The following is a 72,089-nucleotide window of genomic DNA, read 5'->3' as shown; positions in this document are numbered from 1 at the left end:
CTATAGCACAGCAGGTAGGGTGTTTGCCTTGCATGTGTCGGCCGACCTGAGTTCTATTCCTCTGCCCCTCTCGGAGAGCCTGGCAAGTTACCAGGAGTATCTTGCTCGTACTGCAAAGTCTGGAAAGTTACCCATGAAGTATTCAATATACCAAACACAGTAACAAGTCTCACAATGTTACTGGGCTCACTCAAGCAAATTGATTAACAACAGGAGAACAGTGACAGAGACACATTAGTTACAGGAAACAGATTAGTTTTAAAGGAGATTATAGTATCTTGAGAGGTTATTATTCACATACCACATTATTTGAATAACATCTAATGATCATTCTGACCTGTCAGATCTAAAGATATATAGCTAGATAGGCAGCAACAAATGTCCAAAGCAACTTAAAGGACAAACTGATACAACAATTTAGCTGGGGAGTGAAAGGGAGTTGTTGAGAAAGAAGCAAGTTTGGGTTTTGGGGAGAGACATGGGAATACTGATGACTTATGTTATGTTAAAATTACGTGCATAAGAAACCATTATTAGTAGAACTGTAAAAGAATCTGAATCATCTGTTCTTGGGCATTCAGGTTTCTTCCAGTTTCTGGCTATTGTAAAGAGGGCTGCAATGAACAAACAAGTGCAGATGTCACTTCGACTATACATTTTTGCCTCTCTGGGATATATTCCCAGGAGTGGTATTGCTGGGTCAAATGGGAGCTCAATTTCTAATTTTTTGAGAATCGTCCATACTGTTTTCCAGAAGGGCTGAACACAATGGAGTACTATGTAGCTCTTAGAAAAGATGAAGTCATGAAATTTACATACAAGTGGTACAATATGGAAAGTATCATGCTAAGCGAAATGAGTCAGAAAGAGAGGGATAGACATAGAAAGATTGCATTCATCTGGGGGATATAAAGTAACAAAGTATGAGATTAATACCCAAGAATAGCTGAGATCAGCACCAGGAGGATTACTCCATAACTTAGAGGCCAGCCGGGTATCCTAGAGGAAAGGGCTATTCAGATAGAGAAGGGAGCACCAAATAAAGGATGTTTGGAGGATCCTCCCAGGAGGGGAGATGCATGTCGAAAATAGACTATGGACTGAACATGTTTGCCACTCAATGCCTCTTTTGCAGACCACAACACCCAAAAGGAGAGAGAGAACACAGGGGATTGCCCTGCCACAGAGACGGGGGGATGGGGGGATGGGGGTGGGAGGGATATTATCCATGGTGGTGGAAAATGGGCACTGGTCGAGGGATGGGTATCTGATCATTGTATAATTGAAACCAAAGCACAAAAAATTGTAAATCTACAACTTTAAAAAAAATAAAATAAAATAAAGGGGAAAAAAAAAATCTGTCAGATAGTAAAAAAAAAAAAAAAAAAAAAAAAAAAAGAATCTGAATCAATAAAAAAAGTTTAAATAAAAATGAGAAAAGTCAAATAAAAATAGTAATATAATAATCTGCGGTATATCTCAATTGTAGAGTATGTGTCTTGCATGTATGAAGTTGATACTCTGGCACCATAAACAACAATAAAAAATGCAATGTAAAATTTAAAATTTATATTTACTTAAGAAAAATTGGTAACATTGGCATAAAAACTGAGAATTTTAACATTTTAATAGCATATTGAATGTTCTAAATACCATATTATCAGTTATTAAATGATGAAAATTTAAGACATAAAGCATAAACTAAGCAATAAAGTAGCAAAGTCAATATTAATAGGAAATAAATATAGAGAGTCTCCGGCCCCCGTGCCTGGCTGTCCTCGCCGGGGCCCCTTGGAGAGGGGCGGGTTGAGTTTCCCTCGACACCCTGAACAGAGCTCCGGCAGCCGAAGACCTCCAGAACCAGCCACCACCATGCTGAGACCACTCTCCACACCCATGAAAGTACCGGCAGAGGAACAAAGGCATGCGGGTCCCGGGGCTGAGATCTCCAAGCCTGCTTGGATCGGGACTGAGCATTATTCACCCAGATCCTCCACCTTCCAGTAGGCAGGGGTCACACCTACCATCTTACCTCCAGCACCTGTAATCTCATCAATGGCCAAGACCCAGAGACTATAAAACCCAGCTCCAGGGAGCACAAGGCCGCATTCTTGGCCACGCAACATCTTATTATCTCATTCTTACTTTGGACAACCTGGCAGGTTACCAAATGTTACCTGCCCACATGGCAGTGTCTGGCAAACTCCCCGTGGCGTACCCAATATGCCAAATACCAGTAACAATGATGGGTCTCATTCTCCTAACCCTGAAAGAGCCTTAAACATGGCACTTTTTAAAATCTCAGGGCTAAGACGAAGGAGACGTTACTGGGGCCTGCTTGAGGCAATCGACGAACAACAGGATGATTGTGATCGAAATATAGAGAGTTGCAGAAATATATCATTAAAATATTTGATTGAAAAGGTTATCAGAAAACTATGATGAAGAAAACATGAGAAAAGTAAAGATGCAGGATGATCTCATGCAGATGTAAGACCTAAAGACACACAGTGAGGTAGCAGCAAGAGCCAAAGACAATACAAGCAGGGAACTGGGGAGCAGATCTGCACACTAGAGTGGGCAGAATTGAGGAAGGGGCTTTGGGGAGAGAGGCAGCCGTTGAGGAAGGAGGTGAAGTACACTGGCGATGGGGGTGGTGTTGAAATTATGTGCATGAGAAACAACTAATAACAGTATTGTAAATCACTAAAAAAAAAATGAATATTAAATAGAAAAGTACTAAGAGGTATATGAGTAATAGAAGTATCGTATTTAGAAAAATCACATAAAAGGATATAAAATTAATTTTACGTGATATAGTAATCAAGGGACATAAGAATTTTAAATAATTATGCAACTAATAAAAGAGATTCAAATTGCACTTAGAAAAAATAAATGCTTGTAGAATTTGATAAATTAAATTGATAAAAAATGCTACATGATAAAATAAATTTATTAAATGAGCTCATATTAAGTAAATTCATATTAAAATTTATAGTAAATTTATTCATATTACATGATGAAATAACTATCATAATTATAATACGTATTATGTTAGGCTCCAAGGTCAATACTCCCTCCTTCAAACCACACAAAGAGTCCAGCAAGTAATGCAAAACACAAGAGAAGATTATTCAAGCCAGCTACCTAGAGTCAAGCTCTCAGTCACGCAGGCCAAAGCAAGACCCAGAGCAAGGGAGATGCTGCAAGCTTTATACGCAGTATTTATGTCATAGCCCATCCTTACAAATCCAAAGAAAAACAGTTAGTAAAAATGCAAGTTTCATGACTCAAATGAAAACATAATTTTAGACTGTACAAACAGTTACAGATCAGTCATCTGGACATGTTCCAGGATGTTCTGGCAGTTACCCACCCCGCGCCAGCCTGAGGGTGACTACTGATGTTTGGGTTACGAAACTATTTGCCAAGGCTGAGTTTTCAGCCCAGATGTCCTTCCCTTACAGAAGGTCGGGAAGGGAGAAGAGCAGGGTTAGGTATCTTTGAGAGAGGGAAGATTGCTCTATGTAACACTGAAAGCTAAAAAGCAGCTAAGAGAAGAGATGTTAACCCTTTCCTAACAAGTCAGTTCACAGGAGTCATGGCTCACCCATTTTCATGGGGCCTGTGCTCCTGAACGTTTGCGGGTCAATCTCCAAAGCCTAATCCTAACAGTCTGGTTCGGCACCAACCATGTCCAATATCATGTCCAACAATCACATGATATACTATTGCATTATTAGGTGATATTGTATAATAAAATCCATAATATATATATTATTGCATGTGTATATTATTACATATATTATTACATGATAAAATAAATTTATAAATTTTTACGAATTAAAATAAATTTATAAATGGAGATAAAATTTATTAAAATGAGAATAATCTGCATATTGATAAACAATAACCACATTTTCTTGTTTGGTTTTTGGACCACTTTTAGCAGTGCTCAGGGCTCAGAGCCTGGGAAGCTACCAAGAGTATCTCGCCCTCACGGCTAAGCCTGGCAAGCTACCCTTGATGCATCTGAGATGCCAAAAACAGTAACAACAAGTCTCACAATGGAGACATTACTGGGTCTGCTCGAGCAAATCGATGAAGAAGGGGAGGTCAGTACTATAGTACTACAGTGCTCAGGGATGAGCCTGTTGCAGTTCTAGGTTCCATATGGATTTGGGGGATCAAACTCCAGTCAGGTATATTCACAGCAAGTGCATTACCTGCTGTACTATCTCTGGCTAAATAATAATAACTTTTAAAAATATCCCATCGAGCAAAGAAAATATAAGAAAAGAATTGGGAAGAATTTTTAATTAAATAAATTTAAAAATAAGAATTTTTAGGTCCACAACCTCATCTATAAAAGGGGAAAGGAGATGAATGGAAATTTCCCCAAAACAGACATATCGATGCAAATAGGCATGTGAAAAATAACTCATCATCATTTATTATTAGGGGTAATACAAATCAAAGCAACAGTGAGATATAATTTTACACCTGTCAAATTACTGGGGGCCACAACCAATGTGGCACTCTGGGAACTCATCCTCCCAAATTAATCATGAATTAATAAAGAATTAAAAAGTCAATTCTCTCAATTCTTTCCAACAGACTCTAAAGGAATTTTGCCATCAAATACACCCTGAGTGCTGTGTCTGCCTAAAACCCTCTTATTCTGTAGGCACTTTGGAACTCATGAAAATTCCTGGTGAGGTAGACTACATTCATCATAACTACAAACTCTGAAAAATCCCATTTCTCTGTACTCCTAGAGCAGTCAGTGTGCCTGGAGTCCCAAGCTGGATTCATCGTAGAAGGAGAGAGAGGCTGTGAGGTTCCTCACTCTGGGACTCAGAACTCTGACTCAGATGTCTGTTTATAACTGAGACTGAAAAACCCAATGTTGAGTGCAATAAGAAAGAGTACTACCCCGCATCTGGAAGACTTCAAGTAAACTTTCTAAACTTTGGCTTATACGTATATTCAGGGACCTCATTTTCTGACCTCATATTTTGACTTTTAAGTAGCAAATGCACCTCTACCCTAAACTGTGTTCTCATAAGAAACCCTTTCTTGGAGGTGCCTTTTGTACTGTTCTGCCATTCTTATAACACCTCAACAATTAAACTTTTTCTCTTAACCAATGACATCTCTCAAAGTATGTCAGAAAACCCAAGCACAAAAATTTGTAAGTCTAGAAATGTACCTCATGGTGTTTCACTAATAAAAATTTTTAAAAAAAGAAAAAAAAGAAAGGCTTTTCCTCAACAAAGTACTCCAGTGACACCCATGACAAGGAATTCATTAAACTTGCCTTGGAGAATGCCCTAGGCACTCTCAAAAAGAAGACAAAACAGAGCAGACAAGAACACCCCACCCCTCCACCAGTGTGTGCTTGCGCCCTTGCACGTACACGCAAACACCCTACCCACTGCGCTATCGCTTCAGCCCAAAGAAAGGTAGGTTAAAAAAAAGGCAGGGGTAGGTAAGATAAATGCAGGGGTAGTTCTCTCTCACACATACATGGACAGAAAAGGCAGTGTGACAATGAGCATTGGGCACTGAGTGACAAGCAGTGAAGCCCCATGATCTGAGCAGTGAGCATCAAATGAAACAGTAAAGACCTTAAAGGCAAAGGCTAAGAAGACAAAGAAAGCGGCTGAGTGCGGCCGAAGCAGCTTGAAGAGGCAGAAACAAGCCTGATGTGGAAGATCTTATTCCTAAATCGGCTAAACTCGAAGGTCTTCGAAGTGAATCTGCTTGAGCCTTGATATCAAAGTCTTCTGGGGGCCCGGGTGGCAATTTTACACATATTAGATAAGGACCTAGAAATTAGTCATGATAACACCATCATCTTACCTCCCCTTACACAGCTTCCCCCATCCCATCACGCCCCCGGAAGATAAGTTACTATATTTAGTAGTTCCTATTCTTTCAGGATGAGCAATTCCCACAAAAAGTATTTTTGTGACTTTCTGTGGCTATAAAATCCCAAATCCTTGGCATATACTGAGAAGTTCCCTCTAATTATGCTAATCTTCTCTCCTGCTTAATTCCGCTATCTATAACAATACTCATGATAATTTACCATAAAGAAAGAGAAAATAAGTAGGTTACCCAGACAAGGAAAGAAGAGGTACTGATATCTTAAAATTTGAGGAGAAATATGAGGGAATTAGAGCAGTCTATTAAGGGAATGTTAAGTTGAAAGGAATGAACAAATTCCTTAAAATGACAAATTGCTAAAAAACATAGAAAAGCTGACTGAAAGGTGAATCAGAATATCGAACATATTTTTGTGATATAGTAGTTTGTTTCTGAGCTAGAATTCCTAAAAGTTTTTTAATTCCCTAATGATTAAGTGGCAAGCCTATCTTTTTGTTTGGGGTCAAGGACATTTGTCTTTTTCTGATGCTGATCTTGAACATGATTTCAATTTGAGCTGCAGAAGTGAGTATTTACAGTGAAAGCCTCTATACAACTTTGAAACTCAGTGTCTTGCAGTATAGAAAATTCTTTGGTCTTTTGTCCATCCCAAACAAGTTTTCATAGGAATGAAAACATCTACTTAACAATTTGGAGGAGATGCTTTCTGTGGTCTGTTCTTGCTCTCTGTGTTTGGAAGTTAGTGTCAGACTTTATTTGGAATTCTACTGTGTTTTACTAAACTTATAGGGAAAAATCACTATGTAGGGTCTCAGAAAGAAATTCCTCATTGAAGAAAAAGTTCTCTATTTTCAGAGAGCTATAGATCACTTAAGTCTTTGAATTAGTTAAAATCATCAAATAGTATATTTAACATATCTGCAAGTTTTTAGCATTAAAGGCACATCTGAAAATAAATATATTGAACCTTAGATAACAAGTTTGGCTTTCATAGATGTTTTGTTATCTGTAAATTGGAGATGGGGTAGAAAGCTCCAATGCCTAGGATTCACCAGATAATAAATCACAATTATTAAATAATTGGAGCAGGTAACATTAAATTTATAGCTGTCATAGGTCTTTGCACAGAAGGATAAACACCAATAAGAAATAAAAATATGAGGGGCTGGAGCGATAGCACAGCAGGTAGGGCGTTTGCCTTGTGTGCAGCCAACATGGCCGACACAGTTTTGATTCCCAGCATCCCATATGGTCCCCCGAGCACCGCCAGGAGTGATTCCTGAGTGCATGAGCCAGGAGCAACCCCTGAGCATCGCTGGGTGTGACCCAAAAAGCAAAAATAAATAAATAAATAAATAAAATAAAAATAAAAATATGAAGATAAACTTTATTAAAGCAGTATGATGCTTACAAGAAGGGTGGGTTGTAAAAAACCCTGATATTGTTTATAGGCTTCTACATCTTTCTTTGATTGTAGGGTTCTCTCCCTTTTCTCCCTAAAGGCACCGAGTATTCATGTATAAGCAAGTGTTACCTGGAGGTGGGAAATCATATTCTTGTGTGATCTGTTTCTGAAAATGATGAATTATCATATGCCACTCCTTAACCCTCTCTGGGACCAGTGCCCCAGTATACATTCATCTAGGGATTAAGGACATATATAGTGAGAGGAAGCCTTATTTATCTGTTCAGTCAATTTGGGTTATTGTTCAGGATGTCCAAATATAGTTCTTATATTTTAAAAATTTGGCAGGGGAAGGCGGTCTCCACTCATAATTTTAGAGATTTTTTTGTTTGTTTTTTTGCTTTTTGACCACCCCACCAAGAGTGATCAGGGCTTATGCCTGACTCTGCTTTCAGGGATTACTATTGGTGATGCTAAAGATAGAACTGGCTAAGCCTCATGCAAAGCAACCCCCCTACCCTTAATGCTATCGCTCTGACCCGGATGGCCTTCTTAGAGCTTATACTGAAAGTATTTGGAATCGTAAATTCTACTGACATCCTTGTTAAGGTTCCTGATCTTTTCTCCTTATGTGTTCCTTAGGTGTACTGAAGTTTTAGGTACACTATATTACATTTATAAACCTTATGAACTCAGGGAAGTATATTTTAGTATTCTCACTAGAATTTTTTTAAGCCTTTATTGTGCTCAAGTTTGTTATGGTTATTATACCTTTTTGGCTTTTGTCTACTAAAACTCCTGTTTATTTTCAATTACTATTTTAATTTGAATGAGAAATTCTGAGTTTGTTTTACTCTGTAACCTTCCTTGAAACACATTGCTTAAGAAAAATAAATTAAATGAAATAAAAATTATTGAGAAATTAAGTTATATAAAATATATTTTCAATAGAATTAATTCAAAAGAAGCAATATTTGTATAAAGCACTAAATTGATTAAATATGAAATTACTAAATATTTTTCCTTGATTCATTATCTACCTAATTGTTAATATTCAGAATACTGTAAAAGTATAATAAAATTGGTGAATTTCTTATATAAATTGACAGCACAACCAAAAGACTTCATTAAGTAGATGTAAAGTCATTAGGATGCTGCTATCTTAGCTATATTATGACACTAGAGTTGTGTTCTATGGCAAATTGGAGTACATTTGGGAAAGTTATAAATATTGGAACTTTGAATTTGTACATGAAATAGTTATTTAAAGAACTAGAAGAGAAAAATAAAAAGTTTCCTGTGCCCATGAACTGTCAGAGTAAGTTATTGGAATGGTCACCTTCCCTAAATCTAGAGATACTATTTAACGCCTGTACAAATACCAGTAGCATTTTTCTAGGAAACAGTACAACCAATCATACATTTGTATGCAACTCCTAAAGACCCCAAATATGCAAAGCAAAAAAATAAAATAGAGCCATCACCAGACTTTACGCGAATTAGAATTCTATAGTAATAAGAACATTATTTAATTAGAATGAAACTAGAATTACAGAACAACAGAATAGGAGAGAGAGAGAACATAAATTTGACTACAAAACCTATAATTTGTATTATAGATCCAAGTTCATAATGGAGAAATGAAAACCTACTCAACAAATCACATCAGCAATATTGGAATGCAACGTGAAATACAAATACAACTTGATCATTATTTAACACTGTACACAAAGATTATCTCAAAATAGATTAAAGACTTGAACATTCATATGATACACTAACATACCATGAAATTTATAGGCGAAAGACTGCAGAGATTGGTAAGTTTGTTGAGTGGGTGCTTTCCAGGCAGGGGTCTAAAGTTCTATTTGTATTTCCTCATGGTACATTAATCAATGCAAGTAATAACCCCTCAGACTAGAACCAGGAGTAAGATTCGATCACCTCAAGTGTAGAAGAAGATGTATAGATGATCATTAACCAGATGAAAAAAGTAGTATCACTTATCAGAAAAATTCAAATCTAAATACAAAATATATCATCTCACACTAGAGATAATGGCATATATCAAAAAATAAAAAATAAAAACATCCAGTATTGATGTTGAAAGTAGGCCATTATCAATGTTTCGAGGTATGTAGTCTGGTTCATTCTGTCAGAAAAATAGCACAGAGAATTCTCAAATTATTAAAAGTAGAACTTTCATTTTATCCAGTAAATTAACTCCTTGGAATCTTATATCCCAAGAACACTGGATCATTAGAGCAAGCAGTTCTATTCACAACTATATTAATTACAGCACTATTTACAATAGACAATGTTTGGATATAGTACAAAAGCTCATTAAGATGAATGTCTCTCCAATAATGCTTTATGCTGACATTTTCTCATTTAAAGTTAAAAGAACAATACACAACTTCATGGAATAAACAACAGCTTAGTAACTTCATAAACTTGAAATAACTTTACAGGAAGACCTGAGGGGCTACTTTAAGACAAGAAAAATGTCACAAATTCACACCAAGCCTTGAAAGAAAGATGGCACAAAATTTCGTGCTAAACTCACTCAATGTCAATGGTCAAAATGCACCAGTTAATTAACACAGAGTGACAAGATGGAATATAAAATTGAATTCAACCTTCTGCTGCCTACAAGAAACATATCTGGACAGTGGAAAAAATAAAAATACACACTCAAAGTCAAAGTTGGTGAACAATATTTCAAGCAAACAACATCCACAAAAAGGTTGGGATAGTCATGCTAGTATAAGATAACATTGACTTTAGGAATAAAAAATTGATGAGACAGAATAGGTCATTTAAATAGGTGACCAAGGGAAATGTACATTAGGAAAAACTTATGTTCTAGAGATGTACCTAAAGTCCTACCAGCAAAATTGCTTAAAACAACTGCTAACTGACTAAGCTGAATTGAATAAATACATTGATAACAGCACAAGAGTAGTTCTAGACAATTTATGTATCTTTCCTTTTTATCCTCCAGAATTTTACTTTATTTAAGCATCGTGAATTACAAAGTCATTCGTAGTTGAGTTTTTGACAAATCATGTTCCATTATGGACCAACACCAGTATCAACTTCCTGTCACAGATTTTCCAGGTTCCCTCTCATATACCCGCAATATCAACCTGTCAGCTTGCCCTCTTGACAAGTACCTTTTAAATTTGGTTATCAAAGCTAGCAATTTATTTCAAATAAATTGAAATTTGAAATATTAAAGTCTTATAATATCAGTGTTGCTTACTCAGTGGTTTAGATATTTACCTATATTATTTCTTAACACCATGGATGAACCTATATTTCTTGACCCCTGCCCCTGTTGCTCCTTATTTATCTCTTCTCCCCTTACCCTTTACCATATTTCTTTCCTTTGTCTCCCTATATTCAGGAGTTAATGGTGATAATGGCATCATCCCTTAAAATAATGTATTTCTCATCCAGACACTCTAAATACCACATACAAGTGATATCTTGTGTTTGTCCTACTTCTTCAGATTTATTTAATTTAATTTGACATCTTTCTGTGCATTCTACATGGCAAAAAATTGCATAAATTTCATCATACTTATAGCTTTCCATTGTATATTATGCTGCATCTTTGTGATCTGTTCTTGCACATATGGGTTGATTCCAAATCTTAGGTATTGTACTGAATGCTGCAATGAACAGTGTTGTGAATACATACTTTTGAATGGATGTTCTCTGTCTTGGGGGTAGATAACCCAAAGTGGATTTTGGGGGTCTTAGGGTGACTCAGGTTTTTTTTAGGAGTGATTTCTTTTTTTTTAATTTTCTTTAACTGAATCACCATGAGACAGAGTTACAAGTTTTCGTGTTTGAGTCTCAAACATACAATGATCAAACACCCATTCCTCCAAGAGTGCACATTCTTCACTACCAATGTCCCCAGTATACCCCCGCCCACTTCCAACCCTCCTCCTGCCTCTAAGGCAGAAAATTTCCCCCATACTCTCTACTTTGGGGAATTATAGTTTACAATACAGATACTGAGAGGTTATCATGTTTAGTTCTTTATCTACTTTCAGCACACTTCTCCCATCTTGAACAATTCTTCTAACAATCTTTGTCTTAGTGATACTTTCTCTATCCCAGCTTCCTTTTCCCTGAGCTCATGAGACAGGCTTCCAATTATGGGCCCTTGTGTTTATTGTACTGGGTGTCAGTTTCATGTTAGGTTATTTTATATTCCACAAATGAGTGCAGTCCTTCTATGTCTGTCCCTCTCTTTCTGACTCATTAGGGTGACTCAATTTTAAGTTTATTGAGATCTCTTCATACTGTTTTCCTAGGGGGTGAAACAGACAACAGTGCACGAGCAGCAGATGAGAGTTCCCTTTTCACTACATCAGTGCCAACACAGGTTGTTTCTATTATTACTTTTTATATGTGCCATTCTCACTGGTGTGAGAGGAAATCTCATTATAATCTTGATTTGGGTTTCCCTAATAATAATTGGTGATGAGCATTTTTTCTTGGGTCTGTTGGCCATCTGCTGCTCTTCCTCAGAGAAGTCCATGTCAATTTCCTCTTCCCACTTTTTAGATGGGGTATTTAGATTTTTGTTGCTGATCTTTGTGAGTTATTTATATATCCTGGTTATCAACCTTTTATCTGATGTGTTGAGAGCGAATACTTTTTCCCATTCAATTAGGAATCTTTTATCTTTATCCCAGAATTCCTTTGCCATGCAGAAACTCTTTAATTTGATGTCATCCCATTTGTCTATTTTTGATTCTGTTGTTTTCACGAGTGTCATTTATTCACTGAAGGACTTTTGGTTAAAATCTTGGAGCATTCTGCCTATATTTCCCAGATGTATTTTATAAATTTTGTTCTGATATCAAAGTCTTTGATCAACTTTGAATTGACTTTTGTGCAAAGTGTGAGATAGATGTGAACTGACTTTTTTTGAGACAGTTTAATTTTTATACGTGTGATTCAGTTTTTCCAGCACCATTTTTGAAGAGGTGGTCTTTACTCCATTTCATGCTCTCAGCATCTTTGTTTAAAAATCACTGAGCATATATGTAGGACTCTGTTCTTTGATAGTGCATTTTGACCCATTCATCAAAGAGTCTTTTCTTAATCCAGTTCCATGTGGTATTTTTTTATACTATGAATCTATGGTTTTATAGTATAGTATCAAGTTAGGTAATGAGGTACACCATAGTTTCTTTTAAGTATGTTTTTATGGGTTTTTTTTTGCTAGTTGGGGGTCTTTTATGGCTCCATACAAACTTCCAATGCAAGAGTTTGAAGTATTTATCCATTTTATTAGGTCTTATATTTCTTTCTTAAGTGACCTGAAGTTTACATGGTATGGCTCTTCCAACTTCTTTTTTAAATTAATATCTGTGTACTTGATTTTCTGGGACACCATTGTCAATGGGGTAGATTCCTTGATATCTCCTCTAATCCATTATTTGTATATAAGATGTGGCCAATTTTTTTGTGTATTGACCTTGGAATAATTCACTTTGCTATACTGGTTTATTTTTCTAGTAGGTATTTTGTGGACTCTTTTGTGTCTTTCAAGTATAATATCATGCCATCTGTAAATAAAAATAATTTGACTTCTTTTACAATTTTTATCCCTTTGATTTCCTTATCTGATGATGTTATTAGGATTTTTAATACAATATTGAATAAGAAAGGAGTCAGTGGACATCCTTGTCTTGTACCTGATCTCAGTGAAAAAGTTTTCAGTTTTCACCATCAAGAATAATATTTATTGGAGTCAGGGACAATAGTACAGTGGGTAGGTCATCTGCCTTGCACATGGCTGACACAGTTTTCATCTCTGGCATCCTATATGTTCCTCAAGCACCACTCAGAATAAATACTGAGTTCAGAGCCAGCTGTAATCCCTGAAAATTATTGGGTGTGACCCCACAAGTAAAAAATAAAATAAAATAAAAAAGATAGAATAAGAATATTTGTTGTGAGCTTGTTATGAATAGCCTTTACTAATTTGAAGAAAGTTTGTTCCACTCCTCTTTTATTGATTTTTTTAATTATAAGTAGATGTTGAATCTTATCAAAAGCTTTTTCTGCATTGATTTATATGATCAAATGATTTTTATCTTTCCTTTTACTGAAGTGGTACATTATGTTAATTGCTCTCTATAAATCAACACTTCTTGCAACTCTGGAATAAATCCCACTTGATCATTTAAGATCTTTTTGATATGCTGTTGGGGTTTGGTTTGCAAAATTTACTTGAGAATTTTTGTACCAATGTTTATCAAGAATTTTGTTCTGAAGTTTTTAACTTTAGAATTGTCTGTCTGAATGAAGTACTATGTAGCTGTTAGAAAAGATGAAGTCATGAAATTTACATACAAGTGGTACCACATGGAAAGTATCATGTTAAGCGAAATGACTCAGAAAGAAAGGGATAGACATAGAAAGATTGCATTCATCTGGAGAACATAAAGTAACAAAATAGGAGACTAACACCCAAGAATGGCCGATATTAGTACCAGGAATTTTACTCCATGGCTTGGAGGTCAATGACACATGCTAGGGGAAAAGGGAGCTCAGATAGAGAAGGGAACACCAAATAAAGGGTGTTGGGAGTATCCTCCCAGGATGGAAGAAGCATGATGAAAGTAGACTATAGATCAAACATGATTGTCAGTCATTGCCTCTTTTGCAAACCACAACACTCAATAAGAGAGAGAGAACAAAAGGGAATGCCCTGCCACAGAGGCAGGGTGGGATGGGGGGGTGGGGGGTGGGAAGGATACTGGGATCCATGGTGGTGGGAAATGGGCACTGGTGGAGTGATGGGTATTTGATCATTAGATAATTGAAACCCAAGCACAAAAATTTGTAAGTCTACAACTGCACCTCATGATGTCTCACTACTAAATTTTTTTTAAAAAAATGAACCAGTTGAAAAAAAAAGGAAAAGAAATGTCTGTCTGTTCTGGGTATTGGTGCAATGTTAGCTTTGTAGAAGGTGTTAGGAAGGATTCCTGTTTCTTCTGGTTTTGGAAGAGCTTAATTCTATATATCAGTTTCTTTCCAGAGTGTGGAGAAATTCTCGTTTGGCCGTTGGTCAGCCCCACCACTTACTCATTCCTTTTCTTTCTATTTTTTCTCTTTTTCTGATATTCTTATGATTTGAAGATTGTTCTTGCTTTTTAATATTAAGTACCTTATATTCTCATTCATTCTAGTGCTTCTCCTTTATTTTGCTAAGTCTCTGTCAATGCAGGCTTGTATTTTGTCTTCCAAGTCATCTATATGGTTTTCTACCTGTGCAATTCACCTACTCTAGGGCTTGCTATTGTGTTCTAAATTCCTTCAGTTCGTTTTATATGGGATCTGTCTTCTTTAGTTCTTCTAGAGTTTTTAGAATTTCTCATCTAGTAATTGCTTAACTTCACTGGCTGTACATTGCTTGCTTAATTTTAGTTGTCAATGTACTGAGTATTGATTTTAGGTCCTCCTCGACTGGGCTAAAGAGTTTAAGTGGGTTCGAGAGTTTCTCTGGGTTTCTATCTCTGTCTGGAACAGCAGTTGTGTTCTTTAGTTTCCCCCATTATTCTTTGAGTTTTATGTTGGTTAATCTTGGAGGTTTAGATTTCCAGTCAGTTACTTAAGAATTAATATATTCAGTTGCTTATACCAGAGAGCTACTTATAATCCCTGTTTTTCAGATAATTCCCTTCACTGTGTAGTGCAATTAGACTACAGCAAGGTGGTTTGAACTACTCACTCCTTTTAGTTGACTGAGGTATATGAATGTGTTAAGTCAGTGAAATATGCTTGTTGGACCCACTGGCTTTTCTCATTCTTGTGGTTTTGAATCTGGAGAATTAGAGCTGACATCAGACAAGGTGACTCCTTGATCTAGGGACTGGACTCCGTGCAGGAAGCCTGCAGGGTCCTGGGCACAAGACTTTCTTCCAGAGTCAGACCAAGGTGAGGGAGAGCAGAGAAGTGAAAAATCCACAGTCTATTTTCTATTAATTCTTTTTTTTTAATTCCATATCCAAACATGTTTAATAATTCAGATATTTTCACCAAATGGATTACAAACACAAACAACAAATCCCTTCTCCTTTAATAATAAAATTACAACAGTTCTCTGCTCAACTGACTATTCATACAATTTATAGACTATTATGCATCCTTATTTTGAATTATGAATAATTTTATTAATATAGAACACTAATTGCATACTTATAAGCCATATTTCTCTACTAAGATTACTAAACCACTATTACACAAATAAGTGAAAATTTATTTTAAAATAAATACAATGTGATCATGTAAAATGCACCCTTTCTCAACTAATTTTCTCTTCTTCCTATTAATTTTATGTCAAACAAATATTATTTGGAAACTGTAGTCCAGTTTAATAATTTTATATTTATGTTTTTAGATTCACACAGAATATGTAGCATTATAACTGAAAATCAAAATTTTTAAGCTCTTGAATTTTAATTCTTAATAGGGTTGTATGTTTCAGAGTATATTAATTCATTGTATTGAATGGAGCTACATGTTTTCATATTTCTACAGGTGTAGGGCTATTTAGATTGCAAGATTTTGTCAAAAGTTAAGATTCATTTATATGTTAAAGGGTTTAATTCTTTGATGAGTATATGATAAAATAACTTCTTGCTAGATGTATCCCTTTCACAAAATGAATTTATGTTTTTTCCATACTTCATAATTTTAACCCATACATTTTTGGGGTAGCCACATCAAGTAGTACTCGAGGCTTACTCCTGACTCTAAGCACAGAAATCACCTCTAGCAGGGGCAGGGAATCATGTGATGGACCAGGGATCAAATTTGGGTCGTCCTATGCCAGGCAGATGGTTAATCTGCAGTCATACACCTCTGACCCCACATAATCATATTTACTAACACTTTACTTCTCATATTACAGTCATTTTTGTGATTTTATTGTTATTTATATAGTAACTAATTTAAATACAAGTATTTTTAAAGGATTGAATTGTAGTCTAAAATTATTTGGGGTTCATAGTAATATTTGACATCCATTCCTAAATCGTCTTTGAAAATAGCTTAAATGACTTGTGATCTATCTCACTCACATATTAAGTAAGCTTTAAGTGTTTGTCTGCTTCTAAAATTGTTCCTTTTATTTTTGTTTTTAGCCCACACCTATCCATACTCAGTCTTTTCTTTTTTAATGTAGGAGTACTGTTATTTATTCAGCCACTGATTAAGTTGATCAATGCAGGTCTGAACTTTGCATTACTTTTTTTGTAATTTTTTAAAATTAATTTTTCATAAATTTTTTTCACAATAATTGTTTAGATTCAATATTTTAACACCAATCCCACCACCATTGCACCTTCCCACCACCATTGCTTTGAATCTTCCCACCACAACCCCTGCCTCCCCTTTAGGCAGATGTTAAATAATTTATTTTGTATTGCTTGCCATGAGTGGGATGAGGTGTCATGCAGTCATGAAAGTGGTCATGTGCTCCTGGAATTCCAAATTTTTTAAATATGTGGGGTCTGGAGGCATATTTGTGGTGTACTGCTCTCTTGAAAATCATTTGTGAGTCTCTGAAACATGGCCGTTAATGTGCTTAAACAGTGTCCAGAGGCAATTTATGGGTGTCACTGCCAGAAAAATGGAAGGGAAGGGAGAGAGGGACAGTGGGAGGCCTGGGGATGGCCCATCTCCGAGTCTGTGAAGCCTGGAGTTTTCAGTCACTGGTCCTGCATACCTGGGTTTTTCAACAGATTCATTCTCATGCATGGGGGCTCTGGATGAGCCTGTGAAGGTCGGCTGTGAGCATAGTGGTGGTTTGGTTCTGGAGGTTTGTGGTGACCAGGGTCCATTTGGGGCAGATGGAGGGACACACCTTGCCCCCTACATGGTGCCCCAATGAAATCAGCCTGGTGCAGGGCGGTGAGACAACTCCGTGGCATGATGTTCTCCTCAGAGACTCATCTTTGAGTCGCTGAAGCATGACTGTTAGTGCACTCAAGCTTTCAATCTCCTTAGGTATTTTTTTATGGGCCTCTGAAGCAGGCCAATAAATGAGCTATTATAGCTGAGCTAGATTTGGTTTGTGGGCGTGACTCCCACATATGTAAATTTTGGTCTTTTAATTTCTCTGCAAACTTGGTCCGAAGTTGCTGGGGCCCGGCCAGAGGCACAGTAGCAATTTTAGGGCATCAGGAAGCCTGAAGCCTGAGTGCTGCTGATGTACCTGTCCCGCAGGTACAGGCTGACCTACCGGTTTTCACTGTCCCCTCTCCTGGTTAAATCTTATGCAAGGCAAATACCTTACCTGCTGTATTATATACCGTTGTACCTATGAGTCTAGAATCATTATTGTGTCCATTATGTACAAAGACACATTTTAATGATAACAATTTTAATAGCTTAAAGGTCGAATTAAAAATCCTACTCAGTTCTATTTATATTATGTACTCTTGCTCATTCATTATATCTCTCATTTTCAAATCAATTATTGCACTATTATATGCTTAACCTACCCAACAAGCTTTCTAACCTTTGAGTGTCTTCTCTTTCCTTAGAATTTTCAGGAAAATAATATATACATTAATTTATATTTAACAATTTAACATATCATTATATCATTTTATATGTATAAATTCATTGTAAAATATAATATTTTTCAATTCATAATTTTATTCACTTCATTATGGTTCCTATTTTAATTTTTAAGAATAAGAAAATATCTCCAACAGAGTCCATTCAAAGTGAAATTGGGGCAAGTTATTAGCTGAGGCTATGTCAAGGAGATGTTCTGCTTGAAGATGTTAGACTTAAAGTCTTAGTGTTCTGGATGGTGTCATGGTGCTGTCAGGCATTTCTTGGACACCATAGTCACCACAGGCACTGTAAGAGATAAACTTCCACATCAACAGTCATATGACATATCATTTAAGAATAACCCTGGCCCCATAGGAGAAATTTCAGTCAATTTTATTAATTTTATAGAGTAAAATTCATCTGTTTAAATTGTAATTGAAATCACCTAGTTTTGCCACTGTCACTGTCACTGCCCTCCCATTGTTCATCGATTTGCTCAAGAGGGCCTAGTATTGGCTCCATCGTGAGACTTGTTGTTACTCTGTTTGGCATATTGAATACGTCATGGGTAGCTTGCCAGGCTTTGCTGTGCAGGCGAGATACTCTCAGTAGCTTTCCAGGCTCTCTGAAAGGGGCAGAGGAATCAAACTCAGCTCAGCCGGGCTGGCTGTTCGCAAGGTAAATGCCCTACCACTGTGCTATCACTCCAGCCCAATCTAGTATAAATACTATTACATAGAACAATATCACTCCTTTATATATCAGCATCTGTAGCACTGTAGAACTGTCAGCCCATTGTTTATCAATTTGCTTGAATGTGCACTAGTAACGTCTCCATTGTGCAATTGTTGTTACTGTTTTGGTATATGGAATACACCATGGGGAGCTTGCCAGGCTCTGCCATGTGGGCAGGATATTCTCAGTAGCTTGCTGGGCTCGTCTAGAGATATGGAGGAATCGAACCTGGGTTGGCTGCATGCAAGACAAATGCCTTACCCACTGTGCTATAGCTCTAGTCAATATCATCATCTATATATGTCAAATTATTTTGCTCTCAAAATTTAGTTTACATTCACCATCAGAAAATTGACCCCCTGATACACACACACACACACACAGACACACATATACATACAAACATACATACATACATGTATAAAATGTTACAAATAAAAGTTACTTCAGTATTAAAAACATTTTTTAAAACAAGTGATTTCATGGAGAAAGTCCAAGTGAAATCATCGAAAGATAGTATGACAGTAAGTAAAATGAGATTATTCATATAAGAATACTGAAGAACAATGGAAAATACATGCATCTGGGGAAAGTTAAGTTGTCTGTGAGGATGGGATATTGATGATAATAAGTTCCTGAAAATCCTTGTCTTTGTCTAAAATCAAATAATATCTATAATAATTTGACTATTTTATTTTGATAATTAATAATATGCTGAAATCTTATCGGTGTAAACAAGCAAAATTTCTGTTACAAATCTGATACAGATTTGGTTATGGAGAGTAATTTAATTGCTGATGCACTGATTAAACAATAATCTCTCAAGTTAGTTTATAGTTAGTCTCATAACGTCACCCAACTAGGGGTTAATAATTAGTTTATATTTTTATGTTTTAAATAAATTAGCTACACACCCTCAAACACTTGAAGAATAAGCTATGCTAAAGAATATTACATATTGAATTGTTACATATTCATTATTATATTTAGGCATAAAGGGTTATTGTAAGACACACTCCATGAGTATATATGAATCTCCACTACTGTTACTAGTTTCTTTCTCATCTGCTACTTTCCACCTCCTTGCCTTTGGTAGTCTATGTTCTGCTTTCCAAACCCAGGGCTTGTTTTCATTGTCCATTGCCTAGTCACTTGCTGCTTTAGACTCGAGATATGAGTGAAGGTAGCCACTATCTGTTTTTCTCATTCTGAATCACTTTGCTTCACATAACAACTCCTATTTCCAGTCAAGTTATATTATTAGGCAATATTTCCTCTTTTATATTTGAGTGATATTTTATTGTGAAAATGTAATGTATTGAATTTCATATACTCACCTGTTGTTTAGCACTTGTGTTTTATTTCCAAGTCTTGCCCATTTTATATAGTACTATGAGCATAGATTTGAACATATATTAAAATTTTGACTACAGTAGAAATATGAAAGTGCAACTGTCAAAGAATCTTTTCATAAGTTTTCATAGTATTTTCTATAGAAATTAAACCTGAAAATATTCACACCAATGGATGAGGGTGCTTTTTCACTGCACTTCTCCCAGCACAGTAATTTCCATTTCTTTTGTTATAAGCCATTTTCACAGCCAATATTTATAATAGTTAACATTTTGATTTGCACTCATAACAAGTTTTAGTGAATTTTTTTTAAATATATCAGATGCCAATTTGTATGTTTTATTTTGAAGAAATATCTATTCTATTCACAGGGCAGGGAGAAAGGACTGCAAAGTTTAAGAAGAGAACTCCCAGAATGACCACCAACTGGGAGCTCTTTGGCAGTATTGTGGTAATGCGAGAAGATGCCATCATTGACAACATACACAAGGAATACAATCAACTGGTTCAGCACCTCTATGATTGAGCGAGGAATGCCGAGATTAGGAAAGCCACAGATGCCTGTCCTTTAAAACTCTAGAGCTCATGGCTTGGCGTGAGCATAAAGTTCGAGCTTGCAAAGCTGTGCAGAGAATTGATAAAGGAAGACCTCAAAGAGAGAACAGTAGTGTTGGCCGATGTGGCAGAAGCCTAGAAAAGTATTTGCAACGCCCACCTATCCTTCACCAACTACAAGACCAAGATGACTGCCCTCCAATGTCCTGATGGATCTATCACATCTTCCAGAAGGGCAATGAAGAAGATTATCCATGACTTCTACTCAGATCTCTTTGATAACCATGTCCACCTGCCCACATACCAAGTTTCACAGGATGGATATGTCATTCCCAAAGTTCTCCCTTTCAAAATGCAACATGTTATTTCATTGGTAAAGAAGCATACAACATCCGGCCCAGACAAGGTCAGACCCAAACACCTGAAGAATTGTAAAAAACTACAGCCTGGCAAGCTACTGAGAGTATCTCACCCGCACGGCAAAGCCTGGCAAGCTCCCATGATGTATTCGATATGCCAAACACAGTAACAAAAAGTCTCACAATGGAGATGTTACTGGGCCTGCTCGAGCAAATCGATGAACAACGGGAGGACCGTGGACCATGAATGCACATAGAAGGTTGTGTGTTCATGGGTTCACTGGATGGCTCTGTCTCACCGCCCGCATTCTTGAGCTGCTGTGTGTGGCCTGGATCGGGTCGGCTGTTGGCCATGGGCAGACAAAGGAAGAGACGAGGGTCAGGCAGGTTGATCTTAATGCAGTTTATTACAAGGAAGTTTATCCCAGAGAAGAAATTTATGTTATGGAGGGCCTAGGTTCTCTCAAGCACGTGTTCCTCTCGCTAGTCTCTCCCAGCTCCATCTTGCAGCCCTGCTCTCTCTCACTCCAGTTCTCTTGTCTCTCCAACTCCCTTGCAGTCTGGGCTGACACTGTACCAGTCAGGTAGCCAAATCAACATAAGAAAGCCTTTCCTGAGGGCCCACCTAAAAGGTAATTCTAAAGCCCTTCCTGACTGCCCAAGGGCAAAATACCTCCTAAGGTGTGTTTCTTTTTTCCTCAGTACAATAAACTATAAACTATCAACTATTCCTGAGGCTGTGCAGGAAGGACAGAACAGTGTTATCCTACAAAAAATCTGCCATCAGTACTCACCATACACTGGCTTGCATCTTCATACACTATCTGTATGAATGCAAGTTTCCATCCCAATAGAAAACCAGCAGGACCATTCTATTGTACAAGAAGGCAGACATCCAGGACATAGACATTGGCAACTATTGCCCGATCTCCCTATTGTCCATTGTCTATAAGTTGTTCACTCGAGTCATCCTTAATAGAATAGGTAGAACACTAGATGAAGGACAACCATGAGAGAAAACCAGGTTCCCAAAAGAATTCAGCACAATTGACAATATTCACATGGTGACCAAGCTCATGGAGGTTTTGAGAGAGTTCAAGATGCCGCTCTGTCTAATGTTCGATTTAAAGAAGGCGTTTGATTCTGTTGAGACAAAAGCGGTTATTGAAGCCCTAGCCATATCTGGGCATTCAAACTCAGTACATCAGGATCCTCTGCGAACTGTATTATGGATTTACCACCAGGATCTCACCATTCTACAAGGAAGTGATCATCGACATAAAGAGAGGGGTTTGGCAGGGTGATGCCATTCAGTGCCATATTCAAGACCGTTGTGTGATGACTGGAATGGGAAGAAATGGGACTTAAGATAGACAATCGGCAATGACACCACCTCTGCTTTGCTGATGACATCATTCTAATAATACCAAACATTAGCCAAGCGGCACAAATGCTGGCCAACTTGGACCGTGAGTGTGGAAAGGTCAGACTGCCGCTGAATCTCACCAAGACTATGTTCATGAAAAACGTACTAGTCCCTGATGTTCCATTTGCTCTCAATGGAATTTACATATCTGAATGCAGAAGCTATGCGTACCTGGGTCAAGAACTCAACATGAGGAACGAATTGGCATCAGAACAGTGCAGGAGAAAGAGCTGCGTGGAGTGCCTTCAAGAGCAGTGAAGAAGTCATTAAGAGGACAAAGAGCCTCTGGCTCTGTGCATATCTTTTCGACTCCATCATTCTTCCTGCACTAACATATGCCTCAGAGACCTGGGTCCTATGAAAATAGGATGAGAATGTCATTTGGGTATCTCAAAGAGGAATCAAAAGAGCTATGCTTGTAATATCACATTTCATTCAAGTCAGAGAAGAAATCTGGAGTTGTGACCTCTGTCATTGATCAAGAATCAGGGACGCTGTCTCATTTGCCAAGGCATCGAAAATCAGATGGGGTGGACACATAATGTGATTTAAAATTGACTGCTGGACTAGAACTATTATTGACTGGATTCCATGGGATGTCAAATGGACAAGAGGCCGCCCACCTATGAGATGTTTAGACTTCTTCATCAAAACCCTGAACAAATGATTTGGGGTTCTTTGTGTTCCTGGAAAGAGTAGATACCATTGGGCTACACTAGTAGGTCAACGTGGACAAATGGAGACATTACTGTCACCCACTAGAGCAAATAGAAGATCAATGGGATGTCAAGTGATACAAGTGATCTGTTTTATTTAAGTTCTGACAGGAGTGATCCCTGAATACAAAATGGCAATAAGTCCTAAACCTGAGAACCAACAAGTGTGATGCAAATAATAATAATAATAATAATAATAATAATAATAATAATAATAAATTTAAAAGAAAAACCTTTGGAGGAACATCTGTAGAATTGCATAACTTTTTCAATTCAGTGACCCACCTAAGTAAAAATGGGCTGGAGCGATAGCACAGCGGTAGGGCATTTGCCTTGTGTGTGGCCGACCAAGTCTGGCCTGGTTCAATTCCTCCTCTCCTTTTGGAGAGCCCAGCAATCTACTGAGAGTATCTCACCTGCACAGCGAAGCCTGGCAAGCTACCCGTGACATATTTGACATGCCAAACACAGTAACAAGTCTCACAATGGAGACGTTACTGGGCCCACCCGAGCCAATCAATGAATAACAGGAGGACAGTGCTACAGTGCTAACTAAGTAAAACAATAAGGTACTAAAAAAGGAAATTATTTTTATCATTTTTTCATTTGTTGATTTTTGAATACTCTAAATATGTTAGTTGTGCTTTTATCTAGTCCTGCTTATCAGTAATTAGAAGCGTTTTTGTTTTGTTTTGGACCATCTTCAGTGGTGCATCTAAACTGCTCCGGCCTGCATTCAGAATCAGGATGATCATACTTGGTGTCCAAGATTGAACTTCTGTTGAATGTGCAGGGTACTCTATATTATTGATCTGGCCTTTTAGTTATAATTGTTAATGCAATCTAATTTTTTAACTGGTGCCATTGTCACTTTTGCATATAGTTACATTTTTTTTTGTTTTTACTAAATAATGGTCTATCATTTGCCATCTTTTTTATGGGTCCCCCTTTACATCGCTTTCTGAAAGTCAAGTAGGTCATATATTTATATTTCCTCTATTTTTATTTGATTATTTAGAAGGTATGGAAAATTTTATATTCCATATATTACTCTTACATTTTCTTGGGCCAAACATGGCTGTGCTTATTCCTGTGTGTGCTCAGGGATATTTCACTACTCTCTGTGATCAGGTGACCATATGTGGTGCCAGGAATCAACTAAGATCAGTCACAAGGAAAGACAATTTCACAATTCCTGTACATCTCTTCAGCACATTCCTACCCTGCTTCATGGGGGAAAGATTCTCTTAAGGTCTTCATATGTTTATTTTACACTGCTTTAAAATATGTCAAACTATTATTCCACTATTTTCACTTTTCTAATAGGCCACATAATGTAATTTTTTCCTGCATTATTTCATGTCTGAACAACTTATTTTGCCTATGACACAAACCATTAACAACTCACATTTAAATTAATTTACAAATAGACTGCATTTTATAATACCTTGCACTATATGTTAGTATCTTTTATATTTTTAAGTCTTCTGCATGAAACTTTTTTGCATTCTGAAGTGGCATCTATGGTACCACAGAGGGCAGAGATAAAAGACAGTTGAAAGTCCAGCACAGCTGTCCCAGACCCTATCCACACATTTGAGCACACACGTAGTATACACAGCTCCAACCTCTGCCCTTATTAGTCCTACCTGCAAAGAAATTTAGTGTCACCTGAAACTTTCAAGTAGTCATCACTGTAGTTGAGTATCAGGTTCAAAGCATGAGTACTCATGAGTACTCATTCCTTCTTATGTTCCCTATTCAAAGAGAGCAAGTGAGGGTAGATTTAGTTCCCCCGTGGAAAATGGGGCTGGAACATATATCCAGCAGATACATAAACTAACCTACTGCCATTGCTCCAAGTTCAATGGTGGTATAAAAAAACATTGTGGAGGTTTTTAAAAATCCAATCTTACCTAAGGCACCCCCCACAATACTCCCTTATATAGTAAAAAGATTCCACTGAAAAATAAATGTTTCTCTTAAATATCAGATTATTTAACATAAAATCAAATGTAGTAAGTAAATAATAGTAGCTAAATATAGATAGAATTTTGGAAATTAATGAAAATCAATGATTGATCAATTTAGTTTATAATATTTGTATACTAAGTTAAATAATTGTGACTTTCAAATAATGAGATGCTTATTTTATAATCTGAAGACTGATACGAAAGGAAATTAGTAGGGATATACAAAACTATCTAGAGCAGAGCAAAGCACAAGAAAAAATGTTTCACCTCTTGTAACTCTTTTGAGTATAAGATTTATATGGATATGTATGTGCTATTATGATTAATAAAAATCAAATATTATTGCTGATTAAAGAAAATTAAGAACTCAGTAATGATATTAGATAAGATCTATGCCTCATCTGTATGGTGTCGACAAACACTAATTCAAACTAAATTTACTGGTTAATTTGCACATTTTAAATGTGCAAAAAATAAATTGGAGAGAGGAATAAAGCAAGCAATAAAATTAATTGAAAGACTAGAAGATATTATTGTAATTTGATTTAGTTGTCTGAAAAAATACCAACAAAAGCCTGCCCAAGAGATAAAAAGAATGTCTGTTACTCTTCAATAAATGCAGGCACACTCTTTACAGAATATATGTAGGCATAATAGATTTTTTTCAATAATTATATACAGGTTATACACTTTACTTTATACATGCTTTAGAATACTTTTTTTTTACTAGCAATATAAATCAGAGACACGGGAAACACCACATACACACATATGTAAAAATAAATAAATGAAACTTTCTGCCTCAATGCCCCCCCCCCCCACCACACACACCACACACACACACTCACAGGCACACACTCTTTCCTCAGTACACAGATTTTGATGTGATTCAGGCCAACTCAGAAATACACTGCCATGAACTGAACAAGATATATATAAAACAGGAAGGTAGTTGTGGGAAGGTGGGAGGGAGGGGGCGAATCATCAGGAAATAATGAACCCAGATATGGTCATTATCCTTAAAGTTGCCCAAAACAATAAGACCAGATCCACTCTGAGGACATAGTAACTGAGGCCAGATGAACTCCAGCAGGGAAAGGCCGAGGCCCAGAGAATGCTTGAGACCATCTCCCACTGCCACCCTCTGCCCACTACACTGCCCCAGGGGAAATCTCCAGTAGAAATGGAAGGTTCTGATAAGAAACTGAAGATGGAAACCCAAAGTTCCAAGCACATGCCCTGATACTGTCATAGCAGTGAACTTTCAACACAGAAAGCCCAGTGGGGTGCACTTGGGGAAATCCTGTAAAGTCAACTGTGATGGAAGCCAGCAGGGTGCTTCATTCTCTCCCTCACTCCCTGCCTCCTTCACTCCCTCCCTCTCTCCCTCCTTCCCTCATAATCCCTGAATAAATCTGTTCCAGTTCATAGTCCTCATCTTGAAATTCTTTCCTTGATGTTTTAACAACCTTTGGGTATGATTTAGTACTGGTTTTCTTTTCCGCAAAAAAGTAATTCCCTGGCTCCCACCAGAGTTCCATCCCTTAGCAGGAATTGGGGAAGCAGAAATCATTCACCACACCCAGCTAGAGCTGAACTCACAGTTTGACACCACCTCCAGGAGGAGCTGAGACATGATTTCCACAGTGCCAGTGCTCACAACAGACTTTCATCCACCCTAATTGTTAGGCACTTTCCTGGTTGAATGAACTGGGTTTAGGGAACATTGACAAACACATTTCTGGAGTCCATGACCTCTCCTCTCTACATTTCACATGAGCCACCAACAACCTCTATATCATAATTTTAAATCCTACTCCTATAAGAATGCAATACTTACATATGAATATTAAAAGAAAGATCTGAAGCCAAGTATGGAAACTTAAAATAATGTATCGATTTTTTTTTAATTTTTAAAGTTGAATTTAAATTCAAGCTTTTGAAACTGAATTTTAAGTTCAATAATACTCTATCCTTTTGTTCTAAATCAGTTTGTGGACAGTACTAGCTTTTTGTGACTACTGAAACATATCATATACTTGGTGGCTTAAAACAAATAGAAAATTATCTCAATGTTGAAGAAGACAGCAACCCATATTAATATCATGGACTAATAATCAAATGTCTTCACAGGGCTTTACATTTAAAACCTATGACACCACCATGAATTACAGAGTTAAAAAATCCTTCATGATTGAGCTTCAGGCAGACACCAATTCCTTCTTCAGTGTCCACCCTTTCACAATGTACCCAGTTTCCCTCCCATCCCCACCACCACCTACCCCTTCTCTATAGCAGACACTTTTTTTCCTTCTTTTTAGGCATTTTGGTTTACAATAATGTTACTGATAGTGAATCATAAATAACCCTCTTATCAGCTTTCAGCACCCCATTCTTCTCCAGGGTATCCACTTCTCAGGAACACTGTCATCTCTTTCCACAAGTGGTAGATTTCTACCAAAATCATTCTCATGCTCTTTGTTTCTGGAATATTTGGGAATTTGGTATATGCTACTATCTTTCTTTATATCCTTCATATGAGATAAATGGTTCTATTTATGTTACTCTGACTTTCCTTTTACTCAGTGTGATACTCTCTGTCCATCCACAGAGAAGCAAATTTCATGATAATCTTTTCTCATGGCTGCATAGTATTCTGTTTTGTATGTGAACCATATTTTGTTTATCCAGTTATCTGGGAACCTGGGTGTTTTCAGATTTTTGCTATTGTGAATCATGCTACAGTGAACAAAGATGTGCAGAAGAGTATTTGTCTGCATTGTGATTTTGAGCCCTTTTGGGTATCTTTCAAAGAGTGGAATTGCTGGGTATATGGAAACTTGATTCCTAGATATTTCAGAGATGACAATATTGTTTCCCAAAGGGTTGGACCATTCCACATTCCCACCAACAGTGAATGAGGCTCTGCTATTTTCAGTTTTTGATATCATATTCTTTTTCTGTGCGTTTTATCACCTTATTCTCTCAACCATCATTTTTAAAAGTTGTAAGTTTCATCATCTTATTGTCCTCTATAATGTACATAACAATATACAAACTTTTCTTTGTCTTATTTTTTAAAAATAAGCGTATTACCTTTAGGATGACTCAGATGGTTAGGATAGTTTCTCTACCTCAAAATCCCTCATAATAACATGTGTAAATAACACTCTTTTTATGCCAAAAAGTCAACATATATTCTAAGAGAGGGTATAGATATTTTTAAAAATAATAATGAGAATTTTTAGCTGTGCTACAATGTCCTAAGATAAAATTTTAACTCATATAGGCTTTGTAAAAGAAAATACTGTATCTAATACATAGGTTAAAATTAAAACTAACAAAAAGTATTATTAAACCAAATTGGTCTTAAAGTTAAAAGATGCAAAAATAGAGACAACATACAAATTTATGTGCTATTTCATATTTCTTATAAAATCAAAACAATAAGAATGATTTTCTTAAGCATATATTTGGGCATTATTGCCATCACAGATTTATGTCTTAATCCTTTATATTAATTTGTAAGTCTAAAAACAATAAAAATTAGCCAACTATCCATGGGCACTCTGATGCTTGGTTCTGCTGACACATGTATATTTGAATAGATTTATTCTTTCCAAAATAATTCAATAATAGAAGCACCATGCTCCTTTAGAGTGCTTAAGGTTTCATTTCAGTCTTTGAACAGGCTATTCATTAATAGCAGTGTCCTCCCATTGTTCATCGATTTGCTCGAGCAGGCCAAGTAACATCTCCATTGTGAGACTTGTTGTTATCGTGTTTGGCATATCGAATACATAACGGATAGCTTGCTAGGCTTTGCCGTGCAGGAGAGATAGATGTTTTTGAGTTTTTTATGTGATACTTAAAATTTTTATCCAGATTTTTCCAATATTACATTAATTTTGCCTTTGCAGAAATTGTTTATGTATTAACTACAAGATCTACCAATCTCACTTTTATTGATTCACTGTAGCACTGTAGCACTGTCATCCTTTGTCCATCGATTTGCTTGAGTGGGCACCAGTAACCTCTCCTTTGTGAGACTTATTGTTACTGTTTTTGGCATATTAAATATGCCACAGGTAGCTTACCAGGCTCTTCTGTATGGGCAGGACACTCTCGGTAGCTTGCCGGCATCTCCTAGAGGGACAGAGGAATCAAACCCAGGCCAGCTGTGTGAAAAGCAAATGCCCTCCCCTGTGTTTTGCTCCAGCCCATGTTCACTATAAGACAAAAATATATTTTAAAAAATATGTTCAGACATTTTTATGGAAGTAATATTTATAATAGCTAACATTCTAGAAGTAATCCAAATATTAATAATATGGCATTCAGTATGCGAGTATGTTTAATGTTATGTTTAGTATTTAAAATTATAATGATAGAGAGCTTAAATATATTGTAGAAATTTCCTTCTATAACTATTTATTGACTATTTTTATCACAAATGATTTTAAAATGTTGGGAAATGCTTTCTCTGCAACTTTAGTATGATCAGATTTAGCTATTTTTTCTTGCATAATATTATGGTGTACTTTGCTGACTGACTTGCATTTACAAAACTTACTATTGTAGGATAAATTATATTTGATCAATTGCTTTTTTGATATATTGGTAGATTCTGTTTGACAATGTTTTTAAAGGAAATTTATGTCTTTATCTATCATGGTTGGCTTTCCCACTCTCTGCATTCCTCGCCCAGGCATGGAGGTGCTGAACTAGTGGATTGTATTCTTTATCCATGTTTTCAACGATGGCATCTTCCCACATTGCCACACTAGTGCCAAAGAGTTCCCAGTTGGTGGTCATTCTGGGAGTTCTCTTCTTAAACTTTGCAGTCCTTTATCCATGCTTTGTGAAGTAGAATTTTGCACGAAGGAGACAGTGCTCCAATCCCATTTGGAATTTTGGGAAAACAGCGACATCGTTCAGGCAAAACTGCAGATTGAATATTACGTGGTCAATTTTGTTATGGAACCATCCATCGGGTGACACCCATGTCCAATGTTTAGACTCAGCCTTCTGGAACGGTGAGTTGCCATGGATGGTCTCGGTTGACATGATGAGCTCAGACAGTCTCTCACCCTGTTTATTCCATTCTAGGCCATGGGTTCCTATGTGGAGTTCTTTGGGTGACCTTTCTAAGATAACAATTGATTTGTCCTTTTCTCCCTTGCCACAAGGAGCTTAGGTTTATCAGGTTATACCCATCACAGTACTCCAGAGTCACTCCCATTCCTTTGTTTATCTATAACCACTTCTCTATGCTCTCTAACCCAACCAGTTAATCAGCTTTTCCCCTAATCAGAATCTGTTAATTTGTGAGGTCAGATCCTTCTAGGACACTGAACTTGTATTGTAAGTTAATATTGCCTTTCTCCTCTCCTAATGTCTTTTGAAAAGTTTACTTTAATGGAATATTCTCTTTGTATAGATACAGGAAGACTGTTAATACTATGCTTTGTAACTTAGGATTTAATTGGCTTTGAATATTATTTACTCCTGGGCATCTGTTTTCTCAACTTAAGCCTTAGTTGCCCTCACTTCTTAGCACCCCCAAAAGCAGGGTCCCGACAAGGGACTTGATGGAACCAGCGCAAGCATAAGTTATGTGCTACCCTTGCATCAAGATGGGCCAAGCCAAAGTGCCACGCTTCTTAACTATGAGATAGGAGATTGATCATAGACAAATGCTGTCATGATCCAAAAGTAACAGCAGACTAGGACAGTACTAGGTATAGGAAAGACTATCTGGCCTAAGCACTATTGTTTGAGATGGACATGACCCTAGGAGAGCAATTCTATAAGCTTAAAGTATTTCTTACTGTGTCTTACAAAATGATTTATATTATGTATGCTTATATTCTGTTGGACAAGGAGAGGAACAACACACCCAGGGGATTCCGTCCTAGGATGGTTGATCTGCTAAATGAGAATCTGTTCTAGAAGCGACTTTCCCATGTGTCCTGACTAGTTTTGATGAGTCTGAACATTTCTCCCCTTTGAACCGCCTTCAGTAAATAATTTCGGTATATTGTAAGCGGCAGTTATCCTTTTCTCACAGAAACCTAGCTGATCTTAGATATGAAGATCTCAGGTGCTAGCCAGGCCTGATCTTTGGGATGTAGATTCCAGGTTCTAGCAGACTAGTCTTTGGGATGCAAATCCTAGTGCTTGTAGCCCAAGAAAGGTTTCAGGCTTGGTTTTGTATCTTCTTTATGGAGGCCAAAATTACCAGCTTACAGGTGTAAAGAAACAATGAATGTTTTGCTGCCTCAATGTTCTTTCTGTAACTCCTTTTAATGGCATCCCTGCATTGTGCCCTTTAGACGTATGATGATCAATATAAGGAGATTTTCGGGGCTCTCTAGGGGAGATAAGCCTGAAAGAACCGGGGAACACATGCTTGAGAGAACCTGAAGCAGAGGTTCAGGTTCTGAAAGAATCAGGCAGAAACACCATGGCATAAATTTCTTTTATGGGATAAAAAATGTGACAGTAAGAGGGGACTGAGGAAGGCAGAGGAGAGATAGGAGTGAATGGAGAGAGGATTGGAATAAACTGTAACTAAGACCACCCAGCCTGGCCCTCGTTTCCTTCCTTTGCCAGTCCATTGTCATCGACCTCCCTGGAGTGGGAGAAACGGCCTGAGACTACTGAGCATGGGGGATGTGAGAGATAGACCACAGCAGCCACCCTTTTCTGTTTACACAGACCTTCTCGGTTCTTTATCGGCATTAAAACACCAGCAATGATCTTGTAGAAGGTGTGGTCTTCTTAATAGAACTTCTCCAGCTCCATGTAGAACTTCTCAATTTCTTCTTCAACGTAATTGGATATTGGTGTACAGATAACGAACAAAGAAGGTGCCGGCAGTGAGCCACATCTATTCAAGTGTATGATTCAGATTGTTAGGCATTCGAATGAATCCATGCTCATGGCCAAGTTCGTGACGACAAGGGTAATGACACTACCTACACCTCTTTTATCGCATGTTCCAAGGAAGAGTTCTTCTCTAGTGTTGAAAATGGCATGATGTGATTGATGCCTTCTCATCTCGGTCAGACCAATGATGTTGTACTCGATCTTCTGCGCTTGAACCATCAGGTCCTAGATGGATGCTTCCAATGTCACCATACATGCATTGAAAGTACAGACAGTCATTTTAGTCCTTCTTCGTTTTGGCAGCCTAGTTTGGCCCTGAGATTTTATCATCCTCTCCTTGCTCATCCTTCTTAATACTGCCATATTGGGGGCTCATTCAGGGTCAGTGGGAATGAGGCCCATTGTTTTTACTGTTTGGGGCATATTGAATATGCCTCGGGTAGCTTGCCAGACTCTGCCATATGGGTGGGGTACTCTCAGTAGCTTGCTGGCTTCTCCCATATGGATGAAGGCTTTTAGGGTGGCCTCTAATTGTCCTTACAGGTGATTCCATGGTTCACACCATATTAGAATCCCATCTAATATGGTGCAGAATATGGGTATTAAATATCTTATCACGTGTTGCAGCTGCGCAATCCAGAAAGAAGCCTGGAGCATGGCAGCGGCTGGGTAGTGGAGGTAGTGGAGATTAGGAAAGCCACAAAAAGATGCCTGTCTTTGAAAACTCTCCAGCACATTTGCCAATGTGGCTTGGCGCAAGCCTCAGGCAACCAAAAGCTAATGTCTGAGCTCGCAAAGCTGTGCAGAGAAGCTATGAATGTAGATCTCAAAGAGAGAAGAGCAGCAGAGACGAGCCAATGCAACAGAAGCTGGGAAAAGAATTTGCAATGCTTGCCTGTCCTTCGCCAATACAAGACCAAGATGACTGCCCTCCAATGTCCTGATAGATATATCACATCTTCCACAAGGGTAATGGGGAAGATTATCCACTACTTCTACTCCGATCTCTTCGATAGCCACGTCCACCTGCCCACATACAAAATTTCACAGGATGGATATGCCGTTACCAACATTGTTCCATCCGAAATCCAGCACTCCATTTCACTGGTAAAGAAGCATACAACACCTGGTCCAGATAAGGTCAGACCTGAACACCCGAAGAATCTCCTATAAGTATTTGTCAATACACTGACTTGGCTCTTCACATGTTACCTGTCTGAATGCAAGTTTCTGTCTCAATGGAAATCCAGCAGGACCACTCTGTTGTACAGGAAGTTAGACATCCACGACATTGGCAATTATTGCCCAATTCTGCCTATTGTCTGTCGTCTACAAGTTGTTCACTCAAGTCTTCCTAAGTAGAATAGGAGAACACTAGATGAAGGACAACCATGCGAGCAAGGCAGTTTCCAAAAAGGATTCAGCATGATCGACCATATCCACAGGGTGACCAAGCTCATTGAGGTTTCAAGAGAATTTAAGATGCTGCTCTGTCTAATGTTCATTGATTTAAAAAAGGCTTTGATTCTGTTGAGATGGAAACGGTCACTGAAGCCCTAGCCACATTTGGGCATTCAAACTCAGTACATCAGGATCCTCTGCAACCTGTATTATGAATTCACCACCAGGATATCACCATTCTACAAGGTAGTAAAAAGTATAAGAGGGGTTCAGCAGGGTGATACCAATTTACTGGAACTCTTCATTGCCACCCTCGAGAACGTCATCCGGAGTCTGGAATGGGAACAAATGGCAGTGAAGTTACATGATCAGCAACTACACCACTTCCACTTTGCTGATGACAACGTTCTAATAACACCAAACATTAGCTAAGTAAACAAATGCTGGCTGACTTCGACCATGAGTGTGGAAAGGTCAGACTGCAGCTCAATCTCACCAAGAAAATGTTCATGAAAAATGAACTAGTCCCTGATGTTCCATTTGCTCTCAATGGAATGAACATCTCTGAATGCAGCAGCTATGTGTACCTGGATCGAGAACTCAACATGATGAACATCTTGGTCCCAGAACTCCACAGACAGAAGAGCGGTGTGGAGCATCTTCAAAAGAGCTATGATTGGAGTATCACACTTCACTCAAGTGAGAGAATGAATCCGGAGTTCCGACCTCTGTCTACAGTCAACAAACAGGGATGCTGTCTTGTTTAGCAAGGCATTGAAAATCAGATGGCTTGGACACGTAATGCAATTTAGAGATGACTGCTGGACTAGAGCTCTTATCGACTGGATTCCACAGGACATCAAAAGGACATGTGGCAGCCTACCTATGAGATTGTCAGACTTCTTCGTCAAAACTCTGAACAAAGGGTTTGAGGCTCTTTGTGTTCCTGGAGCTAGCAGAATCCTCTGGGCTACACTAGCATGCAACAGGGATGAATGGAGGTAATACTGGCTCTTGCTTGAGCAAATCAATGGGAGGACAAGTGATAAAAGTGATCTATCAGGGTACTGTTTTGCACTTTTCATTTGTAGTGATATCTCTGCTGTTGGACTCTGTAATTAAATCCATCTATCAGGAACATATAGCTAACAACATGCAAAATGAAGAAAAACTGAAAGTATTCTTTTTCAGATCAGGCGTAAGACAAGGTGTAACATTCTCAACACCATTATTCAATACAGTAGTTGAACTCCTTGCTAATGCAATTAGGAGAAATGTTAAGGAAAAAGCATCAGATTGGAAATGAGGTCAAACTATCACTATTTGAAAATGACACGATGCAACATTTATAAAACTGTAAAGATGCTACCTAAAAAAAACAAAAATGAAAAAACCTCTCCGAAAATGTTAACATGTACTGAATGTTTGGTTTGATGCTCTTTGTGTCCCTAGAATCATCAGATGTCATTGGGCTACACTAGCACGCAACAGGTATGAATGGAGATGTTACTGCCTCCTGCTCAAGCAAATGAATGCGTAATGGGATGTCAAGTGATCAAGTGATGATATTCAGCAGGGTAGTAAAAGCACCAATGGGAGGTCTTGTATTATCTGGTCCTTCACTTCTAATGTTCTCTGTAACAAGAAAACTAAATGAGTCCTTGAGCCTCTAAGAAAAAAGATAATGTTATTAAAATCTCAATTACACTAGACTTAGAATGTATTTCCATTGTAAAGATACAAGAATACAATACAAAGCAATATATACAGTTAACAAGAGTCTGTTAACTCCAAGATAGACATTGTAGTTTGCCGTGATTACCAATTCATTTTTGAAATACATATGAACAATTGTGTATTGAATTAAGAGACATTATGGGCTGGAGCGATAGCACAGCGGGTAGGGCGTTCGCCTTACACGCGGCCAACATGGCCGACCCGAGTTCGATTCCTCCGCCCCTCTCGGAGAGCCCGGCAAGCCACCGAGAGTATTCGATATGCCAGACACAGTAACAACAAAGTCTCCAATGAAGACATTACTGGGCCCGCTCGAGCAAATCGACGATCAACGGGAGGACCTTATCCTATCTAAGGCTAATACACATATTTGTTCCCATCCTTTAAATATTTTCATGATTTTTTAAAGTAAATGATTGATATTTATATGGAGTAATATCCCCCTGAATAGCCAGAGCAGCCCTAGGAAAAATATAATGGGACGCTTTTCTTTTTCTAACTTAAAATTATACGACAAAGTTATTGTAATCAACGCGGTGTGGTACAGATACTCAGAGTTGAAACAAGAGCCCAGAGACAGAACCTCAGGATAGAGTTGGTGACTGTGTGAAAGATAAGCACTGGGTGTGAAGCATGAGTATTTCCCAGCAACAGAGTTGAATTAGTCACTCCTATCTCACACCATGCACATAAGCCAATCCAAATTAGATTAAAGACATCAATATCAAACTTGAATCCATAAATTATTATGGGGAAATATTAGGCAGAACACTTTATGACATTGAACATAGAGGGATAGTCAATGATTAAATGCCTCTTATCAAAAAAGTGGAAACAAATATTAACAATTTATTACAGAGTAAAAATATTTATTAATAATGCTCAAAGTTATCACAGCGCAGACCACGGTCATGGTCCTCCTGTTGTTCATCGATTTGCTCGAGCGGGCCCAGTAACGTCTCCATCATGAGACTTGTTACAGTTTTTGGCATATCGAGTACATCACGGGGGTAGCTTGCCAGGCTCTGCCATGTGGGTGAGATACTCTCTCTCAGTAGCTTGCCAGGCTCTCCCTCCGAGAGGGGCGGAGGAATTGAACTCAAGTCTGCCATGTTGGCTGCATGCAAGGCAAACGCTTTTCCACTGTGCTATCGTTGTGTTGGTGGTATAGTGGCTAGTGGCTCAAAGTTAAAAAAATAGAAAAGTTTATTGAAAAGTAGAGAAGAAAGAAATTCCCCATGCTGGGAGAAACTTAGTCTGAGAGTTATTAGGGCACGGATCGAGATCTCCCATTAATGACAAAGAGACTCTAGAGACTGCAAACAGCAAGCAGTGTTTATCGTAAGACTGGTTAGCCAGTGTCCAACCGCCTACACAGACACGCAGGTCCAGCAGGTTGGATAAAGACCCCGAGCTTCTCCAAAGGAGATCTTACATAAGCCTTCATTTACCATTATAGTAGAGCCCTCACATTTCATAGCCAATAGTTTTGTAATAACAGATACTTTCCTAACCAATCCAATTAAGGTTACATCACTTCTTAGCCTATAGTTTAAAGATCAGCATTTGCATCAGTGCTTAGGAATGTCTTGGTGTTTAGGGCAGTCCTCGGTCTTGTGACACGGGTCTTGTGAGAGACATCTGGTTATCTGGTCTGACACCACCCCCCCAGCCCCCCCCCCCCCCCCCGTGACTTGCAACTCCGGGCACCTCTACCTGAATTCCTTGCTCAGGGGCAGAAAAAACAGTTATTTTGCAATGCGGGTTCCTGTTAAGCTAAGCTAAATTAATTCTGGGGGTCTATTTTGGGACTGTCCCTCACAGGAGTAAGTCAAATATGGCTCAGTGTGTGTGTGTGTGTGTGTGTGTGTGTGTGTGTGTGTGTGTGTGTGTGTCTGGGGTGGGGAATGGCAGGAGGTGAATAGGGGAAATGGGTTTTTATGTAACTTGCCAAGTGACAAGAATATTAAAAAGGATGCAAAGACCATATAGAGTGGTTTAGCTGATTTGGGTCATTTGGATATCTTCTGTCTTTCTTATTTTCTCTCTACATTGACCCTGCATCAACCCTGCTCACCCAGGGATGGTCCCCAGAACGACACAATCAGTCACTCTATGCCTTTTCATAGTGAGTTCAGTCCATGAGTGTTTAAAAAAATTATTGACAGGATGGAATCTATTGTCATTTTTTAAACGATTTTTTTGTCATTCAAGCCAGCAGCACATGCTGGGGGAAAAGGCAGCTCAGATAGAGAAGGGAACACCAAGTAAAGAATGTTTGGAGATTTCACTCTGGATGCGAGATACATGCTGAAAGTAAACTATAGACTGAACACAATGGCCACTCAATATCTCTATTGCAAATCACAACACCTGAAAGAAAAGAGAACAAAAGTGAATGTCCTGCCACAAAGGTGGAGGGGGGTGGGGGGATAGCGTGGCAGATGGGAGGGCTACTGGAATCATTGGTGGTGGAGAATGGGCACTGGTAGAGGGGTGGGTACTCGATCATTGTATAACTGAAACCCAAGCATGACAGTTTTTAAGTCTACAGCTGTACTTCATGGTGCTTCACTAATCACTGTCACGGTCCTCCTGTTGTTCATTGATTTGCTTGAGCGGGCCCAGTAATGTCTCCATCGTGAGACTTGTTACTGTGTTTGGCATATTGAATACGTCACAGGTAACTTGCCTGGCTTTGCCATGTGGGCGAGATACTCTCGGTAGCTTGTCGGGCTCTCTGAGAGGGGCGGAGGAATTGAACCCGGGTTGGCCACATCGGCCGCGTGCAAGGCAAATGCCCTACCCGCTGTGCTATCACTCCAGCCCGCTTCACTAATAAAAAATTAAATTAAATTAAATTAAAATTAAAAGAAAAATCACTTCCAGCAGACTTACTTCCCCTTATGTTAATTCTTTTTCTGTATTTCTTATGATTAATAGATGTTCTCTTGCTATTGTGTATTAAATATCAAATTATATTTATTTAAAATTATACTTTATATTACACCTACTTTCTTGATGATGTTCTGTGTCTTGTTTGAGATCACTGATCCAGTTTTCAGCTTTCTCCATTCTGTTCTGGGTCCTATTATGACATTTATTATTTTCTTCATTTCTGCTTGAATAAGATTTTTTCCTAATATCTTATTGAATTTTTTTAATCTCTTTTTCAACAATTTACTCAGTTCAATAAACACTAAAAGAATCATTGGCTTTGATGTCATCCTCAAGCTTTGTCAGAAATTATGAATTATTTGAGGACTTTTGTAGGCTTCTGTTCCAATCCAGTGGCGCTACTGATTTAATTATTTTATTTCATTATCCTATTGCTTCATAGGAGCTAATGGTAGAAATTCATGCTTCAGGTATTCTGAGTACTGCTACAGTGCTCTAATTTAAAATATCACACTGAGTCTACTGATTTTCTGCAGCCAAGGATGCCTTCTGAGAATTTATTAAATGTTTGCAGGATTAAAGTGATACCTGGATGACTAGGAAATTAGTTACCACTGATTTGAAACTGCTTTTGCACCATATTTAAGTCTAGCTGACCTGGGTTTTGTGAAGAGTTATTAGTGTCTGATTTGGTGTCTGTCTTAATTGCTGTGCATTAAAGTCCACCTGACTTGAGCATTCACTGGTTATACTTTTTGGTCATATTTTTTTCCACTAACCCTTCTTCAATTATACTGTTTCATATTTACGTAGGGATTTTGCATTTGGCATGACCAATTTTGGAAGATCTTCGCTGAACCACCTCTGGGGTATCTGCTACTTTCTGCTTCCTCTGGGGATGGTAGATTCAAGTTGCTTTCTTGGGATGAGTGGTACCTAGTAGTGACCTAGGAACAACAGCGCCCCATCTGTACAGGTATTGGAAGTTCCAGTCTGACAATCTGTACAGCAACAAAGCTGGACCATTCAGAATCCTTTGCACTAAGTGACCTGTAACTTAGTTTGAAGGTTAAACCGTATCCTTTTTAGCGGAACTTCTGTTGGTTCTGAGCTACCTGCAATTACAAACAGTCAGACTCAGTCAGACTCTATTGTTGCTAGATACAGAAAGGGGGTCTGAAACTGGGTGTGTCGGAGCAGTTGCTGTGCTATGACTGCTGCTGGAGAGGGGGAGGTCCCAGTCTATGAGGGGGAACAGGGCCTTGTCAGGTTGGGAGGTGAGCCTGTTTTGTGTTCTACAAAAGCCCTATTGCATGGCTCATGTCAGCCTGGCTACTCCCTGCTTGTACCAAGCTTGGTCTTAACAAGCCTATCTTCAGTTTAGCAAGTATTTGTTTAAGACTGATGTTATCTAAATCCCATGTATCCATCCTCCTATCCTTAGGTTGCCCTTTTTGGGCTCAGTAATCCACTTTCTCTTTCAATCTACGCTTCTCCTCTCCCACATCCCAAAGGAAACTCTCCTTAATTCTAATCTTTCAAACAGTTTCACATTCTCTGCCACTGGGTCTCCCTGAAGTTATGACTTTCTTCTGGAATGTTCCCAGTGAAATCACTTGAAGAGACTGTGTACCATTTAGTTCTTCTCTATCTTTGTGTTAATGCTCCAGTAGTTCCACAGAACTGGTTCTTCATAGATACCCTGATATCATTCTCTGGCATGCAATATTTTTTCAGAGATTATTTAGTACTATTTTTCTCCATTATGAAAATATTCCTTTACTTATTTTGATTTGACCTGCCACAAATCTCCAATTTACTTTATTTGTTATCTAATATTTTGACTATTTATTTAATTTGCACTTTCATTTGTAAAATTCATTTCTTTCATTTCCGTGTATAATATTTTGAAGGATTTTTATTCAAAGCAAAAATTAATGTTTCCTAAAAATTCATATTATTCTCCTAACTGAAGACATCAGTCTCACACTTTTATCATTTTAATGTATTTTGTGTTATATATCAATATTGTGATTAGTGCTATAAATTATTTAATTTGATATTTGCTGACACATTTTGTAATTTGAAAATTATACACCACTGACTATATTTATGCTATGAAACCCTCAGCAATACTTAGTAACTTGAGTGATTCTTGTTCCAAATAATGACTGTCAAAAATGAACCACTGTAAAGCTGGAGAGAAGGCCCAAAGGGCTCATCCTCTCTATGTGGAAGGCCTGAATACAATTTCAATACTGCAGGTTCCCCTAAGAACTGATAGTTAGAAACCCCAAACATCAAGCCAGGAGCAGACCCTGGGCACCAGTGGGTATTACAATACACAAAAAAATAAATAAATAACCACTAAATATTTTTGTGTTAGCAAACTTAAGCCTCACAGGACACATCTGCCATTTGTGCCTATATTTATAAATTAAATGATGTTAGAATACAGCTGCAATCATAGCTATACTCATTGTTTTGCCTGTCATCTATTACGGCTTTCTCATAATTACTCACTATCACCTGTCTAGTAAAATATGTAATATCAATGTATAGCCTTGAATAAAACACTGGTTAAAAGGGGCCAAAGTGGTAAGGCATTTGCCTTGTAGGTAGCAACCCAGGTTCCATCCCTGGCATCTCATATGGCCCCCTTAATAATTCTTAATTGCAGGGCAAGGAATAAACACTATGTATGGTCAGGTGTGGCCCAACCACGCACCCCCCAGATATTTAGCTCCTCTAAATGCATAGCAACAACAACACACACACACACAGACACAATAAGTAGTTTCACCAAATTTATCTTGTACTGACAATTTAAAATTATATACCGTGAGTCTAACTTTAAGGTTATGATTTTAAAATGTAATGTAATTGGGAACATTTGGGTCATATCACACTGTGTTCCTGGTTTTCCATTTTTTTTTTTTTGCTGACCCTCTACTCAAGATTACTTCTGGCATTTCCCAAAGGTCTATATGCTATGTCGGAGATTGAACTCAGGTCAGCCAAGTGCATGGCAAGTGCCACATGCACTCTATTATTGTTTGGTCTAAATATTTACACTTATAAAATAAAAATGTGCTTTCATAAAAATCATTTTAAGTGCTTGATCATATAGAACTGTATTTTTCACTCTTGAAAAAGACTGTCCAGTGGTTAAGGAGGTTGCCTTGCATGCTGGCAAGTTGGGTTCCATCCCTGGCGTTCCATATGATTCCTGAGCTGGAAGTATGTCCTGAGTGTAGAACCAGGACTAATCCATTAGCATCACCAGATGGACCTCAAACAACGAATGGAGATATTACCATGGATTCAGCTGGGCAATTGTTTGCATGTGGTCAACCCAAGTTTAATCTCCAGCACTATATGAGTCCCACTGGTAGTGATTCCTGGGCACATAAAACAAAGGTAATCCCTCATCACTGTGGTGTTGTGGCTCAAAAAAATCAAACCAAACCAAACAAAAATGATCATCTCTCTTAAAGTTATCTTTGTAACTTGGCAATTAGCATGCTCTTCTTCCTTTCCTCTTTACTTTGATGGGATTGTACTCAGCAGTACTCAGGGCTTAATCCTGGCTCTGTGCTCTTGTGATTCTTAGGCGACCTTATGTGGTGCCAGGATAATATACGAGTCGCCTGAATGCAAGACAAGCACCTTAACACTGTACTATCTCTCCGGCCTCATTATCATTCTTTATAAATAATATAGTAAATTAGGGGAACAGCAGTCATTAAAACTATAGAACAGTAACTAGTATGCATATTATAGAACACTTCCATATTTTATACACAGATAACCCCACTATAATAGATTTTGTATTTCTGGTAAAGCCTAACTATATATTTAAAAATGCACTTTGCTTCACATCAATAACCCTCCAGGGTGATATAAAAATTGACAGTTATGTAAGTAGTGAACCTTTATTTCTTTCATGTCTGCTGTAGAGTACTAATTTGTGTTGTTGGTATTTAAAAGGTTGCAATGAACATTCCCACTGGTATTGTGAGAATCACAATACTATTCATCATAATGTGTTACCCTGTGGACAATATCATTCATGTAGAATTTACATTATGATACCCTTGGGGCACTGGACAGTTTGTCTTCATTAGCTGACTTACATGGTGACTTGCAAGATTAAATGCCACAAATGACTTCCTAATTGCTAAACCCATTGGCCTCCTGAGTTCCCATGTTAATTATTTTTTCTGAAGTACTTGACCCTGCTAAATAGCAAATCATTTTCACACCTTTTTGTTATTATCATTGCTTTCTTGGTACTGAAATCTCTGTTGTTCACTCCAATTTCTGAAATGTTCACATCCAGTCTCTTTTGAAAACTGTATTCTTCTATTTAGTTATTAATTAGGCATTTCTAAATTTGATGTTCTCTCTGAAAACATCTGATACTCATGAATTTATTACCATTTTAATAGCAGACTCTCTGTAGTGTCCAGAGTCCTCTTGAGGAATCTAGAGCAATTTATATGGAAGGTGAAGATAAATAAAATCTTTCTTCTGGAGATATTTGGCTAACATCATACTGTGTTCTTGATTTTAACATATAACTATGAAAACTAGTTATAACTATAAACTAATATTTCATTTCACATAAGTATCTCATATTCTATATTTGGATCCTACATATTAAATGATTGCAGTGATTTGTAACATGTTTTAGAGGGTTTGGAGGCTTTGCCTCACCTTGCTGTACTCAGGGCTTATTACTGGTGGCACTCAGGAACTACACTCAGTGCTAGGAGTTGAACTAGGGTTGATTATATGCAGGACACGTACATTAAACTATGTTTTGTTTCATCCAGTCCTAGTTTTGGGTATGCTTTACTATACAATATTTTAATATTTTCTATATTATTAAATATTATTTTAGCAATCTTGCACTGTTTAATATTAAGCAAAATATATTTCACAATGCTTAAAATTGGTCAATTATAGCTAAATACCATATACATATATATGCATAACTAAAATATTGAGTCACTTTATGATTTGGGACAGTAACCTATACCAAAATATATTACATTACTGAGGATTTGTTTTCAAGTCAATAATTTAATTTTCCATAGTTTCTTTTATGCTGGCAGTAGCTTATCAGCATGTTTCTCAAATCCTGAATAGCATTGGTAACTATAAATTTGTTAGGTAATGTTCATATATATTGTAATGTATTCACTGTGTGAATGAATAGAACTCTTATCTATGAAAACTAAATGTTTTGTAATGAATAGTTATCTTAGTATTGTCAGTGTTCCTCTGAAAAACAAAAACTCTCGGAAACATTGAACATCTAGGTGATAGATTGATAGGGTATAGACGATAGATAGAGAAGTGGCTTATTATATAATAACTGTTCAGGATACTCAGACATGCAATGATGTTACAGATAATATTGAGAGCCAATGAACTAAACTTATAATTCATTCTAAGTCTGAAGAACCAATAAACAGGAAATCCAAAGTTCTAGGGCAGCTGAAAATGTATATCCTAGTTAAAGAAGAGAGACTTTAACCTTCCTCCAGGGATTTAATGTTGCATGTCCCAAGTTGAAGAAGGTATACTCACCAATCTTTTCCCTTTCTTATTCAGCCTTATTGATTCAATCATCAAACTCATCATGAATTTCCCTTACATATGTACCCAGAAATAATGTTTTATCACAGCTACAACTTTTGGAATCACTTGGTTGGCAGAAGCTGGCATGAAACTAATCCATGCTCTCGTGCAATATTCAATTAAGTTCAATTTCAATAGAACCCCTAACTGAAGGATAGGTTCCTCTTAAAAAAACTGAATTAACTTCTGCTCCCAGAATCTGGACTCAGTATTTAGCACCAGATAGTAGTCTAATGCTCTCGGGGTGTATTCCTATTTTCAGTCTCCACCTTGACCAACCAAGGCTCCTAAGTAATCCTATCATTTGTAACGCTCCTAACCAGAGAATTTATGGCCTGGTCGAATAAGTTTCAGTTCAACTGGACTGTTCCTGATCACTCCAAGTAACATAGTCACACATTTCTTATCACCTATCTCACTGAATGATCCACTCAGAGAAAACAAAAAAACTGCAAAAGTGTTAGTAATCAGTTATCAAAAATGTATATATATATATGAATGTATTTAACTAAGGCAAGTTAATTACTGATTTTGTTATGAACAGTAAAATATTGATAGCCCGCATGTTACGTGGGACAGAGAATACATTTTACAACAGTTGTGACCATCCAAGTGTAAACTGGATTATTTAGGGACATTCATTAATAATGCCTACAATACAATCACCTAGATGACATGTTTTGGAAGAGTTTAACAAGTGAACAAAATTAATGCACTTACTAGTCAGTATTGTAGGTATTTTAATTATTTATCAAATTTATGGTTAAAATATGTAATAAAATTGATAATGCAATTATCAAATTTCTTTATGTGTTTTAGTTTTTTAAAAGCTTATTATTAACTATAATTTTTGGTCTACAAATACCTGATTATATCCATCGCTCATTATTCTATTGATGATTTTTCATTTTATTTTATTTTTATTTATTTTTTAATATTGAACACTTAACAAATTTGTGTTGTCTTTTCCCAAGGGTCATGCTAATCTACTCTGTATCATTCAAATTTTAGTAAATGTGCTACTGAATCAAACACTATTTTTTATTTTAAATATCTTCAATATAACTTGATCACATGACATCCCGTTACTCATGAATTTGCTCGAGCGGGCACCAGTAACATCTCCATTCATACCTGTCGTGTGCTAGTGTAGTCAATGGTATTTGCTCACTCCAGGAACATGAAGTGCCTCAAACCGATCCTTCAGGGTATTGACAAAGAAATTTGACCATCTCGTAGGTGGGAGGCCACATGATCTCTTGACATTCTGTGGAATCCAGTCAGTAAGGGCTCTAGTCCAGCGGTCATTTCCAAATCACATTATATGTCCAGCCTGTCTGATTTTCAACACCTTGGGAAAAGAGACAGCATCCCTGATTCTTGATCATCAACGGAAATTGGAACTCTGTATTCTTTCTCTCACTTGAGAAAAGCATGATACTACAAGCATAGCTCTTTTGATTCCTATTTAGGAGATGACACAAATTTGTTAAGTGTTCAATATTAATAAATAAATAGTGTTCTCATCCTGTTTTCATAGAGCCTAGGTATTTGAGCCATATATTAATGCAGGAAGAACAGAGAAATCAAAGAGATGTGCCTGAAGTCAGAGGCTCTTCATCCTCTTAGCTATTTCTTCGACGCTCTTCAAGCCACTCCCTTCCTCCTGTGAAACTCAGGTGCCAGGTCATTCATCATGTTGAGTCCTTGACCTACATACATATAACTGTTGCATTCAGAGATATTCATTTTGTTCAGACTGAATGGAACATCAGGAACAAGTTCGTTTCTGATAAACATTGTCTTCGTGAGATTCACCTGTAGTTCGACCTTTTCAGACTCACAGTCAAAGTTGGCCAGCATTTGTGCTGATTGTTGTTAATAGAATGATGTCATCAGCAGAGCAGAGGCGGTGTAGTTGCCAACCATCTATCTTCACTCCCATTCCTTCCCATTCCAGTAATTGCATGATGTTCTCGACGGTGACACCCAAGAATTTTGGTAAAATGGTATCGCCCTGCGAAACCCCTCTCTTGACATGGATGATCACTTCCTTGTAGAATGGTGAGATCCTGGTAGTAAATCTGTAATACAGCTCACGGAGGATCCTGAGGTTTTGAGTTTGAATGTCCTGTTTGGCTATAGCTTCGATGACCACTTCAGGCTCAACAGAATCAAAGGCCTTTAAATCAATGAACGTTAGACAGAGTGGCATCTTGAACTCCTGAGAAACCTCAGTGTGCTTGGTTATCGTGTGGATATGGTCGATAGTGCTGAATCCTTTTCAGAATCTGGCTTGCTCGCATGGTTGTCCTTCATCTAGTGTTCTGCCAATCCTATTCAGGATGACTCTAGTGAACAGCTTGTAGATGACAGAAAATAGGCAGATTGGGCAATAGTTGCCAATGTCATGAATGTCTCCTTTCTTGTATAGTATTACAGTCCTACTGGTTTTCCACTGGGATGGAACCTTGCATTCAGACAGGTAGTGTGTGAAGAGCAGAACCGGTGTATTGATGAGTACTGATGGTAGGTTCTTAAGGTACTCAGGTCTGATCTTGTCTGGGCCTGCTGCTCTTTAGGGAGAATGTTGGTCTTGCCTGAGACTTGTGCCAAACCTCATTGGAAAATGAGCTCTAGAGTTTTCAAAGACAGGTGACTTTTTGTGGCTATCTCTCTCTCTCAGCCTTCCTCGAACAATCATGGAGGTGCTGAACCAATCAATCGTATTCTTCGACAATGTTGTCAACAATTGCATCTTCCCATGTTGCTCCAATAGTGCCAAAGAGCTCCCAATTGGTAGTGGTTCTAGGACTTCTCTTCTTAAACTTTGCAGCCCTTTCTCCCCTCTCAGTGAAGTGGAATCTTGCACGAAGGAGATGGTGGTCCGATCCCATTTGGAATTTTGGGACAATGGTGACATGTGTCAGGCAAAACCGTCGATTGAATATGATGCGGTCATTGTCATTGTGGAACCATCCACCTGGAGACACATGTGCAATGTTTAGAGTCAGTCTTCTGGAACTGTGAGTTACCATGGATGGTCTTGGTCCACATGATAAACTCAGACAGTCTTTCACCCTGTTCGTTCCATTCTAGGCCATGGGTCCCTATGTGGAGTTCTTCAGCTGATCTTCTTGGTCCTATCTTGGCATTAAAATCACTAAAAATGATCTGTAGAAAGTTTGGTCTTCTTTAAAGAACTTCTCCAGCTCCATGTAGAACTTCTCAATTTCTTCTTCATCATAATTGGATGTTGGTGCGTAGACAAGGAAGATAGAAACTGCTATCAGTGAACCACATCTATTCGAGTGTAATTGTCCGATTTGGGTTGTTAGTTATTCAAATGAATCAATGCTCATGGCCAAGTTCGTGTTGACAAGGACACTGAAACCCCTGATTCATCTTTTGTCACATGTTCCAAGGAACATTTCTTTTCCAGTGTTGAAAATGTTGTGATGTGGTTGATGCCTTCTTGTCTGAGTCAAACAATGATGTTGCACTTGATCTTTCGTGCTTGCACCATCAGGTCCTTAATGGATGTATTCGATGCCAGCATACATGCATTAAAAATAAAGACAGTCATTTTAGTCCTTTTTCTTTTTGGCAGACTAGTTTGGCCTTGAGATTTTATCAGCTTCTTCTTTATCATCCATTTTAAGGTTGCCATATTGGTGGCTATTTCAGGGCCAGGGGAATGAGACACATTGTATTTACTGTTTTTGACATATCGAATATGCAACGGATAGCTTGCCAGGCTCTGCCTTGTGGGCAAAGTGCTCTCAGTAGCTTGCCAGGCTCTCTGCAGGGATAGTGGTTTTTAGGTTCTAATCACCCTTTCAGGTGTTCCCATGGTTCAAACCATATTTGTACCCCATCAAATATGGTGTAGTAATAATGGAAGATGTGTATTAAGTGTATTATGATGTTGTGGAGGTCTGCCGATGAGGTATTTATCTTGTAAAAGTATGGTGGGCTTCTGGGATTGATCCCTGGGTCACTGGAGATTGGTGGGAGCAGGCAGGGAAGGGCACGGTGAGGCTTCGGGATATGATCCCTGGGTCGCTGGAGATTGGTGAGAGCAAGCAGAGGATCTCTGTTTCCAGGTCCCATTGAGCCTGGATTCCAAGGTCACAAAGTTCTGCTTACCTGGTTCTGTGGGGCTTCACGGCCTGAGTGTCCAGAAATTGGCCTGGAGCATGGCGTTGGCTGGGTAGTAAAGGTGGTGGAGGTAGTTGGACCTGCCAAATCAACTAGCTCTGAAAATGGATGGCACTGGAGTGTCGGACTCCATACCTGGCCATCACTGGCAGTCGGTGAAGTGTGAGAGGGGGACGGGAGCGCCTCGAGTACAGGGCCTGCCCTGGAAAACCCCCAGGACACTATGCCATGATGAGTAGGAGGTCTGCTTCGGTCAGCCTTGAAGCCTAGGGCGTGGCCTTGATGGAGCCGCCACTGGTGCAGATATTGGTGGTACTATCTTCAATATAGTAGTTCTAAATATGCCACATACATTAGAAGTAAGTTTTAAAGAGGTTTCAACATACTTCATAAAATATCTCATATGTCTAACATCACACTAATTTATATTTCATTAAATTTTAAATTATTATTATCTATAATTTTTTTTTCATTTAATTTGGCTTTGTTTCTTTGAAAATGTTATTTTTAAATTATTTTAATACTATACCTTTGTAGAAGATATCCATAAGTTATAAGGATAATTTTTCATATTCCATTCACATCTCCAAATGTAATTCAGATAATTCTAATTTTTATATACTTCATCTTTTGTTTATAGAATACTTTATTTAAATTTACAGGAAGCTTACTTTTTAATTTATTTTTGTATTAGTGAAACACCATGAGGTACAGTTGTAGATTTACAGATTTTTGTGCTTGGGTTTCAGTTATGCAATGATTGAGTACCTATCCCTCCACCAGTGCCCATTCCCCACCTCCAATGCTCCTAGAATGCCTCTCACCCCCCGCCCCCCCATTTCACTCTACCCCTGTGGCAGGGTATTCCCTTTTGTTCTCTCTCTCCTTTTGGGTGCTGTGGTTTGCAAAAGAGGCATTGAGTGGCCATCATGTTTGGTCTATAATTTACTTTCAGCATGCCTCTCTCATCCTGGGAGGATCCTCCCAATACCCTTTATTTGGTGCTCCCCAAACCCTTATTTTGGTACACCCTTCTCTATCTGAGCTGCCTTCTCCTCCAGCATGTGTGGCTGGCCTCCAAGCCATGGAGTGAAATTCATGGTACTTAACTTGGCTATGCTTGGGTGTTATTCTCCAAAATTGTTAATTTATATTTCCCAGATAATGCAATCTTTCTATGTCTGTTCCTCTCTTTCTGACTCATTTCGCTTAGCATGATACTTTCCATGTAGTACCACTTGTATGTAAATTTCACGACTTCATCTTTTCTAACAGCTACATAGTACTCCATTGTGTAGATGTACAAAAGTTTCTTTAACCAGTCATCTGTTCTCAGGCACTAGGGTTTTTTCCAGATTTTGGCTATTGTGATTAGTGCAGCAATGAACATAGAAGTGCATATGTTGTTTCCACTATACTTTTTTGCCTCTCTGGGATATATTCCCAGGAGTGGATTTGCTGGGTCAAATGGGAGCCAATTTCTAATTTTTTTGAGAATCATCCATACTGTTTTCCAGAAGGGCTGAACCAGTCTGCATTCCCACCAGTAGTGTAGGAGGGTCCCTTTCTCCCCACATCCACACCAACACCGGTTTCTTTTATTCTTTTGGATGTGTGCCAGTCTCTGTGGTGTGAGGTTGCATCTCATAATTGTTTTGATCTGCAGCTCCCTGATGATTATTGATGAAGAGCATTTTTGATGTGACTTTTTGCCATTCATATTTCTTCCTTGAGAAAGTTTCTATTAATTTCATGACCCCATTTTCTGATGGGGTTGGATGTTTTCTTCTTGCACAGTTCAACCAGTGCCTTATACTTGGTATCAACCCCTTGTCTGATTGGTATTGGGAGAATATCCTTTCCCATTCTGTTTTAGATTGTCTGTGTATTTTGGGCACTGTATCTTCTGAGGTTCATAAGCTTCTTAATTTAAGATAGTATAGTCCCATTTGTTTATCTCTGTTTCCACTTGGTTGGTTAATGGAGTGTCGTCTTTGAAGATACCATTAGCCTCAATATCGTGGAGGGTTTTGCCTACCTTGTCTTCAATGTATCTTATGGATTTTGGTCTGATGTTAGATCTTTAATCCATTTTGATCTGACTTTTGTGCATGGTGTTAGGTTGAGGTCTAAGTCCATTGTTTTGTATGTGGTTGTCCAGTTAACACAGCACCATTTGTTGAACAGGCTTTCCTTGTTCCACTTTAAAATTTTTTGCTCCCTTATCAAAGATAGATGTTGATACATTCGAGTTTGTGTGTACGAATATTCCACCCTATTTCATTGGTCTGTGGCCCTGGTTTTGTTCCAATACCATGCTGTCACTTTCCTCTGCCTCATTATTTGCATATAGGAAGGCCATGAATTTTTGGGCATTGATTTTATAGCCTGCGACTTTACTGCACAAGAAAATTGTTTCTAGGAGTTTCTTGGTAGAGAATTTAGGATTCTTGAGATATAGTATTATATCATCTGTGAATAGTGAGAGCTTGATTTCTTCCTTTCCTATCTGGATAGCTTTAGTGTCTTTTTCTTGCCTAATCACTTTTGCAAGTACTTCCAGTACTATGTTAAACACAAGTAGTGATAGTGGGCATCCTTGTCTTTTCCCTGATCTTAGAGGAAAGGCCCTTAGTTTTTCCCCATTATGCATAATGCCTGTCATAGGTTTGTCATAGATGACATTGACTATCTTGAGGAAAGTTCCTTCAGAACCCATTTTGGAGAGAGTTTTCATCATAAACGGGTGCTGGATCTTGTCAAAAGATTTTTCTGTGTCTTTTGATATTAACATATGCTTTTTATCTTTACTTTTCTTGATATGATAGATTATGTTGCTTGATTTCCGAATGTTAAACCATGCTTGCATCCCCAGGATGAATCCCACTTGGTTGTGGTGTATGATCTTTTTTGATGAGTTGTTGGATTCTATTTGCTAATTTTTTGTTGAGGATCTTCACATCTGTATTCATCAGGGATATTGGCCTATCATTTTCTTTGCTGGTGGTGTCTTTGTTTGCTTTAGGTATTAGGGAGATATGTGCCTCATAGATGCTGTTTGGAAGAGTTCCTATATTTTTTCAATTTCTTGGAAAAGCTTGTGGAGAAGTGGCATAAGGTCTTCTTTTAATGGTTGGAAGAATTCACTATGAACCCCTCTGGGTCTGGGCTTTTGTTTTTGGAAAGACCTTTGATTACCGCTTCATTTTCCTTGATATGAATGGGTCTATTCAGGTATCCCAAGTCTTCCTGGTTCAATCTTGGGAGATTATAGGAATCCAAGAATTTATCCATTTCTTCTAGGTTCTCTTGTTTCATGGCATACAGACTCTTAAAGTAGTCTCTGATGATCATTTGGATTTCATTGGTTTCTGTTGCAATGTCCCCTTTTTTATTTCTGATTCAGTTTATTAGGGTTCTCTGTCTTTCTTTCTTTGTGATTCTTGCTAGTGATTTATCAATGTTTCACTCAAATGAGAGAACGAATCTGGAGTTCTGACATCCGTCGATGATCAAGGATCAGGGACGCTGTCTCATATGCCAAGGTGTCGAAAATCAGAATGGCTGGTCACGTAATGAGATTTAAAGACGACCGTTGGACTAGAGCTGTTACTGATTGGATTCCACGGGATGTCAAAAGACCGCGTGGCCGCCCACCTACCAGATGGTCAGACTTCTTCATCAAGATCACGAATGATCGGTTTGAGGCCCTTCATGTTCCCGGAGCGAACAGATGCCATTGGGCTACACTAGCACGCGACAGGGACAAATGGAGACGTTACTGGCGCCCGCTCGAGCAAATCGACGACTAACGGGAAGTTAAGTGATTAAGTGATTAAGTGATTTATCAATGTTATTTATTTTTTCAAAGAACCAGTTCTTGATTTCATTGATCTTTTGGGTTTTTTATTTTTTTGGTTTCCATGTCATTAATTTCTGCTCTAAGTTTTATTCTTTCCTTCAGCCAATTTTGGGTTCCTTTTGTTGGTCTTTCTCTAAGATCTTGAGCTGTGTGATTAGGTTATCTATGTAGGCCCTTTCTTCTTTCCTTAGGAATGTTTGCAATGCTATAAATTTTCCTCTTAGCATGGCTTCATTATTGTTTGTTTCCAGGTATCTTTTGATTTCGTCTTTGACTTCCTGTCTGACCCACTCATTGTTTAACATTGAGTTGTTTAATTTCCAGGTGTTTGATTTGTTTTTTGATGTCTTTGTGTGATTTGTTTCATCTTCAATGCATTGTGGTCTGAAAATATTGTTGATACTACTTCTATCTTCCTGATTCTATTGAGGTATGTTTTGTGCCCTAGCACGTGGTCTATTTTGGAGAATTTTTCACGTGCACTGGAGAAGAATGTGTATTCTTTCTTTTGGGGGGTGTAAAGCCCTGTATAGGTCTATTAGCCCTCTCTCTTCTATTTCTTCCCTCAAAGCTAATGTTTCCTTGTTGAGTTTTGTTCTTGTTGACCTATCCAGAAGTGATAAGGCGATGTTGAAGTCTCCAACTACTATTGTGTTGCTAGCAATGTCCTCCTTAAAATCTGATAGCAATTGTTTTAAGTATTTAGCTGGTCCCTCATTAGGTGCGTATGCATGTAGGATTGTGATTTCTTCCTGTTGTATGTGTCCCTTGATAAATAGAAAATAGCCTTGGCTGTCCCTTCTAATCTTTATCAACCTGAAATTTATGTTGTAGGATACTGGTATAGCTACCCCAGCTTTTTTTGAGGGAGCTGTTTGCTGGCAGCATTGTTTTCCATCCTTTAACTTTGAGTCTGTGTTTGCTCTGATTGTTCAGATGAGTTTCAGCAGCATATTGGTTTCAGTTTCTGGATCCATTTTGCCACTCTGAGTCTCTTGATTGGTGCATTTAGACCATTGCCATTGAGATAGATTATTGTCATGAGGTTTTGTGCCATCTTTCTATAGGGGTTGGTTGCATTTATAAGTGTTTTCCTTATCTTACAGGAGCCCCTTTAATCCTTCTTTTAGATTTGGCTTTGAGTCTGTGAATTTCCTGAGCTGTTAATTATCTACAAAATGGTGTATAGTTCCATTGAGTTTGAGTGAGAGATTAGCTGGATAAAGTATTCTTGAGTAAGCATTCATTTCATTGAGTTTTTTCACTATATTCCACCCCCCCCCCCATTGCCTTCGGGCTTGGAGTGTTTCCTCTGATAGGTCTGCTGTAAATTTAAGGGGTGCTCCTTTGTATGTGATTTCCTTCTTTGACCTTGCTGCTTGTAGTATTTTGTCTCTGTCAATAACATCCATCATTCTCACTATGATATGCCTTGCAGTGTTTTTCTGGGGTCTCTTTTAGCTGGTACCCTTCTGGCTCCTTGGATCTGAATGTTTGCGTTCTTTAACTCTGGGAACTTTTCAGCAATGATTTCTTTGACTGTGGCTTTTTTGTTGGGGTTGCCTCCCTGTCCTTCTGATACTCTGATGATTCTCATGTTATTTCTCTTGGCGTCATCCCCTAGGTCTCTGATTCTCCTTAGATCTATTTTGAGGTCTTTTCTCATTGCTTGTTGTTCCCCATGTGATTTCTGTTGCTCATCTTCAAGCTCACTGATCCTGTCTTCAGGTGTAGTCATCCTACTGCTAAGGGCACCTACCGAGTTTTTAATTTCGTTTACCGAATCCTTTATTTGTGACATTTCTTTTTGTAGCTTTTTTATTTCTGCTCTCATTTCTTCCTGCATTTTCTTGATACGGTGTGCCTCAATTCCTGTGTCCCACAGACCAAGGATGAACACTGGCTGTTCTCAGGGGATCTAGTTAGACGTGCAGCCCCGGGAAGGGACTTTGCCACGAGGAAGGTACCTGGGTGAGTTGGAAGTTTACTATTTTAATGAAATTTTAGTTTTAAAAGATTAGAACATAAAATAGTAAGTTTTCTTAAGGGAAATGTCACGGTTACAAGATACACAGTACTTAAATGTTTTAATGTTTGAATTTTCTTGAATATGAATAATAAATCCACCAGCAAGTCTAATAATAGTTCGTCATTTAGTTTCTTATTATTCTTCAGTATGACCTATTTTATATGCCTATGTTTTCTCTTATGGTGTATATAATTTAAACATTTCTAATTAGTTGACTACTTAAAGACTTGCATCTTGTCTTTGAATCTTGATAGTAGAACACTACTAGCACATTTCTGCATATCTCAAATGACACATTTAAAGAAACAAATATCTCACACAGGTGATTTCTTCCTGGATCATAAAAATATAGTTTCTCAAGTGATTTTCTTTGTAATCTGTTTTACTGTAGCCTAATTTCATTCTCATTGTAATCCTAGAATATGATTTCTTAAAGACCAAGTTCTTACATTCTATTAGAAAATTTATAAGGAAATTTAATAAATTAGGTAGAACACATTTAAGTTATTTTTAGCAAACGTTAGTTTTTATTTATTTTATTTTGCCAAGTGGAAATCTGAGGTTTGTTCTGTGTTTACTACTAGTTTTAACACAGTAAAAGATATTTAGCAGGCCTGTAGAATCATTATTAGGTAACAAATCTCTTAGAAATTTCTAAAAACAGTGCCATTGACTTTTAAAATATATCTTTTAATAATTATAGAAAGGTCATATGCAAAATCTTAGATAAACCATTACAAAATCAGAGTTCACAGTTTTTAGCAATTCAGTGACGGATAAGTCTCAGAATGGTATAATTATAAATAACAATTCATCTAAAAAACAGAATATTTTTAAGTTACTTTGGCCTAATTACAAAAGTTTGGGGAAAATATTTTCATATAAAATAATAAAGCTTATTATCTGTAAGTTTATAATCACCTTGTTTTAGAACATAGCTTCAAAATGTCAAGTAAAGGCTAGTTTGAAATATTTATACATGAACGATGTAGATTATAAAATAAGAACAACCACTCTTTTCTTTTTTCTTCCATTTTTTAAATTTATTTATTGAATCACTGTTAGAACAGTTACAAAGCTTTTGTGTTTGAGTCTCAGTTGTATAATGATCAAAAACCCAATCCCTTCACTGTAAAAAAACTACGAACGCTGAAGGTTGTGTGTTCGCGGGCTCTCTGGATGGCTGTTTCTCACCGCCCGGGTTCGGTGCCCTAGAGCCACTGTGTGTGGCCTGGGATCGGAAGGGCTGTTGGCCAAGGGTAGACGAAGGAAGAGACGAGGGCCAAGCAGGTTGATCTTAGTGGCAGTATATTACCAGGAAGTTTATCCCATAGAAGAAATTTATGTTATGGAGGGCCTAGGTTCTCTCAAGCACAAGTTCTCCTTGCTAGTCTCTTGGTTATCCATCTTTCAGCCCTGCTCTCTCCTTCTCCAGCTCCCTTCTATTCTGGGCTGACACTCCACCCTGTCAGGTAGCCAAATCAACCTAAGAAAATTCTTCCTGACTGCTCAAGGGCAAGATACCTCTTAAGGTGTTTTTCTCTTTTCCTCAGTCAAATAAACTATCAACTATTCCTGAGGTTATGCAGGAAGGACAGAACAGTGTTATTCTACACTTCACCAGTGCACATTTTCCACCACCAAAAACCCCAGTATAACCCACATCCCACCCCTACCCCTGCCTGTGTGGCAGTTAATTTCCTCATTACTCTTTCTCTTCTTTGATCACATTGAATATTTCAACACCAGTCCCACCATTATTTTTTGAAATTTTCCCCCAACACTCAGACCTGCCAAAAAGGCAACACTAGACAAATTGTTTTCTATTGCTGGTTATGAATTGCAGCTTTGCAATCTTGGAATTCTAAAATTTTAATAATTAGGTCTGTAGAGATTTCTACCAAGAGTCACTCTGTTCGGAGATTCTTTTGTGTGTCTATGGGATCATGATCATTAAGGAGCTTAATAAGTAGCTGGGGGGTGGGGCATTTGTGGGCAGCATCAGGGTCTCATTGGGGTGGAGGAGGAGAAGGACTGGCTCTTCCCCTGTCCTGTGAGGCTTGGCATGTGTCATCACTGCTGGCCAATACCTAGATTTTCCAATGAATTGTGTAATATGATGGTCACCGGTATCCCCAGGGATTAGACAGAGAAACAGCACCCACTCCCATCTGGGGTGACCTGGCGAAGGTGGCCTAATGCAAAGTCTGGAGACATCTCTGCCAAGAGCCGCTCGGTTCCAAGATCCATTTGTGTGTCTCTGGGATCATGGTTGTTAAGAGAACAATTAGCACGGTCCTCCCATTGCCATCGATTTGCTCGAGCGGGCCCAGTAACGTCTCCATAATGAGACTTGTTGTCACTGTGTTTGGCATATTGAATACATCACGGATAGCTTGCCAGGCTCTGCTGTGTGGGCGAGATACTCTTGGTAGCTTGCCGGGCTCTCCAAGAGGGGCCGAGGAATCGAACTCAGATCGGCCATGTTGGCCGCTTGTAAGACAAACGCCCTACTGCTGTGCTAATGCTCAAAAATAGCACAGCGGGTAGGGCGTTCGCCTTACAAGCGACCAACATGGCCGACCCGAGTTCGATTCCTCCGCCCCTCTCGGAGAGCCCGGCAAGCTACCGAGAGTATTCGATATGCCAGACACAGTAACAACAATGGAGACGTTACTGGGCCCGCTCGAGCAAATCGACGATCAACGGGAGGGCCTTTTAAGAAAATTAAAAAGTGAAAATTATAAAATCCATAGCTGAATTTTCTGGTAAGGAAAAGTCTTCATACCTCAAACAGTCATTATTCATACTGATTTGGGTAATTATAAATTTAACTGGGAAAAGATAGAAGACATGTTGAGTAAAACTCCGAATTTTATAGTCTTGATTGAAAAATGTTTGAGAATACACTTCAGAGAGTCAGACTAAGTTTATAGTATGAACAAAGCTTAATACAGGATTATATTTGCTTCATATAAGCAATCTAGTGATAGAAATCGTTTAATGTTATATTAGATTTAGGTATTCTGATAAATAAGATTTCCTCATTAAAGTACAGCCAGAAGTCCGTTCTCTTGTCACCGGCCCACATGCATAAGAACAAAAGCAACCGGTGCTGGCGAGGGTGTGGTGAGAAAGGGAGCTCCTTCACTGCCTGTGGGAATGCCGACTGGTTCAACCCTTTTGGAAAACAGTATGGACAATTCTCAAAAAATTGGAAATTGAGCTCCCATTTGACCCAGCAATACCACTCCTAGGAATATATCCCAGAGAGGCAAAAATGTATAGTTGAAGTGACATCTGCACTTGTTTGTTCATTGCAGCACTCTTTATAATAGCTAGAATCTGGAAAAAACCTGAGTGCCGGAGAACAGATGACTGGTTGAAGAAACTTTGAAGAAACTACATTTACACAATGGAGTACTATGTAGCTGTTAGAAAAGATGAAGTCAAGAAATTTACATACGAAGTATCATGTTAAGCGAAATGAGTCAGAAAGAGAGGGATAGACATAGAAAGATTGCATTCATCTGGGGAACATAAAGTAACAAAATAGGAGATTAACACCCAAGAGTAGCTGAGATTAGTACCAGGAATTTTGCTCCATGGCTTGGAGGCCAGCCACACATGCTAGGGGGAAAGGCAGCTCAGATAGAGAAGGGAGCACCAAATAAAGGGTGTTGGGAAGATCCTCCCAGGATGAGAGAAGCATGCTGAATGTAGACTATAGACCAAATATGATTGCCACTCAATGCCTCTTTTGCAAACCACAACACACAAAAGGAGAGAGAGAGAGAGAACAAAGGGGAATGCTCTGCCACAGAGGTAGGGTAGGATGGGGGGTGTGGGGGGTGGGAGGTATATGGGGATCCATGGTGGTGGGAAATGGACTCTGGTGGAGGGATGGTTATTTGATCATTGTATAATTGAGACCCAAATACAAAATTTGTAAATCTACAACTGTACCTCATGGTGTCTCACTCATAAAAATTTAAAAAGAAATAAAATAAGTCAGTTCTCTTGTCACTGACAAAATCTGTTCAACTCAAAATAAGGTATACCTGAGAGAAATTTGCATCTAGATAGCTGAAAATGAATAACCACCGAATGAAATAGACTGTATTCAATAGGTGGGGAAATTCCTGGGAAATTCCTGGACTTCCTTACCGGCACAAAATATCATAAATTTTGGCAGATAAAACCCATCTGGAAAATGGCCAAGACTATAGAATCACCTTCTGGACAAAGGTGTAAGACAATTCTTGCAGAAATAGATATATATGACAGTAAAAGTAAAAAAAAGAGACAAAAGTAATATAACTGAGTCTGAATCCTTGTGTCTTGATATCTTAGTGTTTTAGACTTGTAGTAGTAGACCCTATTGTGTTCTCCATTCTCTTTCTCTTTTTCTCTCTTCCTCCCCCCATTATCTCTATCTCCCCCCCACACACAAACTTCCAGATATAACATAGCCATCAAACTTCGGACTTGATACAAAAAGTGGAACACAGATTTTTATCATGAATAAGAATAAAAAGAGGCTCAAAAGTTAAATATTAGCATGAAGCACTCCCACTAGTTTTTTCCCCTTCCATGTTTACTCAAAGACAAAATTTTAATTGATATTTATAATACCTTATCACCATTGCCATTACACTCTGAATCACTGAAAATCCTAAATAACCTACAGCAATTCATGTCATTGTTAAATTGTTCAAATTCAATGATAAAAATATATTTAAGATAAACAGAAAAAGTAAAAAATAACATTATAATAAAGTTACAATATAATAAGGACAGATTTATTGAGTTTTCATCAGAATTCTCAACAAAAATCCTAGAATCCAGAAGAGAATGAAGTGACATATTTATATTTAAAAAAGATTTAAAAATGCTATCTGCAAATTCACCCTGGAGAAATCATCCAAATATGATAGGAAAATAAAGGTTTTTGTTCAGAATTTTAAAAAAAATGATAAAGTTAGATACCAGCAGATCAGTTCTAGAAGTGATATGCAAAAGTGCTTCTACAGGAATAGAAGAAACAAAAGATCATAAAACCTTGTGCAAAGGGATAAATAGTAACAAAAAAGTAAAGAACCAGAAGCAATATTTAAAAGACAGCAAAGAAAACATTGAAAGGAAAGAAAAGTAGTAGGATGAGTGCAGTTAAATGATGAAAAATCAATTAGAATTTTCCCTACACAGGACAATTTAGTACAAAGCTAGGAATATAAAACAGAAAATAACAGCAGACTTTTGGAACAAAGTAAAATGAATGGAGATAAACACCAGATAAGTCTTTCATTTGAAAGGGCACAGAAAATAATGGATTTTATAAAAGAAATATGAACCTGTTAGGAAGTAATAGACAAAATGGCAATAAGACCAATACATCAATAATAACTCTCAGTTTCAATGGTCTAAATTTACCAACAAAAATTTTGTGTTTCATTAAATTAAAAAAATGGGATCCAGGCCAGAAAGAAAGCTCAAAGGGTAAGGGCATGCATAATTTTTATGTTGGAGACTTGAGTTTTATCTCTGATACTACATAATACCATCAGGATCACCAACAATCATTCCAAACACTGAGTATCACAGTGTGGCAACAAAGAGAAATAAAAGCAAACAGAGCAGGATTCAGAATTCTGTATTTTATTCTTACTAGTGCAGAGCCTGGCAAGCTACCTGTGACATAATCGATATGCCAAAAACAGTAATGATAATGGGTCTCATTCCTCTGACCCTGAAAGAGCTTCCAATATGGCAGCAATGGGTAAGACGGGTAAGGAGAGGCTGCTAAAATCTCAGAACTTGGATGAATGGAGATGTTATTGGCATCCACTGAGTATATCAATGAACAATGGCATGACAGTGATACAGTGATACAGTGTTCCACACCAGTTATAAGGACAAATTTAGAGTTAAAAATATGAAACACCCTAATTTATGCAAATAATAACAAAGGCAAATATGGAAATTTTTAATTTCTATTTTCTTATCTGAAAAAATTGGGTTTCAAGATATAAATATATAGCATATTTGTCAATGGTCAATATGCCAATAATGTATAACAGCCATTAATAAATGTTTCTGAAATACAAAAAATAAAATGCAAAGAAAATCATAAGCTATCTCAAAAGATTCACTAATAAAAACACAGTAATTGTAAATAAAATCAAGGTATCAGAGAAAATTATGGAGACAGAAAATTTAATGAGGAAGTAATGATATTAAAGAGTGATTAATGATATGGAATAATAGATTCACATAGGAATTTTAATATTCAAAGAATTGAAAGATATTCTCCAGTACACATAAATCATTCTCAAAAATAAGCCAGATAGTGAGACACAAAAGAAATCACAGTAAATATATGAAGATTGAAATCATATAAAATATACGATGATAATTTATGATAATTTATTATATGATTTATGATAATGCTATAACACTGGATATCAACATCAGGAAGAGAAAAGGAGAAGCTTTATACATTTGCAGACTAAGCATGCTGCTAATTAACACCTATGACAATGAACAATTCACAGAAAAATATTAACGTGTCACACATCAAAGGGATAATACAAAAGATATATAAAACACTCTTAACTCTCAAGAATAAAAAATAACAAATCAAGAAAATGGAGAGAGAAGTTGAACAGACATATCCTTAAAGAGAACAGAAAAAAATAGCTAACAAGCTTTGAAAAAAACATTAATTAGGGGCAGAAATATGGTATAGCAGGTAGGGCATTTGCCTTGCACATTGCTGATTGACATTCAGTATTATCTCTGCAACATATATGGTTGCAAATCATCAATAAGTGACTCCTGAACACAGAGCCAAGAATAAATCCTGAGCACCATCCACCATCCCATGTGGACCCCAAAACAAAGTAAAGCAAACAAAGAATCATTTATTTTCAAAAACATGCAAATCAAAATAGCAAAAAGCTGTCACCTCACCTCAAAACTCGTCTGACACACACCATGGAGAATGTTTTTCATCAAAAACACCAGATTTGGCTCAGGAAAAGGAGGAAGGTAGCCTTGAATTTGGGTGACAAATTTAACCTCTTGATGGAGGAAATTCATCATGTGGGTTCAAAAAATGCTATTTAGAAGCAAAATATGAAATTTGGTGTCTTTTTCTAGGATGACAAATGTGTCAACCTCTTTGAAATCCTGGGAGGAATTCTCAAAGCTGTGAAAAAAACAGGACGATTGTGATCTGACCAATACAGGAGAGCTGATTTTACAAGGGATTTACAATGAAGTCAACATTTTATTGTTGCAAGATATTTGTTGTTGCCTTTGTTATCTCTGTTTAGCTATATATTTTGTTTTTGGTAAACTGGAACGTTAAGTTAGGACAGACTGATGGGAAGTTCATGTATCTACTTCTGTAAGAAGTTTTAAAAAAGGACTCATGTTGGGGACTGGAGTGAAAGCACAGCGGGTAGGGCATTTGCCTTGCACGTGGCCCGACCCGGGTCCGATTACCAGCACCCCATATGGTCCCCCGAGCACGGTCAGGAGTAGTTCCTGAGTGCATAACCAAGAGTAACCTCTGTGCATTGCTGGGTGTGACCCAAAAAGCAAATAAATAAATAAATAAATAAAATATTTAAAAAAAGGACTCATGTTTTAGGAGTCTGTCTTTTTACATCTTTAAGATGTATATGTTGCGCTGTAAAAAAAGATCTATTATTTTTCCAAAGAATCTGGTTGGAAAATTGAGGTCTGAAGTTGTTTTAGTTGGACAAAGAATTGTCTGTTTTGTAAATCATTCTTAGATCATATATAGAGATACTTGGAATTCTGTGAAAATAAGAAGCAAATTTGCAAACCAGCTCTTCCTTAGGAAAATTGAAATGTTTGCATAGTAAACCATGGAGTTATTGGAGGATAGTACAGCAAAAAGCCAGGACTAAGCCCTGAGCTCTGCTGGGTATGGCACAAAAACAAAACAAATGAACAAAAGAAACAAAAACTGAATTTGTTGACAAGAGGGAATGGTGCTGAAATGAAACCTTGAAACATTTGTGGAGGATGTTGATGGAACATTGCATACCTGAAACTCTCATTAATAACTGTAAATCAGAGTGTTTAGATTTTAAAAAAAATATTCTATTTAATTTCAGTTTAATGTATTCTTCACATAAAAAAAACTGGATGTAGGTTTTTTCCCCTTTGAGAAGCCCATGTTATTTCCTGAACATATATTTCACTCATTTTCTACCCCTCATATTTATGTAAATGAATTTCTTTATTGAAAACTACTTCATTTTCTAAAAATTATAAACAATTTAAATACCTTCTGTCATATGCTTGAAATAAGAAACTGTGCTACATATAAATACACACAACAGAATACTACTCAACTATGAGAAAGGATGAAACGTATCAGTTCATTAAAACTTGAATGAAATTAGAGGAAATCTTACCAGCTGATGTGAATCAGAAAGAAAAAAGACAAACATCATTATATATCAGTCAATTATGGAGTAAAATATACAAAGAAAAAAACAAGGTAAGAGATTAGAATCCTAAATGAAACAATAGACCATAATCACTAGAATTGAGACAACAGACAAGAGTTCGAGGGAGGGACTAATTTGGGGGTTTTGGAATAACAATGTAGGGATCCTTGCACTGCTGAGGTGGACATAGGAGCACTAGCTGTGCAATCATGCCCTGCAAGTGTAACACAATAATACTGTACTATTTTAAACGGTAAAGCCTGGCAAGCTTCCCGTGATGTATTCAATATACCAAACACAGTAACAACAAGTCTCATGATGGAGTCTTTACTGGGCCTGCTCAAGCAAGTCGATGAACAACGAGAGGACCGTGATTTTAAACATATTAAATAAAAAAAGTTATAAATTAAAGAAAGGGTGTACTTGAATGCAGTCTCAGGCAAGTGTGTCCTGTGCCTGACAAACAACCAAACCACCATCCCAAATGAGCTGGAACCCAGTCATGGCTTCCCTCTGGGTTGAGACTTTGCATGCAGCTATTGACTACAACAGCCCAAGTTGAGCTAGAGTCCTATTGAACTAGAGTCCCAGGGGTAAATTTCACTGATTTCAGCCTAAAAGTTTGCATAGCTGCCAAGAAGCATGGCTAAAGAATCAGACTGTTCTAGCAGAGATCTACATGAAGTAGGTTTCTCTGGAGAGTAATTTAAATCACTACTACTGGTGAATGAATCCCTAGAATAAGATTGGCCAGGGTCCCAGTCCTACCACAGTTGAGTACTAAGGAACAATAATGAAATGAAGGAACATAGCATTAAGGTCCTTATACTTGTACATGTAGGTACTGCCTTCCCCCTCTCGACCCAGTTTCCATCATAGTGTCATGTGATGTTTGGTGTCTAAAGCACATGAAAATTTTGCTCTTTATTATAGACATCTGGAGATATAATTTGATAATGCTTTCTCACATACTTTCATTAAAGAAAGGAGTATTACTGGTCCTCTACATAGAGTTTAATCTGGGTCAATAAACTGGCTGAGCAAAGAATACAGATTCTAGCAGGGAAGTGAATTTTGAAACATTTTGATAACTTCTTTTAAACACTATTTTCTCTTTATAAACTTTAAATATATTCACTGATATTCCTCAGGCATAGAGTCCTAGATTTTTATATTAAATGATATTTATTTGATGAGAAAACTCTAGTGTTCCCTCCTTGTACAGAGGGAACTTCATATGACAGTATTCTTTAAATGATACTATTCATCAAATTGCTTAGGAGTTATAAATAGGATTTGCTTCTGAATAACTCAGCTCTTGGTTAAATTCTTAAACAAGTCTTATTTCTGCAACTAATTGTTCTTTATGATCTATTCTTGTGTTTACAGAATCTCCATGTTTTAGTTTTTACTATTTCCTTAGCAAATGGATGATTCCATATTTCTGTGGGCTACCATCATCATCATCACCACTTACTTTGCTGTGGAAATATAAACCAGATATGTTTTCTACTTACAGGCCTGTTAATAGTGCTTGCCAAATTATAATTAGAGTGAAATCCAATTCTATCATGTGGCTTTCAAAACTTGAAAGTGAGGATATTTTATAGACACCTCAGAATCTAATGGTTATCCTGGGATGTTCTTTCTGTTGATCTCTCTGTAGATGTTTCTTTATCAAAATTGACTTTCTAAAGACTATTTCAAAATGCTTCCAAAGAATCAGAAATAAAGCACAGAAGGCAAGATACTTGCCAAACATCATTCAAACCAAGTTAGGTTCTCAGAACTTCATAGACTCACCAAGTATCAACAGGAGTAAACCTTGAGCACAGGACAGGAGCACCAGCACTTGTTTCCTAACAAGTATTTTACCCAGAAAAAGAAAATGCTGCCAAAATTATCAAACATATACCTAAAGAATTCTAGTTATATTCTGCACTGCTGCTCCATAATCCCAAGGCTCTCAAAATTATTTGGTCACTAATGATATGTAGAGGTAGCATCTAGCCCCTTAATCATCTTATAAATAAACCTACTGCTACATTGTCCACAACGTGTATTTATTTGTTTAGGGTGGTAGACAGACTTTGATTTATTCCCCTAACAGAGTGTTGAGTGATAAGTGAAACAAAGGAGGCTGACTTTTAGCCTGGCATTCTGGCAAGCAGGTCAAGGCAATTGTCCTTACTAGATTATTTCCAGGACTAGAAATATGGGTGACACTTCATTTCTGTACCTTCCTGCATCTTAATTTCAGTACTATGTTTTCATTTCTTCATTATTTCTTATATCAAGAGCAAAACATCAATTTTCTTAGAAAATGACTTCTCATCATTTCCAACTGTGAAAACACATCCTCAAGTTCCAAGGAGAGATTGGCAGTGACCCACAGAAGGATATAACCATACTAAGAAACGTTATTTAGGCCAGAGTTGTCGTGGGGTCTAGCTGTATCTATCTCTCCACTCTGATTCTCACACATTCTATGTCAGAAATGTGAATACAAGGACTAGGGAGCATAAAGCTCACAGTCTGCAAGCAATAGTTAGAAACAGTTACCAGAAAGGAGTCCCGACAGGTTGATTTATCTCTAAACCACATATATGAGTTTCACTTACTAAGCCAAATAAAGTATTTTATCTTATTTAGGCAAGTACAAGTGTGATTAAAGGCTCTTGCAACCAAATATGGTGACTACTTTGATGTTACGTTGGGGAGGTCTCCCCAACCGCCCAGTGGGGGGCCTTTGGCACCCTCAACCAGCTGGATACCGTCGTGGGCATCCTGGTGGCCCAGGTACTGTCGCATGTGTACTGAGTGTTAATATCATGGGGTTCACTACACGAGTTGATAGATTCGAGCCCTTCATTCAGACTTGGCCTATTCTTCACTATAGATAAGCTGCAACATTTTTATTTGTTTTTTATTTTAGTTTTTGTTTTTTTGGGTCACACTAGGTAATCTCAGAGGTTATTCCTGGCTCTGCACTCAGGAATTACTCCTGGTGGTGCTCAGGGGACCCTCTGAGATACCAGAGGGATCGAACCCGGGTCTGCCGCATGCAAGGCAAACAACCTCCCCGCTGTGCTATCACTCCTGCCCAAACTGCAGTGATTCTCATTAGGGCTCAGCAGCAGCTGAGGAAGCATTCAGGGTAGAGAACAGAGAAAGATCTCACAAGGCTAGTGTGCATAGTTGGGATATGGGAGGCTCCAGGTTCAGGTTAAGATACCGCAGGATTACATGTACCCCTGGTTCAAGGAGGAATGAGCACTGAGCCCTAGAGCACTGCTGGGTGCAAGTCTCCTGTGCCCTCCCCCAGCCCCCGAAGTATTTACTCTTTTTTTTTTTACATCTCACCCTGTGATGCACAGAATTTAATCCTGGCCAATGCACTTAGGAATTACTCCTGGAGGTGCTCAGGGGACCATATGGGATGCTGGGAATCGAACCTGGGTCGGCACATGCAAGGCAAATGCCCTGCCCGCGGTGCTATCACTTTTAGCCCCAGTATTTACTCTTTTGCACATGCCTGTTGAAGTTCAGTACTCCCTCCTGACCCTGCACTCGGGGCTTCTGGCACTGTTCAAGGATGAGATGCAGTGCCAGGGATCAGCCACGTGCAAGGCAAGCACCTCAACCCCTGATTCTTTTTGTGTGTTTGGTTTATTTAGGCGCCACACCCAGCCATGCTCAGGGCATACTCCTGACTTTGCGTGGTGGTGGTGGGTTAACAGATGTGGTGGCAGAGATCAAACTCAGGTTGGCCACAAAAAAGACAAGCACCCTACCCACTACACTATCTCTCTGACCCCGATTTATTTTTTCCCATCTGTGTTATGGGTGGCTCCTCCTCCATGAGTAACCCCTGTGCATTGCCAGGTGTGACCCAAAAAGCAAAAAGAAAAAAAAAGAACAATGATAAGCACACACACACACACACACACACACACACACACACACACACACAATGCAAATACATCCTACCAAAAAAAAAAAACAGTCTTCTCCTGGATCAGAGTTAAAGTACAGTGGGTAGGGTGCTTGCCTTGCATGTGAGTGACCTGGGTTCAATCTTATGTGACCCTCAAGTCCTGCCAGCAGTGATACCTACACAAAGATACTGGAATAGGGCTTAAGCACATTAGGGTGTGACCCCAAAACAGAACAACAAAAAAATAATTACCCTAGGAACAAAAATCCAGGATCCTATGACTTCAAGACTGAGTCCAAGAAATCTTTCCAGATCTAGTACTGACTCTTCTCTGACTCTCAAAATAGAAAATCAGAATCAATAGCATTTCTAAATACATTCTATAAGGCCAATCAATATTACACTTATTTCCAAACTATGAGGAAATCATTAACTTTTAAAAGAAAAATATAGATGAAAATATAGATGAACATAGTTACAAAAATTCTCAAGAGAATTTTTTCAAATAAAGTTCAACAATAATCAAGAGAATCACTTATTGTGACAAATGTTATATAGCACAATAAAGAAAGAATGATTCAATGGAAGTTTTTTTTTAATATGAATTTACCTTTTTATTTTTACAGTAGCAGTAGCATTTGTGTAATTCTTTTGTTTGTTTCACCATTGAAGTCTTGATCCCAGAATAACTCAAAGAAATCAACACAATATAAGAGTCTTGCACGTGTTTCCTTCAAGGTTAGACTTTTGTCTAACATCCAAATGTTAACACATCTGAGTTAACATTTGTGAATGGTGTGAGAGTGAGTCAATGTAAGTCTTTTGCCTGTGGCTGGATAGCACAGGAATTAATGTTCTTGGCTTACATCAGGCAACCTTGATTCAATCCTAGTACTACATAGAGTACCCTGAACTCCACCCAGAGTCAGCACTGAGTGCAGAGCCGCAGAGTCATGCCTGCCCCTCAACGCCCTGAGCACTGCTCAGTATGCATCCCCTTGTATTCCAGTGGCTATGGAGTCTACCCACTACCATTTGCTGAGATGATTTTTTTTGATTCTTCATTTAAATGTTACTCATGTTTATTTATATTACACATATATTGAAACAAATCATATGCATGATTATTGATATTTTGGGTTTCAATTATATTCCCTTGATATATGTTTCTATCTAACTCTGATAATATATTATTTGATTACTAGTAATAGTACTGGACTGGAGCAATAGCACAGTGGATAGGGTTTTTGCCCTGCACATGGCCGACCCGGGTTCCATTCCCCTGCCCCTCTTTGAGAACCTGGAAAGCTACCAAGAGTATCCTGCCTGCATGGCAGAGCATGGCAAGCTCCCCGTGGCGTATTCGATATGCCAAAAACAGTAACAATTAGTCTCACAATGAAGATGTTACTGGTGCCCACTCGAGCAAATCAATGAACAATGGGAGGACAGTGCTACAGGACAGTGCTACAGTTCTATAGCCAACTGCCATTTTAACATTGTTAATTCTGCCAGTATAAACACAGAATGTCTTTTTATTTTCTTGTATATTATTTTATTCCTTTTCATGGCTTATTTTATTTATTTTTTAGTTTTTATTGAATCACTGTGAGATACAGTTACAGACTTAGAAAATTTCATGCTTACATTTCAGTCATATAATGATCGAGTACCCATCCCTCCACCAGTGCCCATTCTCCACCACCAATGTTCCCAGTATCCATCCCCCATCCTCACCCCCCCCACCCCACCTCTGTGGCAGGCGGATTCCCTGTTTACTCTTTCTATCCTTTAGGGTGTTGTGGTCTGCGACGCAGGTGTTAAGTAGCCATCCTGTCTGGGTCTATAGTCTACTCTCAGTGCACAGCTACCATCCCTAGCGGGTCTTAGCATCCTTTACTTGGTCATACCTTCTCGATCTGAACTGCCTTTTCCCTCACCATGTGAGGCTTGTGGAGAAATTCTCCTGTTCCTTGTCTCTCCTACCTTTGGGTGTTAGTCTACCATTGTGTTACTTTATATTCCACAAATTATTGCAATCTTCCTATGTCTGTCCCTCTCTTTCTGACTCATTTCACTTAGCATGATACTCTCAATGTTAATCCACTTATATGCAACTTTCATGACTTCATTTTTTATAACAGCTGCATAGTATTCCATTGTGTAGATGTACCAAAGTTTGTTTAGCCAGTCATCTATTCTTGAGCACTCAGTTTTTTTTTCCAGATTCTGGCTATTGTAAACAGTGCTGCAAAGAACATATGAGTGCAGATGTAATTTCTACTATACTTTTTTGCATCTCCAGGGTATATTACCAGAAGTGGAATTGCTGGGTCAAATGAGATCTCAATTTCTAATTTTTTGAGAAACGTCCATACTCTTTTCCAAAAGGGCTGAACCAGTTAGCATTCCCACCAGCAGTGAAGGAGAGTCCCTTTCTCCTTGCATCCACGCCAGCACCAGTTGCTTTTGTTGTTTTGTATGTGTGCCAGTCTCTGTGGTGTGAGATGATACCTCATTATTGTTTTGATCTGCATCTCACTGATGATTAAAGATATAGAGCATTTTCTCATGTGCCTTTTAGTCATTCAGATTTCTTCTTTGAGAAAATTTCCATTCATTTCAATGCCCCATTTTATTATGGAGTTGCATGTTTTCTTCTTGTGCAGTTCAACCAGTTTCTTGTATATCCTTGATATCAACCCTTTATCAGGTGAGTATTGGGTAAATATCCCTTCCTATTCTGTAGATTGTCTTTGTATTCTGGTCACTGTTTCTTTAGAGGTACAGAAGTTTCTTAATTTAAGATAGTCCTATTTGTTTATCTCTGTTTCCACTTGCCTGGTCAGTAGCGAGTTATCTTTAAAGATAACTCTTTAGCTTCAATGTGGTGCAGGATTTTTCTGACCTTGTCTTCAATTTACCTTATGTATTCTGGTCTGATGCTGAGGTCTTTAATAAGGCCCTCCCATTGATCATCGATTTGCTCGAGCGGGCCCAGTAATGTCTCCAATGGAGACTTTGTTGTTACTGTGCTTGGCATATCGAATACGTCACGGGGAGCTTGCCAGGCTCTGCCGTGCGGGCGAGATACTCTCGGTAGCTTACTGGGCTCTCCAAGAGGAGCGGAGGAATCGAACTCGGGTCGGCCATGTTGGCTGCGTGCAAGGCAAACGCCCTAGCACTGTGCTATCGCTCCAGCCCAAGGTCTTTAATAATCCATTTTGATCTGACTTTTGTGCATGGTGTTGGGTAGAAGTTTAAGTGTATTTTTTGGCATATAGCTATCCAGTTTTGCCAACACCATTTGTTAAAGATGCGTTCATTCTTCCACTTCACGTTTCTTGCTCCCTTATCAAAGATTAGATGATCATGTGTTTGAGGGTGTGTGTGAGGATATTCAAGTCTGTTCCATTGGTTTACTCCTCTGCCTTTGTTCAAGTACTATGCTGTTGTAATTATTAATGCTTTGTAGTAGAGTTTGAGGTTGGGCAAGGTGATGCCTCGCATCCTCTTTTTCCCAAGAATTGCCTTAGCTATTCGTGGGTATTTGTTATTCCATATGAATTTCAGAAGTGTTTGATCTACTTTTTTGAATAATTTTATGGGTATCTTTATAGGGGTCAGATTGAATCTTTATAATGCTTTGGGGAGTATTGCCATTTTGACAATGTTAGTTCTCCCAATGCATGAGCAGGGGATATGTTTCCATTTCTTTGTGTCCTGTTTTATTTGGTGAAGTAATGTTTTATAGTTTTCTTTGTATAGGTTCTTTACCTCCTAAATTAAGCTGATTTTGAGGTACTTGATTTTCTGAGGCACAATTATTAATGGGATTGCTTTTTTCATGTCACTTTCCTCTCTCTCATTATTTGCGTATAGGAAAGCCATGTACTTTGGGCCACTGATTTTATAGCCTGCGACTTTACTATACTGGCCTATTGTTTCTAGGTGTTTCTTGGTAGAGGCTTTGGGGTTTTCTCTAAGAATAGTATCATATCATCTGCAAATAGTGAAAGCTTGATATCTTCCTTTCCTATCTGAATGCCCTTAATAACTTTATTTATTATTAATTTTGCTAATTGCTATTGCAAGTACTTCCAGTACTTTTGTGAACGAAAGTGGTGATAGTGGGCATCCTTGCCTTGTCCCTGATCTTAGAGGGAAGGCTCTTAGTTTTTCCCCATTGAGAATAATGCTTGCTGTCTTGTGGCAGATGGCTTTGACTACATTGAGAAGGGTCCCTTTTATACCCATTTTGGTCAGAGCTTTCATCAAGAAGGGGTGCTGGATCTTGTCAAATGCTTTCTCTGCATCTACTGATATGATCATATGGTTTTTATATTTTCTATTGTTGATATGATAAATTATGTTGATTGATTTCCGAATATTAAACTATCCTTGAATCCCCAGGATGAATTCTACTTGTTCGTGTTGTATGATCTTTTTGATGAGTTGTTGGATTCTATTTGCTAATAGTTTGTTGAGGATCTTCACATCCGTGTTCATCAGAGATATCAGCCTGAGCCTTTAATTTTCTTTTTTTGTAGTGTCTCTGTTTGCTTTTGATGTTAGGCTGATATGTGCCTCATAGAAACTGTTTTGGTGTGTTTCTGCTTCCTCAATTTTCTGGAAAATCTTGAAAATAACTGGCAATAGGTCCTCTCTAATTGTTTGGAAAAATTTTTTGATTGAATCCATCCAGACAGGGGCTTTTGTTTTGGGGAAGATTTTTTAATTAAATTTCAATTTCCTTGATAGTGATAGGTCTATTCAGATATTTCAAATCATCTTGGTTCAGTCTTAGGAGATTATAGGAATTCAGGAATTTATTCGTTTCTTTGGTTTCTGTTGTGATGTCCTTTTTATTTCTTATTTGGTTTATTAGGGTTCTCTCTCTTTCTTTCTTTGTGAGTTTTTCTAATGGTTTATCAATCTTGTTTGTTTTCTTAAAGAACCAGCTTTTGGTTTCATTCATCTTTCAGATTTTTGGGGGGTTTCCATGTCATTGATTTCTGATATAAGTTTTATTATTTCGTTCCTTCTGCCTGGTTTGGGCTCCTTTTGTTGGTCCTTTTATAAGATCTTTAGCTATGATGTCAAGCTATTTATGTGGGCCATTTCTTATTTCCTGAGATATGCTTGCAGGGCTATAAATTTTCCCCTTAACACAACTTTTTCTGCATACCACAGGTTCTGGTAGCTCATGTCTTCATTCTCATTTGTTTCCAGTATCTTTTTATTTCTTCCTTAAATTCCTCCTAGACCCACTAATTATTCAACATTGAGTTTTTTAATTTCCAAGTTTTTGATTTTGTTTTCCACATCTGTACATGATTAACTTCTATCTTCAGTGTATTGTGGTCTGAAAAGATACTAATTTCTATCTTCCTGATTCTATTGAGGTATATTTTGTGGCCCAGCACATGCTCTATTTTGGAAAATGTTCCATGTGCACTGGACAAGAATATGTATTCTTTTTTTATGTGGATGTAGAGACCTGTATAGATCTATTAGCCCTCTCTCTTCTACTTCTTCCTTCAAAGCCAGTGTTTCCTTGCTGATTTTTAATCTTGTTCATCTATCCAGAGGTGATAAGGCAGTGTTGAAGTCTCCAACTACTCTTGTGTTGCTAGCAATGTTTTCCTTAAAATCTGTTAGCAGTTGTTTTAAGTATCTAGCTTGTCCATTATTAGGTGCATATAAGGTTAGGAGAATGATTTACTCATTCTTTAGATATCCCTTGATTGATAAAAAAAATGACCTTCGCTGTCCCTTCTAATCTTTTTCAATATGAAATCTATGTTGTCAGATCCTAGAATGGCCTCCCTGACTTTTTTGAGGGAGCTGTTTGCTTGTAGGATTTTTTTCCATCCTTTAACTTGGAGTTTATGTTGGCTCTGACTGTTCAGATGTGTTTCTTGTAGGCAGCAGAATGTTGGGTTCAGTTTCTGGATCCATTTTGCCACTCTGTGTCTCTTAATTGGTCTTAATTGTCTCTTAGTTGCCACTCTGT

At 37.9% G+C, this 72,089-nt stretch overlaps 1 non-coding gene across 1 annotated transcript; it reads right to left on the bottom strand.

Annotated features, from left to right (window-relative positions):
• Nucleotides 1–44,525: 44,525 nt before the first annotated feature.
• Nucleotides 44,526–44,630, bottom strand: LOC130045569 (U6 spliceosomal RNA). Its single transcript, XR_008795559.1, has one exon. It is a non-coding gene; the product is annotated as a U6 spliceosomal RNA (small nuclear RNA).
• Between the last annotated feature and the right edge of the window lie 27,459 nt (nucleotides 44,631–72,089).

Source organism: Sorex fumeus, unplaced genomic scaffold (assembly GCF_029834395.1).
Source record: "Sorex fumeus unplaced genomic scaffold, SorFum_2.1 ptg000128l, whole genome shotgun sequence".
NCBI lineage: Eukaryota > Metazoa > Chordata > Mammalia > Eulipotyphla > Soricidae > Sorex > Sorex fumeus.
This window is presented reverse-complemented; position numbering and strand designations above follow the sequence as displayed.